The sequence below is a fragment of the Coccinella septempunctata genome, chromosome 8, assembly GCF_907165205.1.
Source record: "Coccinella septempunctata chromosome 8, icCocSept1.1, whole genome shotgun sequence".
In the NCBI taxonomy this organism is placed as follows: domain Eukaryota; kingdom Metazoa; phylum Arthropoda; class Insecta; order Coleoptera; family Coccinellidae; genus Coccinella; species Coccinella septempunctata.
Window position 1 is genome coordinate 23,702,067 of NC_058196.1, and position 72,089 is coordinate 23,774,155.

A 72,089-nucleotide genomic window follows, 5' to 3' on the forward strand; every position below is an offset into this window, starting at 1 on the left:
GATTAGTGGATTTCCTCATTAGTACTCTCATTCAGTACCTCTCATAATTTATCAATTGTATCTTCTATTTTTCTCATGGACGTTTTAATCGTGCTAACTTGGAAGGAGTTCGAAATGAAATTCTTTTTTTTTTCGTGAATCTGAATACATAAAGATGAAAAAAACGTAAATCAATCAATATCACTTGAAGTTCCATATCAACAATGATATTCTTTTCAACATTTTCAATTCACTTTGTACGGTGTCTACCCTCAATCACATCCATATCCGTCATGTAACCACCTATTTTCCAGATAAGCCTCATTTAAACTAGTGCTCTATCAATAAATATCCGATTCCCGCAAAGTTTGCCCCACTTCAAGAACACTCGGTACAATTCGGGATCGTCATGAATGCAAAACGTTCAAGATACATCCGTCGCAAGAGTGCCTCAACTTTCAGACCAGATAAGGACGTATTCAAAGCCGGCGCAAAGCTTCATACAACACGTCATTACATGGTATGACTTGGGTGCTTGAAAGATAAACGACTGAGCACGAATATATTTCAAATGAACATCAATTCGACCGGCCTCGACTTCAAAGGGTCCCGTTTCAAAGGACCCATTCAGTTCGTCCCTGCAATTAACATAACTATCAAGGACTCTCGCTAAGAGGATACTGTTGGGTTGGTGGAGTAGAAAGAACGGTTTGTAGGCTCGATTAACGGAAACGTTGCTCTTCTTGCACGGCCAAGCTAAACATTTCAGCAGCTGATTGTATCCAGGATCTCGATCTCAACATGTTGGAAATTTTATTGAATACATACAGTTAGTTGACTGATCTTCTGAAGCTCCATACTTTTGTGAGAGATCTTATTTAATATTTTTTTCTGCATCAGATTTGCCATCCGGAATTGTGCTTGATGCTTATGAAAGTACATCTGTGCTTATCAGCTCTGCATTCTCCCTGGAATCAATATTTCGACTTTTTTAATGTGGCTTAGAAACAAATATATAGTACCACCATCTAGAAATGAAAGACGTAGTGAAGACTTACTGATTTCTATAGCGGTTAGCAGTTCCTTTAATTTTGAATCTTTCATTAGTTTTACTGAAACTGACTCTTAACTTAACTTTCAGCTTAACAGGACATTATTATTATTATTTGAACCGGGGTCGTTGTGGCTCGGTTAGCCTTCCTTCATCCATAGAAAGGAGGTCCTCAATGGTGTTGATAAAACCGACAACATCCTTAGTAGCCTTGGCCGTTACCTCGTGAGTATCCAGGATCGGTTACTCTATATGAATGATTCTTAGGCAAGCTAGCTCTGCACACTTGCATACCATGTGTTCAGCTGTTTCTGCTTCTGATCCACAGAGTCTACAAATCTCATCTGCTTACAGTACCCCTTCAGCAGTTCCACCATTACCCGAAGCTCATCTCGTGGCAGCTTCAGCATCTATCTGCGTAACGTTCTGCTTCAAACCTGGAACCTAGACTAAATAGACTTTGTTGTTCTTGCCTATTTCATTAAGTTTTTTTTTGTATTCCCATATCAGCTTTGAGTCGATGGCATAGGAGTTCAGTACTTAGCAGCTTGACTATCAGAATAAATTACTATGTCACTGGATAGTAAGTACCTGTACATTTCGATCATCAAGTCGATTTGTTGCCCTGGCAACCTAGATCTTCAGATCTTCCAAACATAGATACTATGAAGAGAATATTACTCCGTTTACCTCATCCTCCACAGACTCTAGCGTCATTTGTACATAAGATGGCTGTCCCATTTTCTATGTTACCCTATGTTTCATGAACAACGCGATCACATGATTTTTACAAGATTTAGTTCAAGAACGTCTCGTTGATGGTATGGGCATCATGAGTCTAAATCTCAACTAGGCAATGAAACATGAAAATAAAAATAATACATCAATACCATCCACTTAACATAACATAAGATAGCCTAATGTGGCAATCAAAAAAGAATTTTGGTTGAATACTTTCTTGATTCGAAAAGGAGCATCTGGCCTTCGAAATCGAGATTTCATAAAAACTGCAGAAATGAATTCAGCTCGAATGACTGTTTCTGGTGCTACAGTTGAAAGATCGCGTCGTTCGTTCAGCAATCACACGAAATGGACTGCATATGACATTGTTACAAGGAAAATTCAATTTATATCTTGGATGCAAAAGCAATTTTGTTGATTTACGATTCGGAGTTATCGAAACGGAAGTTATAGGGCAATCTAGCCAATTGGTCTGTTTGTATCGCGTTCGATTCAGAATAAATACCTCACAGGGGGGGAACTCGTGTAAAAGTTTCCTGTACGTGTTTCGCGGTGGGTTTCTTCCAGTTTCCGTGCGTTTTTTTTGAATGTCGCTTGCGGAATATGAAGCAGTTCTGCGCGGCTTGAATAGGCAATTCGATGTGCGTATGAGAGGAATAGGAAAATGACTTTCAAAGGGAATTAGGCTTATTGGTACACCAATTGAATTTTTGTTGAAATATTTCAATCGAGGAATCATTAACGCACGGTGAAATTTGTATCGAAAGTGTCATAGGAATTAGATTTCGTAGATTTCACATAGCGCTTTATGGTTTCCTCTTCTGTGCCACACAAACATCCTCCTTAGTCCTTTGTTAATTCCATAAACACCAACTTTTGCAAAGAAGTAACCTGGAATTCTTTGTCGCAGAATTATTAAACCACATTTCACATGAATTCCATTCCGAATGCCAAACTTTTTGGTCACTTTAACTGTAAAATCAAAATGATACACAGGCCAACAAAATGAAAAAAAAATTGGTGCCGGAAATCTAACATCTGATTTTAGATGTTTTTAATGTGCTGATTCCAAAAATGCCACCAGATTTTTTCTATCAGCTCTAGTTTCTGAGATACACGTTACAGGTTAAATGGTATATTTTTTTCTGATAAAGGACAACAAATAAAGAGATAAATATGTACTTAATCGTCAAAATAGTGGTTATACAAAATATCCTTGTTTTTTGTGCCTTTGGGACAGCAGAGCTAAAAATGAGCACTGGGTTAACAAAAATTGGCCTTCAAGAGATGTCATGATTCAAGGAATACAAAACGTGATCAAAGAACCTTTGGTTTCAAGAGAAAAAATCTTACTTCCGCCCTTGCATTTCAAGCTAGGCCTAATGAAGCAATTTGTGAAGGCTTTAAATCGAGATGGAAATTGCTTTGGGTATTTGTCACGTAAATTTCCTGGCATTAGCACGGAAAAACTAAAAGCTGGTATATTTGATGGTCCTCAAATAAGGCAACTTGTTAAAGATCCACAATTCACCACATCAATGAACGAGACTGAATCTAACGCTTGGAGTTCATTTGTTCAAGTAGTACAAAATTTTCTTGGCAATTATAAAGCAGAGAATTACGTGGAATTAGTGGAAAGTATGCTTTCAAATTTTAATATTCTCAGCTATAACATGAGTATAAAAGTTCACTACCTCCACAGCCACCTAGATCGTTTTCCAGAAAACTTAGGTGATTGTAGTGAAGAACAGGGGGAAAGATTCCATCAGGATATTAAAACTATGGAAGATCGTTATCAAGGACGATGGGATAGCTACATGATGGCGGACTACTGGAGCCTTCAGCGAGACTGCCCTAGTAAACTCCATTCTAGAAAATCGTATAAAAGAAAATTTTTATGTGATTAGTGACTAATGTAATTATGTAAATTAGGTTTTTGCAATAAATACTGCAATCCATGTGTCTTTGTTTCTTTTAACTGTCAATAGTAATATTATATATTATAACAGTTATAACGTAAATTATATACACAATTTTTTTTTAAATCTCAAAAACTAGATCTGATAGACAAAATCTGAGAACTTTTTTACATTCTGCATCCAAAAATTACTCAGGAACAGTTGAAAAATCGCAGGCACCAAAATGTGTGTTGGCCTGTGATAATAGCTTCAGAAGAAGCTCTACCATTTTATTAGCTGACTCGCTGACAGTGGCTCTGATATTTTGATTATAGGAGCACGGTGGATGGAAATCAAGAACTGAAGGGATATAATTTGATAATTCCATTCAAAATAAAAACCAACGTCAGGACAACGAGAAGGAGAACGTTCTATCGAAGAAGAGTAGATGCTGACCATTTATTTTGGTCTCATTTGAACTCGTTGGAGCAACACAACTATTTCTCCGATGGAAAACGCTTGCAATTGACGGACCCTAATTCAATACTAGTAGCTTCTGAGTATTGTCAAGAACTCGAGCGCCATCTAGTGTGCAACAAGATCTGATTGAATTTCTCCCAGCTCAGGTACTCAGGGGTATAGCATTTTAATTGTAATAAGAGCTATATGTTTTATAGAAAACTACTTTGGAACATACCCTTATGGGAAGGGGGAAATAAAATCGTTTTTTGATATTCGAAAAACTATTTCTCTCAAGTACTGAAAGTGCAATTTTTCTAGTAACAAATCTCGAAATTTCTTCAAGTTCGGTGCAACCGTTCTCTTGAGTAATCCCATCTTTTTGGGAATTTTTGGAAAGTCAATTTCTGACAAGCACATCTCCCAGAAAAATCAACGTATATCTCAATGAAATAAAAGAGAAACTATTCTAGTAAAAAACCTCGAAATTTCATCGAGCTCGGTGCAGCCGTTCGTTATTGACGATTCTTCGACTGGCTCCACCTTTGTGGAATTTTTCGAAGATCAAATTTCAACACTTATAAATCCCATAAAAATGATCGTAGATCTAAATGTGATAAATATTCCGAAAGATCAACTCGTCGAGTAGTAAACCTCGAAATTTCATATAGCTCGAGTTGACAGTTGTCAGTTGACAAATGAGACCGAAACCGTGGTTAACATCTACTCTTCTTCGATGGAACATTCTCCATTTCTTTTTATTATTGTACCGCTGGCATCATTTCTGCCGTGATCTGAACGTGTTCCCAGACTTCTCAATTCGTCATACGTCTGTTGTTCGCAAAGCGAATCGACGTACTGAATTAGGGAAAGTATGCTATTGTCTTCGTCTTGGTTTCTATCTGGAGGGGATTGAATCGGACACCATTTCATATTCGGTGGCGCTCTGGGTAAGTGTATTGTACCCAGTAGAACTTGCCAATATTGAATAAAGTTCCATCAATTCCAAACGTTCTCCATCGTAAAAAAATTCTATGTTGCTCTGATGAGATCAAATGAGACCGAAACCATGGTCAGCATCTGGTTTTCTTCGATGGAGCGTACTCCATTTGGGGCCTTGACGATGGCAAATTGGCTAGTTCAATTCAGATCGTAACACATCTAAAAAAATTCTTATTATTGAAACTAATAATTCATTGACTTTTGCGAAGAATATTTCCTCCGATGCGGGTACTTCATCTCAGGGGAGATCAGCTGGTGAAGCACTTGTTTTGCAATCAAGTGTCGTTGATTCGAGTCCTGCAGACTACACGTTACAAAATTCTCTTCAGTAATATTTTTTACGCTTCAAAATGAACACTTATAAAGACTCTACATCCTGCTCTCAGGAAACTGAATTACCATTATAGACAGTTTCATTGTTAACATGTACCGTTAAAGGAAAATCAACGTCTTCGCTAGCCAATTGGCAATTTCAACACGGAAATATCTGAGGTGGCCCATAAAGGATCCACTCTCAATCCCGAACATTTATCTCCTCTAAAAGGGAATAACACGGTTGATTCATCGACATTTTATTGCCGGGGTCGATGATATGCACGTTCAACCTCGTAGCCACTATCTGAGTATCCAGTTGACCGTAACAAATGCTGCATGAATAAGACATGATCGTGAATATGCGATAGGGATGCTCGCAATGCCGCGCCCCAGCCATTACAACCGCCAAGACACGTTTGCTGCAACGAAAAGATAGCTAATACCTACGCCACTAAACCTCACGAATTGAATTACACGTATCGTGATGTCTACGACGTATTTGGTCGAGATAGAGTATTTGAAGACTATGAGATATTCGATATATTTGATCTAGGGAAAATGGCTTCTATTATGGGAAAAAAATCTATTTTGGAGGCAAATCAAGCAGAGGCATAAAAAAAACAAGGAATATTTTGAATCCTCTAATACACTAGCCAAGGTCACTCTTTGATTTGTACATATATTTAAACAGTATATCCTTGAGATCATAAGAAACACTTTTCCATTCACCATTTTCTCCAAGTCGACCTAGATAAAAAGATATTACCGTAAATGAGCCTGACAAACTAATTTTCGTGCCCAATCGTCTTGTAGCCCAATTGGAGGAAGACGAGGTGATGGGCATGAGAACTGATCATATAATCACAAGAACCAGCACGGATGGAACCTTCAGTTCTCTGATTCCAAGCAGAGACGAATGGCTCTGTCCCAAGGAATTCTATCCACAATTCCTTGTTGGTTTACTGGAGACTCCAGAATCAGTCTGGGAACTGTAGCTGGAGTATACAGTCTCACTGAACTCAGTGCTAGTCTGGGCAAGTCGGCGACAGCATTTCAGGAGGAAATCTTCGCCATTGATTTATGCGCCAACTATTTGCTTGACATGGGTTGGTCGTGTAAGTCGATGAAAATCCTAACGGATGGTTAAACTGCCATTAAATCCCTCGCAGAAGAAAAATGCAACTTGGCACAGGTATTCGAATGCAGGTCTGAACTCTCCAAATTGGGAAGTTCAAACAGACTGCAACTGATTTGGGTATCTGGACACTTGGGCTTCATAGGCAACGAAGTATCGGATGCTCTAGCCAGAAAAAGCGCAATCTCAGAGCTTGTGGGCCCGGAACCAAGTATAGGAGTTTCCAATTCTTTAATCAGGTCCTGGACTGCGTCACTCGCAAAGGCCATCTCAGTGCCTCCCAGCCTATACACCAGTCGTTGGATAGGATTTTCTAGAACCAATCTGAGATCTATCATGGCGGTTTTCACAGGACATTGTGGACTTAGAGCCCATCTTCAAAAACTCAGCATCGTCAATGACCCTCTCTGCAGACTCTGCTTAGAGAAGGACGAAACGATTGAGCACATCCTCTGCGACTGCCAGCGGCAAACATGGTCAGACTTGGAGTATTTGGTTCTCCGAAGATGGTTCTAGAGGAACTTAAGAATATCTCATCATCTCCTTTTTGAGTAGGATGGGACTAGAGGGAGAGGTCTGGCTCTACGAGCTTGACTATGTGCTAAAATAGTCCGCTTGGTCACAGTGGAAGGTTTGGTTTGTCCGTCCAACTTACCAAGCAATCAGTAATCGGTAGATAAAAAGATAAAGCCAAGAACTCAACAATCTGCAGTCTATGGAGTTTGTTGAGTCCTATCCTAATTCGACATTGCTATCTTATACCGCAAAACCAGAAAGCTGTAGTCCACCACGGATCTTAACACTCAACGGGAGTATGATGTAGCCTCTCACCCCACACTCATAGTTACTTCTTATCAAAGTGAAGTTAATTGATTTATACTTATTTATACTTTCATTGCCTAGGCAACATAACATTTTGAAACAAAAATAATCCGATCAAGTAACTCCATGAGCATATCTTCTCCTTTTTTTTCTTCTTCGCTTTCTGCTTTGATCTGTGGCAACAACCTGAATTATAGACGAAAATGAAAAAGAATAACCTGTGAGGAAAATTCTTTGATCGTTATGGCTCAATATAGAAGATAAGATCTCATTGTAAATTCAGCTTCAAAAGTCCATAACGCTGAACTTTCAGATCGTAATCCTGAATCGTAATATTTTATTAGCATCCTTAGATCGAGAGTAGGTTGAAAGTTGAGGAAGAGGAACGCCTCTCGTAATAAGAATTTCAATTTTAGAGTCGCCGGTAAACTCTCTCAGTATCTTATCATGTCAATTTAGATCGGTAAAATCCGTTTTCAGTAACTGAAAATTACTTTCAATAAAACTTCAGAATTTCCCCGATCTGAATAGAATCCCCGATAGCCGAGGATGGGTTCGATAACGGCATTATGGGAATCTAATTCTGGAATGGCGAGAATGGGAAGATTTGGAGTAGTTCTGGGATTCCGAGAAATGAATGAGTCATAATCTTCAGAAAGTACGGTAGGATGACGAGCGTTTCAGGACCGAATAAATATTTTTCTAATTCCATCTTATGAATCGAATTGAGAGGAGAAAGAGCCACCCTTTGCTGTGCTGCGCTTAGGGCGCTTGTCATGTGCCCTCTTATATTTTGAAAGAAATATCTTTTCATCTTCAATTACAAATCGAACTGAAATGTAGAAAATGATTTTTAATTATGAAAAATCACAACAAATGGTAAGGATATGAATAATAATATTATACATAGTTTAAGACCCGTTTGCACCAAACACACTTAGTGTTAAGTGTCCCTTAAAATGAACCCTTAACTTAAATTACGTTGCACCAACTGTTAAGTGACATTTAAAAGGCTAAAGCTAGCCGTAAATTTAAGCGCTCCTGTAATGACCACTTAGGTATTCAAGGGCGGGATTCTAACCTAAAATAATTTGTTGAACTCATAAACTGGCTACAGAACTGCTGTGGTTTTACTAATAACGTCAAGTACCTTTTATTTGACAATCCATTTCATAATCAATAATAATGCTAATTCACTAACAAAAAGTTGTCACTCTTTGATAATAATATAATAGTTTACTTGACACTGACTGACAAGACAATAAAGTTAGGTTAATGAAATGACAACGACCATCGGCAACCGGCCAACCAATGAAAAGGCTTTATTGGACTAGGATGAAGTTGCACCAAAATAAAAAACTGAAATATCACTAGATATGGAATTTTAAGGACCCCTTACTTAAGATTCTGTTAAGCCGCAGTCGTGCAACTGACAATAAAATTAAGCGTCCGTAAACTACGCTTAGTTAAGTACTCATTTTAAGAGGGATTGGTGCTTACGGGCCTAAGTGTTCGCAAGAATAGGTCAAATTGTAGATGGAAATATAATTTGATTTCAAGAAATGAAATCAGATGCAGACCATCCACTGATTTGAATATCAATAAGTGTTACAAGCTGAATCGAAGGGGCCAATTCGTCATCGTCAGGACAACGAAAAGAATAAGGTTCTATCAAAGAAGAGTAGATACTGACCATGGTTTTGGTCTCATTTCACATTGTCAAATCAACAGAACTCCTTCTCTGATGGAAAACGCTTGCAATTGTCTGCCTCTTATTATATACTAGTAGATGCTTCTGAGTATTATCAAGTGGTTACTCGAGCGCCGTCTCTTGTGCAACGAGATCCAGATCAATCCTCCTTAGATCGGGACCCAGACGAAAACAATGAATGGCATATGTCCCAGATTTCCTCTAATTCAGTACGCTGGCTTTTGTTGATGACAAATTCGACCAAAACAACGTTCAGCATCTACTCTCCTTCGATGGAACCTTCTTTATTTTGTTGTCCTGACGATGACAAATTGACTAGTTCGATTCAGATTGTAACACTTGTTGATATTCCTATCAGCGGTAGGTATGTATCTGAAATGATTCTTATTATGGTATTCATTGCCAATTAAAAAGTTATCTATTTCATAATCTGATTTTGATTGAACTTTTTTTTCTCTCTCTATGTCTTATATTCTAAATACTAACTTTTTCACTATGATTTGTTTGGTTTTGTCATTAACTTAATTTTGTTTCGTCCTCGTTCCAAACTGATTAATTATAATTTAATTATATTTGTACTTCAAGTTGTTTTAAAACACTGAAAATAATTTTCTAACATTTAGTTTGAAAGTAGTGTGCTATTGCAATAAATTATATATCGTGATTTTTACCTGATCTATTATACTCTCACTTATTATTGATCTCAAATTTGATATTATCAACAAAACAAGTGAAAATAATTAAATTAGCGCCTTGTGGCATACATATATGGAAAATATTGAATGATAGCGAAGGGGTGAGCTGGAAGGGTATCCGACAGTTTAATAGTCAAACTCAATACATATTCATCCTTCTGATTAACTTGTGAGGAAAATCCTTGTCACTTTATCCCCAGACTTTCATTATCTTGCCGCTGTATACGACTCAAACTTAATTAATATCCCGTAGCGACGTGTCTCCTGTACCTCAAGTAGCATTAGCAGGTCGTGACTTGCCATCAACTATGAAGAATAAATTAAAAAGCTACGAACATCGACTGGTGCGTCATAATTTGTGACGGGAAAACGTTTATGCACACTCAGAAATAAATAATCTATGGAACACCATTTCTGCCTCCTTCTTTTGTTACTATTTCATAAAATAGATTTTTACAAGTGTCCGTGAAGCATATATTATGACTTTCCCTACCGCTATACATACGAACCGGGCATTTATCGGGAATAAAGAGGCCATTTCTTCGAAATAACTTCAAGTTCCTAAATCAAAATTTATTTCGTCTATAATGATCACCCAAAGATCATGACTTGATATCACAAATCACTAATTGATAGTTGGTATTGATATTAATGCCTTATTTTGACGTTTTTATCCTTCCCAACGAATGTATAAAATCACGATACAAAATCAAAGACTCTAGGAGGTCTTAAGTGTCAACAGCAATTATTCATTCGAAAATTTATATTTGTCTTATTATAAAAACATGTCCTGCTTTCAACCAAAAGTTCAAGGCGCCTTGGAAACCAATTGTATATCTGGTTCTGTAGTGAAGCTTGTTTGAAGGGCATCCTGTATATGCATGAGTCACATTCCCGATTTCTTATTGTCTGAGACTGTCTGATGTGGAATGATATTTATCACTTAACCTTACCATATTAATCTAAATTATTCTCAACAAATCAAAGCACTCTTGTCGAATATATTCGCGCTTTTGTTTTGATAATCTCGTGTGCCTGTGCTCTATTTTTTCCTAGTATTCCAAAATGAGCAGTAATCATTTGAAGAGATAACAGGTTGAAATCACCATATCACACCATATCACAGGTCATCATTTCTAGTCGACTATTTGAATCGAGAAGGTTCTTGCTGCTTCTTAATTAAGTTATATTTATAAAGATCCAATCTAATCCCATTTTACTGGAGCATGCAGATCATGGAAACGGAATTTAAATTTGTTGATAGAACTAAGTGTTGTGAAGATATAACTAGATATACCGTGAGTAATCATAAAAAAGAATTCAATTACTTTGTTGTTTATCAACATTTAAATCGAATATTTTGGTAATTTTGGAAGTAAATTCTTATAAATCGATAATTTGACGATATAATTCCTATCCTTTACTTGGAACTTGGATGGTATCCGCTGAAAAATAGACCCTATGCCCTATAAGGGAAACCATAATAAAGGGTGTTTCAAATTGCGCGGTTTTTTTTAAGAATAAATAAAATATAGATGGCGCACTGAATTCGTCTGGGTATTTTGACATTTAAAAAGTGTGATGTATGACATTTATAAAAATGGCTTCGTACACGATACAACAACGCCTTCAAATTGTTAAATTATTTTATGAAAATCAGCGTACTGTGAAAAGTGTTTTTATTTGAATTTTATGGTTTACATAATCGTCCATCTGAAAGCACTGTTGGTCGAATTATTAAAAAATTTCAAGAGACCGATTCGGTGATAATCGAATTTTTGTTGCCTGAATTAATAAATATTGATCTAGAGGACATTTGCTTTCAACAGGATGGCGCTACACCTCATTTTGCAAATGACACAATTGATTTGATACCGTTGGACTATTTTCTTTGGGGTTATGTGGAAAGCCAGGTCTATAAGAATAATCCACAATCAATTCCTGAACTAAAGGATGAAATTATTCGTGTCATTTGTGATATAGAGCCTCAATTATGTCAAAATATCATTGAAAATCTTAACAAAAGAGTGGACGTCTGTACAGCTGCAAGAGGAGGCCATTTGTCAGATATTATTTTTGTTACATAAATGTCATAAATGATACTTCAATTACCTATAAAATGTTTTTGAAAATTAATGCAAATTATGTGTTTTATTTACTCTTAAAAAAAACCGCGTAATTTGAAACACCCTTTATTATAGTAACAGAAAAAATTGTCAAATAAAAATTTTTTTGAATGAAGTCGGTCTTCAGTAATTTCAAAATACCATATTGCTAACAGTTTCGTATCTACGGTGGTAATTGATTTTCGATTTTTCTAAAATCACTGATATTCTGAACTAAGTACGAAGTTGTCTTCATTCAAATCTTTGAATAAGCTCATCATAAAATAAGCTTTCAGTTCTTCCAGTCAGCATGAAGAATTGCAAGACTCATATAGGATTTTTTTCCAGAAAACCCTTATAGAAAACAACGGTTATCAATTCCAAGAAGTGGAACTATGTACAGAAGATGGCTATTACATCAGTCTTTACAGAATACAGAATGTCCAGAATCGCACTGACGGTAAAAGGGGAGAACCAGTTTTAATCGTTCACGGTTTAACACAAAGTATGGCTGAATTCATCATGGAAAAACAACAACTGGGATACTTTCTAACAGATTCTGGATTTGACGTTTGGATTGCCAACTGCAGAGGTACGACGTATTCAAGGAAGCATCGATCATATGCGGAAAACTCCAATGATTACTGGAATTACAGGTAAGAATATTTGAAAAAACTCTTTCGTTTCAAGCTGCGTACATCTTTTTCCATTTTCCTTCAGTTTCCACGAAATTGGTTACTACGATATTCCGAAATTCATTGATTTAATCCTAGACGAGACGACATATAGCAAACTTCACTACATAGGAGTTTCACAAGGATGTACAGTACTATCCGTGCTACTATCCACTAGAACAGAATACAACGAAAAAATTAAAGTAGCATGTTTTCTATGTCCTGCTATGAAGTTCAAGTATACCAAGCTTTCACTGATGAAGATTTTTTTCTTCTATATTTCTCCATTCTTAAAGGTGAATAAATTATATTTCAGATAAAAATCAAATTTCAAGTAAAAATCTCTATCGACCATAAAAAAAATTTTATGAATTCTTTTGTTCCTATATTCATTTTTTTTTACTTCAGTGGACGAATGACTACTTACGTTTACCCCTGCACGGCGATATAATATGTTATTTGATGAGAGTAATTGGACTAGAGTCCTCAAAATATCGATTGGCTGATTATATATATCAACTCTTGTGGACCTACTATGGAGGACACCTAGCAGGAAAGTCAATCAGATCCGTGAGTAAATAAAAATGAAATTTTGCCCACCATAGACAATGGACTGAGCAATACCTGCATGAAAGTATCTACTCTGAAAAAAGAGACAAAGCTATGAAGCAGCCAATACTCTAGAAAAAGACATCCACTAGCCACAGGTTCGGTTGTCTCTTTCATATCTTTCTGCCATATGACTCTACAGCTTAATAGGAAACGCTCAGTTCATTCTCTTTGTCTATGGTACCCACGAATAATGCATTTATTGCAGGTGGATCTACACAAAGTATGCCGCACTTCACCTAACACCGTGTCACTGAAGCAGGTTACACATTTTTCTCAGATAATAAGGGGTAATTTTCTTCATTTTTTGGTATGGACTGTGTAAACTTCAAAATTTTTTCCAGAGAATACATTCAGAATGTTTGACTATGGACCGGAGAAAAATTTTGAGAAATACAACAGCAGGACTCCACCGAATTATGATTTATCGAAAGTTTCTGTACCGATTGGTTTATTTTATTCCAGGAACGATACTTGTTATGGGTTACAGGTGAGATTTTCAACATTTCCAGCAGAATCTGTTTGGTTTCATATGGTGATGTGTCTGCTAACTTTTCTGCGGAATGATTTCCATTTGTTTTGCAATGAAAAAATTATAACCTATGAAGAAATCAAGATTGTGCAATGGCATGAAACTCAAACATTGTGATTTGCATTTTTTATCCCAAAAGATCATTAATTGAACGTTTGTATTCAAAGAGACCACTTTGTGAATTATTTTTTCCCTATCAACTGATACTTCTGTTCGAGTATGTCTCGAAATACCTAAGCCTTCACATTTGCAGTGTCATTATATTTGTATGATAATATATTTCCCTTCTAGGATATGGAAGATTTATCTAAGGAATTGGGTAATTGTGTCCATCAATACATTGTGGAAGATGACAAGTTCAACCATTTTGACTTTGTTTATCATAAGGAAGCGGTAGATTTACTGTATGTTAAGATCCTGGACTTCATGAAGAAATATTTGCCAGATCCTTTCCCAACAAGTTGAATGTGCCCTTCACGTTAGTTCATTTTTTGTAATAAAGATCCATACTTGACCTATTGTGATATAATACTTTTATATATTCAACTGAAAATATAATCAAAGTGACTCATTTTTACAACAGAAGATGTAACTCCTCGAAATAAATAATTTTATAAAAAATAACTGTGAGAAACTTGTTTACCTTGTGATGACAGATTTCTAGAAATTTTTACACGAACTATGTATATTGAAAATCACCAAAGAGCAAAAATTCAAAATGATTTGAAGTTGTCAACATTGGTTTGATATCAGCAAAATTTCACAAGGACTATCGATATCATGTCTCGATTCTTCTGCACTGTTGCTTTCCTTTCACGATACACGAAGTTTAAGAGGAATTTATTCCACGGGCCTTTCTCGCCATTAGTATTAGGCGTAAAGGTGGAAAGACTACCACAATGTGGAATGTTGCTAGATTAATAACACGAAAAGTAGAAGTTATGAATTTTATAATAGTTTCCACGTCGAAAAGATGGAAGCATTTAACGAACGTCTCTTGCAAATTTCACCAGGATACGAATTGTAGCCGATGGCGATACTTTTCGAGAAATTTTTTCATGTGGAAATTCACAGAAGAGATGATTGCACCTCGGAGAGTTAATAACATGAATAAATATTTGTTCTTCGAAGAAAACAGATTTTCATTATTTCTTCTGTTTGTCGAATAAACAAATTTCTGACTTTCCGAGGTAATGAACTGATTGAATTGAATTATAATGAAAACTCCATATAAATTAATGGTTTCTGACGTAAGATATTCGTTTTCTCTCTTTGAGCTGATCACTAAAACGGTGTGTCTTAAGGTCTTAAGAAAAACTCGAAAACAGAGCTGTACTTCTCAATCCATTGAATTCTATCTCACCCAATTTCAGGTTTCAGTAAAACAAGGATCGTTGTTAAACACGATGTAACTTCATTTTTCACCACCCACGAGATGCGGAATCCCTGAATTTAATAAAACTTCTACATTCACAATTTCCAGAATAAACTGGAATTGTTTTCCTTACGAAAAAAGTATCTTTCAGCTCCATATATCTTGCGTAAATCGCAAATAGCCCTCGGCGTTTCAATGAAACGAATTTCGCAGTTCGCAAACAAAAAAAAAGAGGTCTGAGCGGATTTGAATTTTATCAAAAACTACTCTATCGCTCATTTTATTTACCCGCAACATGCTCGAGAGGTATCTCGTCGCTATCAAATTTCGGAGGGAGCTTAAAGGTTCCCGATACACCCTCTCTTGCTTCTGTTTATAATGAATGTTGAAGGGGTTTTGTTGTCAGTGACCCAGTTTGTCCTATCCCTGTATCGGGATTTTTTCCTCGGAGCAGGTCCCGGAATTTTCAGCATTCTTGGCCATGGCTGTTTGGGGATACGGTCGCTATTCGTGCATTTCGTATAATGACAGAAAATATATGGAATCTGAATAGGAATTAATTCAGATGCAAACAAGTGTTATTTGCCATCGTCAGGACAACTAAATGGAGAACGCTCCACCGAAGAAGGAGCAGATGCTGACTATGGTTTCGGTCTCAAATGACCTCGTCAGAGCAACACAGCTCCTTCTTCCATAGAAATAGAAGAATATCTATGATATTCGGAAAATTGGGTACTTTGGCTGAATGCAACTCTGCTTAGAAGATCCGCAGATGTGTAATGTCAAAGATACAGCTTGTTATTCTGAAGGGAAATTTGTTTCTCCAGGGTTGGCATAGCTCATTATGAAAACTCAAAATGGCTATATCTTTTTATCAGGGCCGAATCCAAAAACATGGTATGGGAAGATAGTTTTTCTTTCGACCTTTTGTTAAAACATTTGTACGAGTTAAAGACTCGTCCTATAACTGACCGAAAACAAACATCCAAAGGACAAAACAAGAGAGTCCATGTACGTTTTTACGTTAAATGGACATGAATTGTCCCAAGGATGTTGTGCGCCATCAGGGTCAATAGCTGAATATAAAATGGAGGAAACTCAAACTGTATTAGACATATTAATCAATAGTAGAAGTAGTTTGCAACCATTCCTTTCACTCTATCTCTGATTCTTCAGCAAAAATCTCTATTGTTTTTCCCACTTTATCACATATTTTATTTATTTCATTTATTTTATTCAATTTATTTTATGTTTTATCATTCATTTTATTTTATTTTTTATTGCAATTAACTCTCCCCTTATGATATATATAATCCCCTCCCACCTTATGACATAATTATATAATAATTTTTTTTAGAGTAGTCGATTCACCAATTATTGAGAGTAAACTTATAGGTTAGGTGAGATCTCGTGGTTGCCGATTTCCACACCCCAATTCGTGTTGAACTCTTTCATTCACACAGAACCGCCTCTAACGACGAAACGTCGGTTAGATTGATTCAATCCGGAACGAGGACTCTGAAGAAATATACTTTTCGTCATTTATTATCATTCTCCTGCCGGAGAGCGGTTCAGAGAGAACGGTAATTAATATTCGTGCCTGCGGCCCTAAGACGATCACTCAGGAGCGGTGGTGCATTGACGGTAGAGCGGGTGGAACCAGGGGCGTAGCAGAATTGCCAAATCATGATTTCTGCATTGGCTCAACTACGAACTCAATCTCCGAATAACGTCGAGATGCGACGTGGCAATGTCTCTCTCTGTAAGCACCGAGACAAAATTATAATTTATTCCTTATAATGAATGGTGAACAGAACTCATCTGATACGACGAAAAAAGAATCATCTCTTGGTAGATTTCGTTAAGAAAAGTCATATTTTCACGACTGATTACATTGCAGCAATATACTCAGGCTTTATGGCGAGTTACATCCATTTTCAGGACAAGAAACAGGTTTGTATGTCTCGTTTCATACTGGATAGCGCTCGAGTACTACTCGATGATATTCAGAAGCGACTACTAGACACCAGTATTCAATCAGGATCCATCGTTTTTCCATATGCGAAGGGACTGTGTTGCTCTGACAGGGTCAAATGAGATCGAACCCGTGGTCAGTATCTGCTCTTCTTCGCTGGAACGTTCTCCATTTAGTTGTCCTGACGATGACAAATGGGCTAGTTCGATTAAGATCAATTCAGAACAGTTGTTGATATTTATATACCTACTTAATACTCTTATTATATTATTGACAATCATCAGCAGCGTGCAATACATCTAGGGTATAGTGGAATAACATGTTCTGACTTGTAAGTTGTATTCGGACCCTGTTCAACCCACTTTTCAAACAAGTTAATACATGACCATTTACAGCTAGAGTTGCGTTGACTCAATTTGAAGACTATTATGTTGATTTTCTGTCTTTATCTCTATATGGATCTTTTTATCTTTCAACCATGGAACAATATTGGGACATCATGTGAAGAAGATCACTTCGTTTACCTCAACCTTCACCAGTAGGTTGACAGTCTCATCAAGAGTATGCCCACCGTGTTTCTGAGTGCTTTAAGACATCGTGAAGGTCCAACATATTATAATTTAACTTTTCTTACAGTTATAAGTCACTCAGTGAGTATTGTAATTGGAAATGTTTTACTCGACGACTTTCTGTTTACTTCTTCACCACCAGTCCTGAACGCTGTCCAGAAGATTACTTACCAGATGAAACACCAAGTCCAATGAACTAATCACAACAAACTCAGAGTTATCCTCCTCTCTTTGTCGCCCAAGATAACCAGATGATTTGTTTGTTTTCACTTTTCGGCTACGCAAAGGCCTCCAAGAGTGAAATTTATATTCCTCCATCTGGCCTCATTAGCTCAGCATTAGCCGGAATTTCTTTGTGCGGAATCCGTCTCTGAATCCCAATGATGGAAGTCTGGTCAGAGGGGAGGGGAGATGTATCAACACCCATTTGCAGATTAATGGAACACACCGAGCCTGACGTCCCACATAAATCTTCATTTGCGTCGCCTTGTTCCTTACTTCAATTTCAGTGGTTAACGAAGTTTGTAGGGTTTTCTCTGAACGGATCTCATTGGACGTTGCGAGTGATTCATCGATGACGTGCCTTATTCCTCTCAGGGTCTCAATTTCCTGAGGTATCATTTCTGTGGTCCACCTTATAATCAACAAAGATTATAGAGTAGAAAGATGGAAAACGAAGCGACTAAAGTTATGTGAGCGCCATCTGTGTTTCAAATGTGTTTCTGAACCTCTTAGTGGCCCTTAGACTGGTTAAAATATTAATTCGAGGGCTATTTGCAGAAAACAATGAAAGATTTCACATGGCCATTTTGATCAAAGAGGTTTTGGATGTTTAGATTTTCGTACCGCCTTTTGTTTGTCTAGCTCGTTCTACTTGCTGCTTATTCTATTCTTTCGTCTAACTTCCAAAATATCGTTCGAAACTTATTGAATGGTGAAGAACTGCGAATCAAATAAAATGGATTTTCTGAAATTAAGTTTTGTACTTTACTAAGGAAAATGGAAATATGAGTACTTATTAAAACTGGTAACGTGTGACTGGGTCATTCATTGATTTTTATTTTCAGTGCTCCGAAGTTGATAAACTTTTCAGGGCGTTAAGTCCTTCAAACTCTACTGACTACACCAAGTGCACTGAACATTTCAGTGCAAGTCAATTCAGAACTGTTCATCCACGTAAATTGTTGTACGCAGGAAGCATCCCTTGCATAATGGGCCCATTTAGGGGAATTTATGTCTTTTATACGTCCCTTCGAAGATTTTCAATTGCTAATCCTTCAATATATTCAGAAATACAAAAGTTTTATTGATTTCGATTTGGAAATCGAATGACTATCAAATTGTTTTTTGGAAAGTCAAAGTTTAATAAAACCTGCTGTGAGTGTTTTGTTCATTCATTAATCAATTTGTATATTGTGTCATAAAGAGACCATACCATAAAGAAATCATAAAAAAGCATAAAGAAACTATACTGACGAGCTAACATACAGGTCTTGTATACCTCTGTAAGTTTTTTTTTTAATTGTGGTTCTGAAAATTCTGTGAATAATATATAAGTAACTGAAATGTCTATGCTATGATAATAATCTCTGATATAAAATTTACAAATTTAACTAAGTTTATCAATTTAAAACTTCGTATTGCTCAGAAATGACTAATAAGCAGATCACATATACTCTTGTGTCCTAGTCAAAGCTCTATTCGTTGTCCATAATTTAAAATTTTTGTGAATTTTTCATAAATTGCAAATAAAAATATAGTACCTACATGCGACAGCGTATTTCATTGATATATCAGTTGATTCCAAACCATTTCCATATTAAAACTAACATCCTGGTCACAAAACAAGACCATACTTTTGTTTTGTACATCAACAAAGTCGATATTCAAAATTCAACACAACAAACAGAATTCGAATTTCGCGCCCCTCAATTATAAAACAGAAAACTGTTATTGAACAGTTTTCCTGTATAGACAGTACGTTTTCAACGCCATCTCATTGTCGAATGTGTTTTTACTGCCAAAAATTCAGTCGGTTCTCAGTACTACAGTGACTCTATCAAACACAATGGCGACAATTAAAAATTTAGCAAGAATATGGCGGCTTAGAAGCACAGATTTCAATGCTATGATCTCTAATTCGAAATGCGGATTGGCTCACGTCACGTCACGTGACCAAATCCGCCATATTCTTGCTAAAACGATGAAAAACGAGACCACAATTGTCGCCACTGTCTCGTTAGAGTCACTGAACTCAGTTCTAGAGATACGAGGGCGTTTCCTATCTTTCTACTCTATAAACTTTGACAATCAAGAAATACTACAAAGTTGAGAATAAGGATGAAAATTTTGAAACGAAATAAGAAGATAAAAGAAACTTGAAAGAAGTTCAAGAAAAGTAAGAATTAAGAAAAATATGGAGAATTTTGAAAGTTTTGACACAAAATTGACAAGTGTCACGCTGAGGTTCTTACGACGACCGCCTATGCGCTGGGGTAACGACCCGACCTTTTCGAATCAGTTATTACAGAACTGATTTACCAATTAATTATTTTGCGGCGAACCCCATCCAGGAAATATCCAGGTGACTTAGTCGGGGCCGGATCCCGCAGGAGAGGTACGTGACTCATAAAGAAAACATGCGGTCCCGCTAAGCCTTCTATTACTGTTCGAAATCACGTACTTTCTGTAATTTCATCCATTACTTCGACGATCTCGGCCGCGCTGTCCGCTAAAGATTGCTCCATCAACTTGGATGAACATAATTCTCTTGAAATATCGCGACTAATGTCATTTGGTGGCGGCTTCATTTCCTTTGAGAGCCCTTTCGGGTTTTTTTGTCGCTGGCGGTCTAGAATTTCCTTCGGAATCCTATTGGCGGTATCGGTTCTTCACTGCGCTGCGCCCTCAAGGAGGTGTTACTTGGAGCGTGTGAGTTGAATTATTAACTTGAAGACAGTAAGACACTGAATGGCAGTTACGACTCATGAGTGATCTTCCCAATTGAATGGCCGTATTTCGAACACCCAACTAGATCATATCCAGACCGTCGAAAACCAGAGAATCTACTGTTTCAGAATCCTTATGATCAAATTCCAAATTTTTGTGAAAGGTGGGCAAAATTCGATGAAATTGAATGGCAGCTCTGTAACCATAAAAGCTGGGAGAAAATAGATGCCAAGTTTCTGACCTAGATTCTCGAAAGATTCAATCCTATCGAACTTTGCCGACCCTGTATAAAAATAATTGGTATATTATATAATGACCATATTATAACTTTTATTCAAGAGAATAACGTTTACCAAACGAATCGATGTAGCAATATCTCCATGCTGAGCCTACTCCTATTCTAGCAGTAGTCGGTCCCAGTTTTAAGTTTTTGTGACCATAGACGTCTCGAAATCTGTCGTTGTGGCCATGAAATTTCATACATCAGGAATAAAGACCCAACTGTGACCTACAGATCCTTCCACACTCAGAGCATGGATAGTCACCAGCCAGATCTGCCAAGCCGCTGTATCCTTCTCGAGTCTCCATTATAACTGTGCACCACAGACCTCCACTGTGACCTGTCTAAAGCTAGTTGTTCCCATTTATGATTGGCATTAACTGATTTTAGGGATTGATGTAGTGTATCCTAAAACCGCTTATACTGGCCTCCTGGTTTTCGGGCTCCGTCTGTGAATTCGCCATACAGAGCTCTTTTGTCTCGTGTCTTGCATCCTCAGAATGTGGCCGCTCCATCAGAGTCGGCCTCCCGTTACTTGAGTCTCAATTGTTGTACAACTCGCGCTTTGCAAGACTTCTACATTCGAAACTTTGTGGAACCATCTGGTGTGCATTATCTGTCTAAGATGTCGTTGTTGCGTTTGTTCAAGCGGTTCAATATGTCGCCTGTAGGGCGTCCAGCTTTCGCTTTGGTAAATAAGCGTTAGGAGGACGACTGCTTTGTAAACAGCTGTCTTGGTCTTCAGATTGAGGTCGTGATTTTGAAACACTCTGTCCTTTAGCTTCCAGAATGCCGAATTAATACGGTTGTGTATCTCCTTGTCCAGGTTAGCCCAAGTATTTATGAAGCTTTCCAAGTACGTCAAGTAGTAGCTACGCCAACGTTAACGGTTAAACTTAATCTAAGGTCCACAATATCTGTAAATCCTCTGGGGTGCTAGCTATAAGTGCGCAGTCGTCTGCATATTGAAGTTTCGTGATAAACTTTGAAAGGGTTCTTGCTCTGAGGCGCTTCAGGTTAAATATGCCTCCATCACATCTGAATCTTATTGCAACACCCCGTACAGGCATACTCATGTCAGCAATTATCGAGACAGCTATGGCGAAAATATTGAACAGTAAAGGCGCTAAAACCCAGCCTTGTTTTATGCCAGAGTTGGTTAAGAAATGTTGTAGTTGTAGAGCCATTATGCTGTATTCTAGCGGTGTTGTTGGTATGGAGGCTTTTACACACTGCTAAGAATTTTTCGGGTACTCCAAGGCGTCCCATGATTTTCCACAGCGCCCTCGGATTCAACGAGTCGAAGGCCTTACTTAAATCGATGTAGGCTGTATAGATCCTTGATTGTTGTTCACAGGTCTTCTCTTGCAGCTGCCGCAGTGTGGAAATTAGGTCAACAATCAACATAAAAACTTAATAACCATGAAAAACCGTTACGATGAAGAAAACTAAGGACAACCACCTTTTATCGGAAATTCGCGCAACCTTCTTGAAAAAAAACTCTGCAAGGCCCTATTATATCGTCTCGATTCAACTACGGCCTAAAACGTTATCACTTTCCTAGTTCGATTCGAAATGATCAGTTATCGATTATGGGTCTTTTATAACCTCACGTGACACTGTAATCCCAGGTAGATTTCATTTCTAGCCTAAATTTGTAGAAAAACTCTGCTATGAACGGCATTTTCCATTAGAAAAATGGAATGAATGTGTGGATGCTTCATAAGTTACAATTGATTGAAAAAATGAGAAGAATCGCTGAATTACCTTGTATCCTAACAATAAAGAAAGATAGAACTATAAACTAAAGAATATTTGAAGGCATCTTAGTGTCCTCTAACTACTCTTAATGTATGCGCATTTTCCAATAAATCACCCTGTATGAATTAATTCCATGCTTGTCAAAAGCGCACTTAATCTGGATAATTATTCTAAATCGAATAAAAAATGTTTATATCTAGTTTAATTCACGACTTGTTTATGAAATTTCAATATTTTTCGTCCTATCTTCATTGAATGGGAAGGAATTTCAGACGAAAACACACTAGATTAAATTCTCTATGACATACTGAAAATCCCATCAAAATCGGACAATTGGTTCCAGAGTTATGCAAAGACGAACCTATACAAACAAATAAACCCACAGACTTTCACTTTTATAATACTGGTAGGGACTATTTCATATTGAGAAATAACATTACTCACTATCAAATTTAGCCTAGGTCACGCAGAAATTATATAGATTTCTACTAGTGAAAAAATTTTCCGTAGTTCCAAAGATAACATCCTACAATCCGACAAACTCACAAAATAACAAATTTTGACTCTTTATAATTTTATCAAGGCATTTATAGATGAACCAAAAAAAAACGAGCAAAACTCAAGTAAGGCGCTTTCCAATTTTTCAATGTGAGAATTTCGTTTTCTTCGGCACGAGTTACTTCCAGATCATAAACTTCCTACTCCATTATTCTTGGAGCGACTCCTCCTAACGGAAATATGGAAACACAATATAAACGAGTCGAAATATTTGTTCCAAAATTCGGTATAAGATACCCTTCGATCTGACGTGGTTAGATTTATGGGGTAAGTTTATGAGGATCGCATTAAACATGTTTGAATCATCTATAAATAAGATGGTCGTCCTGCTGATTTATCGGCGTAGTGGATTAAACCTCTCCGCCGGTTCTTGGTAGATAACACTTTGAGATACAGAAAAATTGCTCCTCTTCATCTTGTCGTGATATCGCGATTGTTTAATGGCCTGCAATTTTGGAGGACTCCTTCGGTTCTTTCTCAGATTTGTCCCTCATTTTCGCAAAAATTTCGCGTATATTCAAATCGAGACTAAATCGAATTACTAGAGTTCATGTTTTTTCTTTACTTTATTACTTTAAAATAATGGGAAAAAAGCTGAAATGATGTTATTTTTGTTGTCCTTTGTTCATCCATATGCAGTTAGAAAGACTCACATCGTCCCTCTCGCCATAAGACTGTAAGATTACTACAGATAAACAGAATATATTCAGCAGTATCAACAGTGTTCCTGCTTCAGTGGCTCGAGGAACAAGTCCCAATTTAATTAAATGTTTATTGAGCAGGTGGCCAGTTACTGAAACAGTCATCAGACTCAGCTGTTTCCTCTCAAGGACCAGTAGACTTTCGAGGTCAGGCTTAAAAGACGATCCTCAATGAGAATCCTTGACTGCCGGATGCCGTGCTATATCAGAAGCAAACTTTTTGTCTATCCAACTAATAAAGAAGTTCCTGACAGCTGTATGACTGGAACAGCGTCTGTTACGTCCAACTAAAGCTGAGCGGAGTTCTGCTTGTGCCTTGTGCCAGAATCCAAATGACTGTCAAATGTGTCCGCTCACGCAGAGCTTTCGTGCATTACCCTGTTAAGTAGTAGAAGGAGGGATTTCAGTCTTCCTTAATCTCACAGCATATACAGATGTATTCTCTGGAATATCCTCTGCAAATATTATGCAGTGTGCAGGTAAGAACAGCAAATAGTTCAGCCTGCATTGTTAAACTCTCCATGCGGATGAACCGGTTGGAACGAGGTCCCAAACCCCCAAACCAGTCTCTGGACAGCAGAGATCCATCGGTGATCCAGCTGGGCCAATCAAGTACAAGAAGCGTGTTTGGTGTAGACCTCGTTCAGGAATAATTACCCTGCGCTGGTGCCCGCGCTATCTCAATATATAAATATCTACAGACGCTACCCACGTACAGCATAGGTAGCACATCTTCCTACTGGACGATAGATGGCGCACCCGTCTGCTCATTTCTCTACAGTGACTCTAACGAGGCAGTGGCGACAATTGTGGTCTCGTTTTTCATCGATGCCAATCCGCATTCCGAATTAGAGATCATAGCATTGAAAACTGTGCTTCTAAGCTGCTATATTCTTGCTAAATCTCCAATTGTCGCCTCTGTGTTTGATAGAGTCACTCTACATTTCTCCAATGAAGCACCTCATTTTGATTGACATAGGCAGCTCAATGGACAAAAAAGCCAAGCAATATTACTACAGAAGAGAAGACTGCGACCCACGACGAATCTAGAAGTTGACGGCGAAGAAATCGACTGGAAAAATGAAGCCAAATATTTAGGAATAACGCTTGACAAAGGACTTACTTGGAAAAGTCATATCAAACAAGCAATCGACAGAACGAACGCAGCAATAAAAAGACTCTACCCTCTGATAGGAAGAAAAAGCCACATGTCGAAAGAGACAAAATTGAAGATAATCAAAGCCGTTGCTAGGCCTCAACTGACTTATGGATCAGTTGCCTGGGGTTTCGCGGCAAAGAGCATTATCAAAAGAATTCAGGCCACTGAAAACAGGCTGCTACGATGTGCAATAGATGCACCTTGGTCTGTCAGGAATAGACAGATTTATAGGGACCTTAAATGGGAGACCATAACGGAATTCAGGAACAGAAAAAAAAAGCACAGAAATTATTCGAAACAGCAAAAAACCATCCGAATCAAGAACTCAGGAGACTAGTGGACTACGACATAGAGGAAGACAAAAGAAGAATGCGAATTTACCGAGGGAGACCAAGAGATCAATTGAAAAGATATTGAAATAAAAACTGAAACTTATTGATTAATCCAATAAAGTGTTATCCAACAGAGGATAAACACATAAATTCCAGTAGGATAGTGTGCGAGAAGAAAACCGACTAAGAGATGAACGGTTTATAGGCAAATGCGGGGAACCAATATTCAAAAAGCAGTTAAGGGTTTTTAGTGGGTCTCGAGCTCAGGAAAGTGAGACACCCCACACTTGTTTCCCCTCAGGAAAGGGTGGTTCGTCTGAAATGCAGATTTTCCAAACAAAAAAAAAAGTTTAGCGAAGAATTGGTGTAATCAACTGGATGTTTACACACACCAAAATCTTAATGGTGCTGCTAATGATCTAGAAGGACCTTCTAGAGCATTAGCAGCGCGCTTAGTCTCGATTCGCTACTCCTCTCTTGCGAATTCGGCTCTGCCTCGACAGGTATAGAGAACCACCCCTTTTGTCAACCAGGTTGCTCGTCAAAATATTGGCGCTAGATGGTTAATATCCAGGTAAATCTCCTGACTTTGTATCAGTTTTCTGAACTCCCTCCAACTATGAAAGCAATTTTACGGACCTCTTTACGCACACCTAAATAATCTGAAATAAAATGAGTCTATTAAACTCCTCCATCCCTCTATACACTCTTAACGGGTCCAAATAGGAGCACTACAAAACTCCCACGGGTCCGCAATGAATAAAACCCCGATATTTCTAACCCCCAGGGTCTCGTAAAGTAGAAACTTAGGGTGTTCATAATAAGCTCATCAATAAATTAAACCTGCGTAATAAACCCACGAAACGGCGAAACTCGTTATTATGCTCCCTTCTCGCAGAAAAGGGATTTTATTCACAAACAAAACACGGTTTCGTGGGAGATACTTAAGGTGTACGTAGGCCAAAGATTTCAATGGGGAGGCAGAGACGAATCAAATTATGAAAAGGGCGGTGTTTCGTTATGTGCGAATGGATTTCTTGCCGAGGGGTTTGCAACGCAGATTCCCGGGAAAATCCTTGTGATTAAATGGGGCAAATCGGATCTTGAAGGTCAATAGAATCAAATTAGCAGAATGAGAAAAAGTGCTGAATATATATGAAGCGAGTCGTGATTACTTCGGCCAATATTCCATATCAAGTATCCAATAAATTCAATATGGATGATTGCAGTTGTTATGCAATAGTAAAACAGGGTATTCCAGGAGTGATTGTTTATAAAAGTTTAAACTCATCAAAATAAATCAATTTTCCGAAAATCACTTATTCATATATGGGATATTCAAGATGTCATAAATATTATCCCCCAAGTCCAATGGGATTTGATGAATTTCAGGTACAGATCTGGAAGGCAGCCGCTTGAAAACAAATTAATCATGAGTAGATTCATACTCATTGTTTTCAAGGGTTCATTAAACTCAATAGAACACTAAAAATGATTTATAGGCATTCGTGCTTTTCTTGACTTTTATGAATTTATTGAAAGATGCCTGTAACAATCTGGAATTTCAGAAATCGAGCATTTCTTTTGGGAAATATACGCTATTTTTTCGGATTATGTTATAGAAGCTAAAGAAAGTGCAAGATTTTTGGGAATCTATCTTGATCAGAACTTGAAGTGGTGCTCGCATGTACATTCTGTTTGCAAAAATCTGAATAGCTCCTTTTATGCTATGAGTAGAGTTAGAAACTTAATTCCCCTACAGTCTTTGATGAATGTATACTACAGCCTTGTGTACAGTCACATTTCTTACAATATAATGTTATGGGGCAATTCATCTGATGTTTGTAGAGTGTTCATAGCCCAAAAACGGATTCTGCGCATGATGTTCAACATTCCACCTCGAACTTCATGCAGACCTTACTTTAAGGATAACAATATTTTGACTGTTGCATCTATATTCATCTTCCGGTGTCTTTTGTATGCGAAAGAAAATGAAAATCATATCACAAAACTCACAACATTTCATAGTTATAACACCAGAAATTTTAGAATTATGTCTTTACCCAAGCACAGAACTGCTAAGTTTAAAATGTCACCCTTGTATATGAGTATGAAGCTTTTTAATCACCTTCCAAGCGGTGTACAGTCGCTTAGTCTCAAGGAATTTAGGAAAGCAATTAAAGATACACTTTATGTAAAATGTTATTACACTGTCGGTGAATACTTTTCCGACAGATTGTAAATGTTCAATCATTATATATTTTGACTTGTCCTATGCATGTATAATGTCTTACAGGATGAATAAATTTATGACTTTAGCCTTGCGGCTGTCACACTCCTCTCCAGAGGAAAATTCACTTATCCCAGATATCTCAGATATCAGAAGGATTAAGCTCTGTTGGAGCCCTTTCCATTATTTTTTATTATTATTATTATTATTATACTATACTCTATACTAGTCTATACCATACCCTACTATACTACGACGATGTATTGATATCTAGTTAGCCTAGACCAGTTCCATGTATAAAAAAAATATTGCGTTACCATAGCAACGAACAATATCTCATTAGAAGTGTCAGAGTGAAATTTGAGGTCAAAAAAGTAAACCAGAGTTTCGCAATGAATTGAAAGAAAGAGGTTGTCCACCGAAATTGTGAGAATCGAAAAATTGAAGTATAGAGCCATCATCAAGTACCTGCATTTAAAAGGGTTAAGAGTTAAGCAGATTTACGAAGATATGCTTAATACCCTTGGTGGTAATGTCCTTCGCGTGCGACCGTGAAAAATTGGACTGCAAGCTTCAAAGGAAGTAAATTTACCATTGAAGGTGATGACCGATCGGGAAGGTGAGTTTCTGTGTCAGTCTCCAAAAATATAGATGCAGTTCATGACATGATTTTATCAGACCGTCGAATTGGGCTAAAACGGATATCTGAAACACTGAATATTCCATACGAACGCGTTCATCATATAGTTCACGTCAATTTGGACATGAGAAAAATTGCTACAAAATGGATCCCCAAATATTTGAATGTTGACCAAAAGCGTGCAAGGGTAGAAGCATCACGTTCGATCTGTGCTCAATTTGAAAACGATGTAGACTTCTTAAACCGAATTGTTACTGTGGATGAGACTTGGGTACATTTCTACAATCCAGAAAAAAAGCAACAATCGATGGAATGGCGACACTCTGGTTCTCCAAGACATAAGAAGTTTCGTGTCCAGAAATCTGCTGGAAACGTTCTTGCTTCAGTTTTTTGGGATTGTGGAGTAATCATGATTGATTGTTTGGATAAGGGTAGAACAATTAACGGAGATTACCATTCGACATTACTGACTACTCTACGGTAAAAAATTAAAGAGAAAAGACGCGGAAAGCTATTCAAAGGTGTTTTGTTTTTGCAGGACAACGCCCCTGCACACAAATCTCATGTTGCCATGCAAAAAAACGTGATTTAGGGTTTGAATTACTAGAACACCTCCCTTATTCACCAGATTTGGCTCCATCCAACCATCATTTCTTTCCTCAACTGAAAAAAAGTTTAAAAGGTCGTGAATTTTCTTCCAACGAAGAGATAATAAAGCTGTGGAGGTCTGGTTTGCAGAGCAAGAAGAAACAATTTTTTTGAAAGGTCTAGAAACGTTGCAGGTTCGCTGTAATAAATTTATCGAATTAAGAGAAGAATATGTTGAGTAATAAAATATTTTGACATTGAAATTTTGTTTGGTTCTATAGTAGGCTAAGAATTTTTCAATATATCCTCGTAGTATAGTATAGTATAGTTGTTATATTTTCGAGTTTGAAATATCGGTAAGACTAAGTGTCACAATCTAGAATCACAATAACAAATTCTGAGATCTTAAATTTTTTCCTGAAAAAATTGAATCCTCCGATATTGTAATTTGTTTTTTGAGTCGATGAAGTAAATATCAGAATCTATCAATTTTAAAAATTTATGACAATTCAAGATTTTCAGGTCGAAAAACTTCTCTGTCTGTTCGTCACAGCATCATCATTTATCAGTATGCATATTTATTCAAAGCATTCTAGTCTACCCGATATTCTATGACCGTGATATACATAATATAAACCATTCATCTCAAAGAAGGTTCTGAGAAAATTTGAAAGACACTCTCTTTCCCCCCAGTACTAAAGTTTGATGGATTTTCGTTCGTGTTCAAGGGACGAACCCCTTGTGTTAATGCTCAACTAACCCCAAATAAATACTACTTCAGGCATACAGTACGTTCAGTATCACAGGAAGTGGAAGTAATATGTGTTTACCGAATTATGCGAGCGCTTGAACAGGATAATGATAAGAGAGGAGCGTTCGTTCGAGTTTCAGTTTGGAACTGCGGAATCAAGTTTTAAAGTCAGGTTCTATGATAAAGTTTTTTCCAGGAAGTCGATTGATGTTCTCTCCCCTTCCAGCACAACTTTCCAGAGTTTCGTTCTGACGTGCTTTGGAAAATGATTCTATATCACACGGAGAGCCTATGAGAGTAAATGGAAAAAATTCAGGGATTTTTCAGCATGACGAAGGGGAATTTGATACGAAAATACTTGTCAAATTTAATAAAGTTCAGTCGATCCAAAATATGATTGTTTACAGTGTGTTTCAAGTGAGCACTGGAAGTTTTTACTTATTCAGTGGGCAAAAGTGAAAAGAGAACCATCAATATCAATCTTATCACATCGTTTTTATTGAAGGAACCTACTCGGCGAAGATAATTAAAAGGGCGAAGTTAAAACGCAAGAAATTCATAAACCGTTTAATGCAAATATAAGAACTCGGTACATTTAATGATTTTTTTGGTGTAGCAGGGAAAAAGTCTGCAAGTCAGACGGACCACCCTCTCCTGAGGGGGAACAAGTGTGGGGATTCTCACTCTTTTGAGCTCGAGACCCACTAAAAACCCTTAACTGCTTCTTGAATATTGTTTCCGGTGTTCTTCTCGCATACTATAGTGCTGGGATTTATGTGTTTATCCTCTATAGGATAACACAATAACAAGATTTTTCAATAAGTCTATGTTTTTATTTTAATCTCTTCTTAATTGATTTCTTGGTCTCCTTCAGTAAATTCGCATTCTCCTTTTGTCTTACTCTGGGTCGTAGTCCACTAGTCTCCTGAGTTCTTGATTCGGATAATTTTTCGCTGTTTCGAATAATTTCTCTGCTTTTCTGTTCATGAATTCCGTTATGGTTTCCCATTTTAGGTACCTATAAAGCTGTGTATTCCTGACAAACCAAGGTGCATCTATTGCACATCGTAGCAGTGGCCTGAATTCTTTTGATGTGGCTCTTTGCTGCGAAACCCCGGGCAACTGATTCATAAGTCAGTTGAGGCCTAGCAACGGCTTCGATTATCTTCAATTTTGTCTCTTTCGACACGTGGCTTCTTCTTCCTATTAAAGGGTAGAGTTTATTCATCGCTGCTTTCGTTTTGTCGATTGCTTGTTTGATATGACTTTTCCAAGTAAGTCCTTTGACAAGTGTTATTCCCAAATATTTGGCTTCATTTTTCCAGTCGATTTCTTCGCCGTCAACTTCTAGATTCGTTGTGGGTCGCAGTCTTCTCTTCTGTAGTAATATTGCTTGACTTGGGGTGCTTGACCTTGGGGTACTCCAGCCTCTATATTTCTAGTTGTGGAGCATTCTCCTTCCACTTTCACGTAAAATATTCTATTTTTGAGATAATTCCGGATCAACTCGCATATTTTGATCGAATATCCAGCACATCTCATCTTGTATATTAATCCTTCATGCCATACTCTGTCGAATGCTCTGGCGACGTCTAGTAAAACAAGACCTGTAGCTTGTTTATTTCGGAATCCCTCTGTAATGTAGGTATTCTGTGAGCCTTAATAATTGTTGCTCTGTTGAATGCTCTCTTCTGAATCCGAACTGTTCTGGTAGTATTAGTTTAAGATTTTTGGTTTCTTCATTTAGCCTCGTGGCTATAATTCTTTCAACTACTTTTCCTAACGCCTACAGTAGACTTATCGGTCTGTAGTTTTGAGGGAACTTCTTCTCTCTGAATGGTTTATTGAACACTATGACTTCCGCTGTTCTCCATTTTTCTGGGTATTGTTCTGTCCTCAAAATTCCATTCGCGATATTTGTTAGAGCGGCTATACCTTTTCTAGGTTATTTCTTCAATATAACGTTCGTTATTTTATCGCTTCCGGGAGCTTTCCTTTTCTTCAAACTTCTAATTATTTCCCTGATTTCATTTGGCGATATTGGTTTGTCTTCTTCAGCAGCCACTGATAATTCATCCATTTCTTCATTTCATCTTCCAGAGTTTCAATCGAGTTATTCGAGTTATATTCTTCAATATCGCGATATCTATTACATCTGGTATTCCCATACCAAAAGCAAGGTTTGTCAGTGACTCTGGTCCAATCAATATGACATTTTATTTTTCAGCGAAATCCTTGAATTTTTTGCCATTTCTGTTCTCTGCTCTGCTGTTCCATAATGGGGATTCACAGTTGAAATCTCCGATGCAGATTTTCGGGTTTGTCCCTTCCAACATGATGTTTATCTCGTCTTCCAATAAATTGTTTGGTGGTCGCTTATAAGCCGAAGTAATTTCGACTCTTTGACGATTTAATTCGGCAACAATCGTCACTGTTTCTGTTTTTCCCTGTGTTTCGTCGGTACATTTCATCGATTATTATCTGCGTGGACAATCTGTCCTACTCAATAGTAAGACAGATTGTCCCTGTAGGTTTTCAATAAAACCAACTTCTTGTGATGAAATGTTAGATAATATCAATGGACATATATCGGAATTCAGATAAAACTCATTACTTTTATATGAATTTATATTATCGATCAGGGACTACGACCGCCTGATGTTGATCACATAAAAGTTGACTCAACCAAATCCGTTCAGACGTAATGTATTCCATCTTTTACCTCGTACAGTTTCCATACAACCCCCTGACCAGAAAATAATCGATTACCCAGGAAGCATCCCGTGAATATTCCAGAAAAAAAAACTTGAAATTCGTCACAGCCTCCCAATCTGCCAGGCGAAATGCGAAATGCATGAACAAAGACCCTTCTGTCATCCCAGATATACCCCTGCCTTCACCCCGAGTGCTTCGAGTGCTCATGAAAATAATATGATTTTATTCGGCAATTTTCCGAGGAATCCCCATCTACCGCCCTTCGTAATCGGAGATTTATCTCCAACAATGAGCGCTTCGCATATTTGAGACTGGAGAACATGTTTTTTATTCACTCCGGATCGCGCGCGTAGATCGGAAAGAGTACTCGAGAAGCAATCAGTTCTCACGCGTGCGCAAAATTCAATTTTGTACGAGTGGCCGTATAACACTCTACGCCCGCGTTCATTTGGGGGGACGCCACTTCTCCGGGAGAAGGAGGTGGAGGCGAAAAATCCAATATTGGCCTGCTAATGGAATCTATTTTCATAGTCGATGGTCTTGGATTCGGGCCAGTGAAGAGAATTAGATTGGTTATGTGAGGGTGAAACTGTTAAGTATTGGAAATATGGATGGACGGATTTGAAGGGTTTGAAGTTTTTCAGGATATGTTCTACACGTTATAGTCATTTGACGTCCAGTTTTTCTTTTGAGGAGTTTATACCACGGGACTTTTTCGCCATCCGTATAAGGCGTAAAGGGGGAAAGACTACCAGAATGTGGGGTATTGCCAAAACACTTGAACGATAACTAGAAGTTACGAATTTTACAATAGTTTTACTTTCGTCGAGAAGTTGGCAGCACTTAACGATCGTCTTTTTTCCATTTCACCAAGATACGAATTATAGCCAATGGTGAGACCTTTCGAAAAACTTTTTCATCTGGAAATTCATAGAAGAGATAATGTCAACTCGGAAAGTTAATAACATGAATGAATATTTGATTTAAGATCAACATTAGATAATTGTCAGGGTAAACTACAAAATCCTCTTTGGATAGTAATTTAACTGAGTAAGAAATTAGAAAATGTCTTCTTTCTACAAAAGATCACTTGGTAACGCCAAATTTCACTAACTGACAAAAGAAAAGTTTTGAATGCTGAAATGTGAAGAGTAACCTGAAATGCAATTCTCCCTTCTCTAGAAAAGGCTAGGAGTTTTACTACCGATTTTAAATTATGTTGGAGCCAAATACAGTGTGCTACACATACGCACATACGATTGACGAGTTTTACAAAAAGACTCAAAAACAAATCACACTTATAATTTCTTAGAGCTACGTGCGACTGTGTGCCCTCCTGTGACTGAAGAGACCCAACCGTGACCTACAGATCCTTTCACACTCCGGGCACGGATAGTCATTAACCAGATTGGGCCGCCGCTGTATCCTTCTCGAGTCTCCATTATAACTGTGGGCCAAAGACCTCCACTGTGATCTGTCTAACGTTAGTTGTTCCCAGTTGTGATTGGCATTAACTGATTTTAGGGATTGATGCAGTAAATCCTTGACCCGCTTATACTGGCCTCCTGGTTTCCGAGCTCCCTCTGTAAATTCGCCATATAGAGCTATTTTGGGGAGCCTTGTGTCTTGCATCCTCAGAATGTGGCCGCTCCATCTGAGTCGGGCCCTCGTTACTTGAGTCTGATTTGTTATACAACTCGCGCGTTGCAAGACTTCTGCATTTGAAACTTTGTGGAACCATCTGATGTGCATTATTTGTCTTAGATGACGTTGTTGCGTTTGTTCAAGCTGTTTAATGAGTAGAGAGTCCAGCTCCTGCTTTCGTAAAGAAGCGTTGGGAGTACTAGTGCTTTGTAAACAGCTGTCTTGGTCTTCAGATTGAGGTCGTGACTTTGAAACACTCTGTCCTTTAGCTTCCAGAATGCCCGTGATGTTGAAATAATACGGTTTTGTATTTTCGTGTCCAGGTTAGCCCTAGTATTCATGAAGCTTCTCAAGTATTTGAACTGCTGGGCCTGTTCTAGAGTTTCATCCTCCAGGCTGATATTTGTTTGAAGGTTTTCTGGAGGACTTACCAGGATTTTGGTTTTGTCGATAGTCACCAACCAGATCTGGCCACCGCTGTATTCTTCTCGAGTCTTCATTATAACTGTAAACCAAAGACCTCCACTGTGATCTGTCCGCTACTTGTTCCCAATTATGATTGGCATTAACTGATTTTAGGGATTGATGCAGTATATCCTTGAACCGCTCATACTGGCCTCCTGGTTTCCGATCTCCCTCTGTGAATTCGACATACGGAGCTATTTTGGGGAGTCTTGTGTCTTGCATCCTCAGAATGTGGCCGCTCCATCTGAGTCAGGCCCTCGTTACTTGAGTCTCAATTGTTATACAACTCGCGCGCTGCAAGACTTCTGCATTTGAAACTTTGTGGAACCATCTGATGATTATTTGTCCTAGAGTATCTACATTAGATTGTCATTCAGAATTTAATTGTTGAATGATGAAGCGATTCCATGCTATAATTTATTCTAAGAGCAAATGATTAAAAAAACTTAATTCAATAAAATGAATAATGAGAAATTTAATCAATACGTTTTTTTGCCTTTATTGCTGAAGCACTGCAAATGAGAATAATATAAATCGTTGTTTTTCACGAGCGCGAGCTAGTGTGCAGAAGAGTCGGAATTCATTGTTGTCTTTGTTGATACAGTTGATGATTCTTTTAGAAAGAGGTCTAAAGTGACCCCTATAATCAAGGATTATGACTTAAATATGCACAAAACTTGGATTGAATTTTTCTAACCCACTAATAGAATATCCAACATTCGTGAGATACATATTTCAATAATCTTGCTGTATTTCTTTCAGTGCAGAGGTCATCATTAATGGTTCATAATTAGTAAATGATATTTATAGTTTGGCTAATAGTCAACTTTCAAGTCTGTCACTATTCACATGGAATGGCATTCAAGGGTGTTCCATATTCGTGTTATTTTTTTTTAAACCTTGAAAGAAATTTTTTTATCCAAATTTCAGAATATCAGCTATCACAAAGTCCTCCAGTCAGGTTCCTGCATCAATCAATACAATGAATGCAAACCCTGGACAAACTCCACGTCACCAACATAACAAAACGCAAGATAACTTCTCCATCCCCCAATCTTTCCCCCACTGCAATCAAGCACTCAATTTATGTAGCGAAATAGCTACAATTAAGCCGTAAGGGTCGCCTCGGATACCTTCAAGAATGTATTCGAAGATTTTATCGTGGTCACCATCTAGGAAATATATTTCGAGTGTAACCGCAGCATTCAGACGTCATTAGCAGCTGTGCCACCTGGGTTTCCAGCCCATGCCGGAACTGGGGACCTCAAACTGATAACGTTCTCCAAACTAACCCCCTGCGACCAACAAATACGCCAATTTATTGTGGAGGGTACGCCATAAATTGGGTTAAGCTCGGACACCAGAAAATATTTCGTTTTGGTTAAATACTTGAGTGGGCATAGGTCGAAATTTTCACATCGCTGCTTCGAGGCCATAACTGAGAGGTTAGAAATCCATTTCATGAATATTGTGTCCAATCTGTCAAACGATAGTTGATTGAAATGAATAAAAATCGATAGTTCTCTGTTAGATCAGTGTTCAAAGGTAGGTTAGAATAAGTGTTTTCAAATTCAAAAAGATTGAAAATTACAGGGTGTGTCATTGACTTGTAGAAATATTTTAACAGTAGATTCTTGAGGTCAAATGAAACGCTTTTTCCTTTACAATTTCTTTTGAATCGGATCGGTTTAGGCTGTTGAAAAATCATAAAAAAATGTTATTTTTAGTTATATCTCACATACGGTTTTATCAAATGAAATGAATTCCTAAATATAGTGCTTCATTTATTTGATGAATCTTTTTCGAATGTCGATGTCAATGTCACCCACGTCTTCCAGTTTTTTCATAATGACTATTATAATTATCATCATTATTATTAATAAGAATATCCAAAATTCAAATAACTCAACTCTTAAAACTGTGTTGGGCGATATGTAATGAATATATGAACGTTTTGTAAAATCGTTTTCGAGTAAATAATAATTTTATGTTCGAAAATAAAAAGTATCTGCCATGTTCGAAAAATTGAGTACTCTGGCTGACTGCCATCTTGTTTAAAAGATCGATAGATGTGTAGTGTCACAGATTTAGCTATTTATTCTGAAGGTAATTTTGTTTCTTCAGGGGTGGCACATCTCATTATGAAAACTAAAAATGACCATATCTTTTTAGCAGGGCCGAATCGGAAAAAATGGTATAAAAAAATTTTTAATTTTTTTCAGTTGAGGAAAGAGATGATAATCGGATAGAGAAAAATCTGGTGAATAAATGGGGTGTTCTAGTAATTCAACACTAAATCACGATTTTTTTTGCATGGAAACATGATATCTGTGTGCAAGGGCGTTGTCCTGCAAAAACAAAACACCTTTGGATAGCTTTCCGCATCTTTTCTCTTAAATTTTTTCCGTAGATTGGTCAGTAATGTCGATCAGTAATTTCCGGTTTTTATTCTACCCTTATCCAAAAAATCAATTATGATTACTCCATGGCAATCCCAGAAAACTGAAGCAAGAACTTTTCCAGCAGATTTTTGGACACGAAACTTCTTCGATCTTGGAGAACTAGAGTGTCGCCATTTCATCGATTGTTGCTTTGTTTCTAGATCGTAGAAATGTACCCAACTCTCATCCATAGTAACAATTCGGTTTATGAAGTCTACATCGTTTTCAAATCGAGCACAGATCGAACGTGATGCTTCTACCCTTGCACGCTTTTGGTCAACATTCAAACATTTGGGGATCCATTTTGCAGCAATTTTTCTCATGTCCAAATTGACGTGAACTATATGATGAACGCGTTCGTATGAAATATTCAGTGCTTCAGATAGGTATCCGTTTTAGCCCAATTCGACGGTCTGATAAAATCATGTCATGAATTGCATCGATATTTTCGCGGACAACTACATGAAAATTTTACGTTTCAAGTCACGTTTGGCACTAAACAGTAGGTACTTCCTTCTCTAACTAGCTTGAGGATTTCAAAATAATATTAGAAATTTTAGACCATAACTGATGGAATGTAGTCAGAACTTTTTGAGAAAATGATTTTAAAGAGACAATAGGTTTCGTCAAGAAAGATAAGTTAATCTCAACAGCTAGGGCCATGAGAGACCTCCATCGAGTAAGTTTCGTACAAACAAGTCCCGACAAAACTAAAAGTGTTTTCCTGGAACGGGTGTATCGGCGCCATCTCTTTGGAAAGGGAACAGGCTCTGATCCAGACATTCATATAGATCCCTGTTCGCTTCAAACCTGTTCGATTTCCTCCCTTAAAACCACCCTCATAACGGGAGAATCACAAATCTCTTTCATTTTGAAGAAGAATACTGGTTCAGTTTTTGTTCATTGAAAAATGTAAGTTGTAGATGGAATTACTATAGTATATTCGGCATAGGATATACAGGAGGCAGTTTTGAAAAAGTTGTGGATTTGTGTTCTTATCAATCAATGAGCTTTTAATCGAAAGAAAACTCTACAAAAATTTGTAAGTACATATTTTGTAATTCCAGACATTAATAATTTATTTTTGAAGTCTTATTACATCTATAGAGAAATAATATCTAATTGTTATTTGTTTCGTTCACATATGTAATTATCTGCAAAATCTCATAACAAAAACAAACAGGATACCTACTTTAGTTCATCCACGATTGGTTGAATTTTTTCATCGGTTAGGTGATCATTTTTTATTTTATTTTCAGTCCGATTTAAGTATAGCAATTACGCAACGTATTCAATACCTATATTTCTTCGGTAGAAACTGTCAGTCTGAATTTTAGTTTATCATCTCCAATAATCTATCAAAATCCAGCTATAGTTAACTTTGAAATTTTCACAGTTAAACGTCAAGAGAAATCTGTTCATTCGCTTTCAAGATTCCTTGATATTCTACTAGAGGGTATTCTTCATGAAATTTCTTTGATTCACCTTTTTCAACTGAAAAATTGAAGAGCGAAGAAGTAAAAATCCCATAAAAAATTTTCTACTGCACAAGTAGGGAACAACTCAACCACTTAGGTTGACTTGTACCGGAATATTGAATTGTTCATTTGGGCATTTTGGCATTGAGTGATCACCACCCCAACCACACTTCTCCGTCTTAATCTCCCAACTATTTGAAGCCGTCAGCGGAACATGCATATTGAAATATGATGTTTTTTCATGAGGCCTCAAGACAGCATGGGGAAGGTTATTTGCATATCCCATCGCTCTTCAGATGTCATCAAAATCGAATTTTGGCAGTGTTGCTACCGACTAATGGGATAGGGAATTATTAGTCAATTTGGTCGGGAGTATGACTAACACTTTGGGATTTGGGATGAGCCTCAAACAGAGGAACGGGATATCATGATCTAGAATTTCCGAATTTGAGGAAGACGTATGCCGCCGATCGATAACGCTGTGCGTTATGTGGAAATTCATTGAATGATTGAATCCGGTTCCCGATAGAGGAAATGGATATCAAGATGAAATTTGGTACGAAATAGATTATAATCTGACAAGGCTCCGCCCACCTCTTGGTTGAAATCCATTTATATTGAGGAGTTGGAAATTGAGTAGTCAGATGTATAAAAATCTAAAATTGCCAGATTATTGAGGCTGGATTCATGAAATTTTAAATACAGGATGGGCTTTTTAAAACGAAACAGACGAGACAACCACCTTAATTGAAGAAAGTAATTACCAATAATAATTATTTCGTTATCTAATGTTGACAATTAACGGTTACCATCGTAACCACAGGATGAATTAGTCAAATAATTGATGATTTCACATAGCATGGTTAGCGGAATGACTGGTACTGTACGAAATTCAAAATTAAATATCTCGAAAATGAATGCAACAAATGATAAGAAAATTGATAGGCTGAATTCATGATAAAAAGGTGAGGTATCACTCACCCTATCTTTCCTATTCAAAATTTAGGGGTTGTTGTTCTAACACTAAGGGTTGAAGCGATATAGTTGTGAATTTAACCTCAAAAGTTGTCCCCCTCGAAACAAAAATCGAAGTGTCCGAGCATTTTTTCGAAATAAATTTATTCCGCACGTTATCTCGTCTGTTTCGTTTTAAAAAGCCTACCCTGTATATGTAACATATGAATCAACAGGACATTTTCTTCCGAATGAGTTCATTTCAATTACGGACAAATTCAATTAGGAATTCATTTCAATTAGGAACAAAATTTTTAAATTAATGTGTTTTAAATGAAAAACAATGAAGGGAAGAAAAATTTTATGCGAACAAAAACATAGTTATTTCAGCCAAAAACATTTTCTCACGAAATTTTCACAATATGAAGCTTTGAATGGAAATGTCAGATCTGTATTCCTGCTTGAAACTTAGATTTACCAAATCTGATGTCGTAACGCCTTCAACTTCAAGAACAAGAAGATTAACAGGCATTGAATTTTTGAACGTATCAGCATATTATGTGCCAGTAAGATAATTTTCTATGATAGCAAAAATAATTGGAATAGTTTGGCCGATATAATTTATCCGTTCAACCCTTTACAATCCAGCAAAAATTAATATATACAGGGTGTTTAGAAAGGTAAGGCATTTTTTTGACAGAATGTACAACTCATCAAAATAAGTCGTTTCACCAAAAATTGTCAGAATAAAATGTCCAAGATGGCTGAGATACAACCTCTAGAATTTCGACAAAATTTCATTGAATTTCAAGTACGAGACTGTGGAAGGTGATTCCGGCATCGCAAAAACGAAACAAAACATAAACATATGGCTGGACAATGAATGGTTCAGTACCAAGTTCATCGGATTAGATGCATCAGGTCTCTTTTCAGAGAATCATGATTGTTGTATCGTGCAATTTAGGGTAAAAAAAAAGTAGAAAAACGAGGCAGTTTCTTGAAAATGCTTATGTGAGTTTATTGAAAAAGTGCTATGATGTTTCCCCATTTCATCCCATTTTCAAGACGATTGTTGAAATGTTCGAACAAGAGGATTGTGATGCCCATTGTGAAAAAATTCGTGACTAATTTAAACGAACTTTATTCGTGAGATTTTGAAGTATTATTCTATTTTTTACGCTTGTGTCCTAAGTCTGTTCTGTCAGTTGGTATCGAAATGAGCCATTCCATAAAATCGTATAAGTTACTGAAAAATAATGACAACAATTCGGAAATCCTGAGTTTCCATTTTCATTACCACGTAAATATCGAACGAGCCAATATCCTTAACGAAACCACATGGTCGAATCAGGAGATAATTTTTTTTCACTGCTTTGCGATAATTTTTCAGCTACCAAACGGTCTAGGGTCGTATTAGGATCTATTTCAGTAATCAGTTTCAATTTTCTTTCAACTTTGTCATTTTGAAAGTTTTGAATAGGTGATTTTTGGTGAAGCGCTTCATGTTGACCAGTTCAACCTTCAGTTGAAAAAGAAGCACTTCAAATACACCCTGTATATATCAAAACAAATCTCTTGTTCTTCTTGCCCAAATGATTAATGAGGAAACTTCGAAATCAGTTTATGGAAACGTTCATTATGTTCATCGCATTTGTTCGAATTATTTAATTTGCCAAAGTTAATTTTTCATTTAGAGAAAAATTTAGGTATCTCTCGTAAAATATTTTTTCCCCATATAGTTTGATCCCAGTCCGTCCCTGTACGTGAAAATTCGTGACCAGCCTGCGTTTGAATTCGTACATTTTTTACCCCCTTTCATTCCGACTGTCTAATGGAATTTTTCTACTTGGATGGAGTTAGTTATTCACTTTCCGTGCAAAAGTTGATAACGAATTTTTTAATGGAATTGCGAAAACCTCGGCGTATTTGTGTAGGTAACTCCATCGAGCTGAAAAGTATGGCCGACAAAAAAAATGATCTGCCCCTAGGCGCTTCTGCTTATTTACTGCTGTTCGGTCCAACAAATTCAATGTATGCCATTCGCTATGTGGTAAAAGGTCAATGAGGTGAAACTGAATCATGCTCACACATTTTATATTTTCGACGAACATGATTGAAGGCAGATTCGGCTGGAATGAATGAACGCCAACATTTGCACAAAGGGGAGATAACATTCGTAATCCATATTGAGAGTTTCGAAATCATATGTACCTATACATCATTCACTTTTATTTCAGCACTCGGTTGGCCGTGAAATAATCGTCTTAAGTTTTTTTAACTAGAATGGAGTAAGATTGGCACTCATGAAATGTCGTTAATGCCATAACGCCGTTGCCACAACTAATATCAATTAATATTATAATACAAAAATGCCGAGTGATTGATCAAGAGAGAAGACGCAGTTTAATGAAGTGCTATTTAGAATTCAGATCCTCTCATTCAAATAGTAGGTAACCCTGATATTCTAATATCTACAATATATCACACGGTAGCGAACATATTCAATATAAGTGAATTTATATAATGTTTCATCTTAATCTAAACGACTTATGTATTTCAGCTGAATGTTTCCACAATCCAAAAGATTGTGAATGAAGAGGATGAGAAAGAATTCCTTTTATTACCCAACAAAACGGTGGCATTTGAGAATTTTATTTAAGGGTGAACGAATGCGAAGAGTAACTAAGGTATTTTCGATTAATTATTGAGCACTGAGGCTTGCAAGTGGGGCTAAGCATTTGAGGGTTAAAGTTCAACCCAACCAAGCCTAAAGTGATTCCATTTACCTCGAAAAGGAAACCTACAGCTTTAACTTCCATACCTCTTAGTGAAGACATCATAAAAGTGTAGTCTGAAGTTGAATATTTGGAAATAAACCTTGATAGCATGCATCCCAACTAACGCACTAAAAATGATTACATATCTCACAATGCATCTTGTGACATATAGATTAACTGAGATGAGGCCATTCTAAGAATATCAAGGTAAACGGGTGATCAGAGATTTGGGTGCAGAAAGCCCGGATCTCTATGACTAAGTTCATCCTACATTTTTCTTCATCATCAAGCACTTTATCAGAATGGGTCTAGCAGAAACTTGCGAGTGCAGATTCTGTTGGCAGGAGGAAGAAACTCCAGATCACCAGGTGGCTTAATGCGTTGCTATCACAAACCAACAAGAAGAACTTGTAGGAGCGAGGAAGTAATCTCCTACTACAGTAGGAATGAACTACACTTCATGAGACTTCTGGAAATGAGTGTCGAGGAGAAATAGCAGCTAAAGCATCTCTGATGGGGGCCTCAATAGATCTCATGATGGCAGTTGATATCTGCATTTAAGAGTTTTTGCAAGATGCAAATTTGTCCCTTGAAACTCCATTCTCTGAAACCTTGGGGCGTTTGGTAAATGAAAAAGAGTCTTGGTCCTATGCTCTAACACAACAGTTTTCATTAAAAACTACCGAAATATTTTTGTGGTGTTTTGGTGGTGGTAGGTCAGTTCAATGCAAACAAAAGAATATAAAATTCTTTTTGGAAGACTGTAAGCCTTACAAAATATGTTTCGTTTTCTCAATTTTATCAACGAGAACGTGTAATCCGAGAGCTGGAGACGAATATCGGCAAGAGTTTTGTAATGGCTCATAATTGAATATGATTTAGTATTGAGGGTGAACATTACTCAGCACCCACTCTCAAAGTTAGGTGTTGGAACTTCTAGCAGCGACGCGCTTTGATGTGTACTTATATAGAATTACAAAATACTCTACAAGTATTTTGTAATGATTGAAAATAGTCACTCAGCTAGTTTATAGAACAGGAAATTTGAGAAAGTGGTCAGACCTCATTTTAGAAAAAAGCGGTGGGTCAGGACTCCACATAAGTTGCTCCTATAACGATGTCGTTTCAAGAGATTTGAAATGGCTGAAAATGCGTGTGTTGCTCAAATATTATATCATGTTTTATTTGAGAATAAAATAGTCAGACCATATATCAATAGAACAGAGGCAATCAGCAGTCAACCAAAGTACGGATATTGTAATTTAACATAAATCAAAGAGCGTCGTTGCCAGATGTTCCACTACCTGACCTTGAGAGTGGGTGCTGACTCATGTACACCACCAGAACTAACTCATATTTAATTATTGACCATTAAAAAACATTGCTCTCGGGCTAGTGAGCAATGTTTCCATTTTGGATACCCCACATCTTGGAAGAGGTGCATATTTCTCAGATTCTGTACAAATACTGGATCCGTTTGTGATCTGCAATCTGAAGGAAATAATGTTGAGGGGGAATCTCTAACAAGATCTTTTTTCCCATCAGTTTTGCCAGCCCCGCAACCCAGTCATATTTCAAAGAGACTGCTTAAATTAGAGACCAAACCTTTCGCTATACACTCTGCAAATACCGCCACGCCGAGAGCGTAAACAGAAAGAAAAAACTCTTTCGTCGAAACATCCACGGTGGAAATTCCATGTACAGAACCAATTTAACTGCGAGAACGTCTTCAAAAGACACTCGGCCTCGTCAAGCGGAAAAGCAATTGATTTCGACGTAGACCGTCAGTTCAAACGGCGTGAAGTTGAGGTCTTTTCTTTGTGAAAGACAGGCCGAAGTAGAAACGCAACTAATTACCAACTTCCAAAAGTATCGGAACGAAATGAAGTCGTCCCCGGGATTCTTGACAATGAAGAGAGGAACCTCGAGTTATTGTGGAATTGAGGTGCTGATCTCGTTTCGGCGTTCGAGGAAGGTGTGGCGGGTAATAGTAATTGCTAACGCGTTGCAGAAGCTTGAAGTTTCGAGATTAACGGCAGATTCAACACGGGGTTTCATTATTTCTCATAACCCTCGTAAGGTAACGAAGAAGCTGAATTTGATTCTTTACGTAAGGGGTGAAATGCTAACGTAGGAATGAGTAGAAGGACTACGAAATAGTTTTATTATTTCGAATTTCGAGATCCAAGTATCTACACCTTTTCCAAGTGTATTTCAGAAATCGTCAACTGTATTTCAGATTAGTCAATTGGATTTCAGAAAGCGTCAATTGTATTTCAGATTAGTCAATTGAATTTCAGAAATCGTCAATTGTAATTCAGATTGAAGTATATGTATTTCAGAAACGGTCATTTATGATTCAGAAAGTACATAGAGATGTAAAAAAGGATGACTTATGTAGTGGTCAGGTGATTTTGAGAAAAAGTCACTAAAGTCAGATTAAGTCACGATCACCTAAGTTTTCAATTTTCAATAATGAATTTGAAAGACCACTGTGCAATATGTCTTATTCCCATGTTGAGAAAAGCAGTTATAAAATTGCATCCGTGCCAACATTATTTGCACCAAAAGTGTTTTCTACCGATCAATACAACTTGCCCTATTTGCCGTGCATCAGTGATAAATTTTGATAATATCCAAAGGAGAAATTATAAAAAAAAAACACGAGAAGACCGTCAAAGAATTGTAAATTGTGCTAATAAAGGCGAAGACTGGGTGAGTTTAACGAAAACATTGGGCGTGGAATACAAGACGGCATATCATTGGACGCGTTGACATGAGGAAAAATGGTGGAATAAAACCTACAACACTCACTGAGGAAGAAATTAACACAATCATTCTATGGATAGAGGAAGATTCTTCCATAACCCTCAAACAAATGAAAACCAAAATAATGCAACATTTTCAAAAAGATGTTTGTACATCAACAATCGGCAATTATTTAGAGGGAAAGTTTTTCACTCTCAAACAATTTCATTATGAGGTGACAAACATGAATGTAATAGAAAATAAGAGGAGACGGGCTGAATATGTACAGTCTTTGAATTCATATATCGGGCAAGGAAAACAAGTTGTGTGGATGGACGAAACCAATTTAAATTTGTTCTGTAGAAGATCAAGAGGACGGTCCCGAGCTGGTACAAGAGCGATTCAATATCTTCCAGCGTCAAGGGGCCCAAATGTCCATTTGATTGGGGCAATGTCTGCTGCTGGTATAGTTGCCATGGAGAAACGTAGAGGTTCATTCACTGCGGACTCAGCAAATGAATGGGTGGTGACTTTATTGCAGCAGTGGCAAGATATGGGAAACCACTTAGAAGATTTAGTTATCGTCTGTGATAATGCTCCATGCCATTCGAGATTGGAGACTGTAGTCAACCCTACACCAGCAATACTGCTGCCACTGAGCCCTTATTCTCCTATGCTGAACCCCATTGAAATTGTATGGTCGAAGATCAAGACCTATGTAAAAACACACCTAAGAATTCCCAACTGTGTGCCACCGAGAGTTCTTGAACAAAGACTCATATATCTAGAAAATATAATTGACCAGGCTAAGGAAACAATCGTTGGAGGTGATTGTGCTCGAGCAGCGCAGCATAGCACTGCCTTTCATGCAGCTGCTATTGCCATGGAAGATATGCCTGTAGGAAGTTAGATATTTTTATGTAGTTAAGAGTTATTCGTTTTATTGTTTGACTGTTTCACCATTTCCAAGTGTTATTGAGAATTAATAAAGATTATACAGGGTTTTTCATGAGTCGTTGGCCATAGTAAATGCAGGTCATCCAGGCCTTTCAGAAAAGTTGCTAGTCTTGTATCCTCATAGAATGGAAATCTAGGTCCTGAACAAGTTATCATGCACTATTTCTTTCTCTCCGTACATTTCTTCCAATTCCAAATACAAATTACTCTCGTTCACGTGGAGATCACGTATAAAATGTGAGAATTGGAGATTGTCTGCATTAGAATTATTAGCGGATAAGCACAGCTGTATACTCAAAAACCCACCAAAATTAAAAAAAAAACACCTGTATTGAAAAACCATATTTCTTTTTTTAAGTTTCAACACCCTGTATCTCATGAGAAATGCAGCAGAGACCAATAGTACATAGGAACTCTGTCTGTTCCATGAAATCGTCTGAGCAATAAGAACCCGAATTTACGGAACCTTATTCTGAAACACGACGGGCTGTCTTAGTTAACTCCCCCCATAATATATGAGTCTTATGTTTGGTAGAGGTACTCTGCAGGGTCCAAGGTATCTCCCATTATATTAAACTAAAACGCTCGAGCCACTCCCGAATTTCCCTCTACACTCCCCAACTATGACCGGAAAGCCACTCTACATAATCACTATCCCAAGCGCATCATGACAAGTCTTCATACAAAAAGAATAATATTCACATTATATTTGTGTAGCTACATATGTACAAAATTATTCAATTTCTACAATTGTAGCCATTCGCATTTTGATACCGAATTAAGTTGGACTTGTACATAGTTACAGGTAGATCACTTGTAACTTGTACATATGTATGTATGTCGAGATGTATGTAGACTTGTTACACTTGTATGGTTTGTGTTATAGGCCCCAGTTGTAATTCAGATTAAATGATTTGTAATTCAGAAAGTACGGATATAATTCAAATTACATAGAAATGTGAAAAAGTGTGAGTTGAAAAAGAGAAATTTTTTTCAGAACGTTGGCAAGCTTTCAATGAAGATTTGAAAAAAGAGATACTTTTTGTCCAAATTCCCGCAATCACTGTTAAAACACTGAACTCATGGAATCGGATGTCAATGATACTGAATTCACGCGTTACGCGAGCAGCTGAAGAAGGCCTATACTGTTGCGTTATTTCTCTTTTCAATAATTGTATTTATGATTGAATGTAGGAACTGCTTTAATCTCATTATTCGTTCGTTTCTTCGTTCAATTTGTGAAGATTACCATCAATGACTACCAGGAGCAATCCCTCCATGCTCCATGACTCATTCACGAAATCACGAACCCCTAAAATGTCTTCCAAAAAAAGATCTAACGGTTTTTCAAAGAACTTCAGTAATATTTTTTACATTACATTAAACCGAATTTCCAAATATCACAGTTATCTCACTTTCAGTCTGATCTCAGGATTCAAGAGGATAAACCGTATTTCCAATAACCATTTCTGTAACCTATATGAAATGTGTGTAATTTCGAATTAGAATTTCCGAAATACAATTGACGATTTCTGAAATTAAATTGACTGATCTGAATTACAAGTGATGTTTTCTGAAATGCAATTGATATTTTCTGAAATTCAATTGACTAATCTGAAATACAATTGACGCTTTCTGAAATTGAATTGACTAATCTGAAATACAATTGACACTTTCTGAAATCGAATTGACTAATCTGAAATACAATTGACGCTTTCTGAAATCGAATTGACTAATCTGAAATACAATTGACGATTTCTGAAATAAAATTGACGATTTCTGAAATACATTTGGAAATGGTGTAGATCAGAGGTTCTCAACCTTTTCTTGGCCAGGGACCTCTTTTATATCATTCTTATCAGCAAGGACCACTTATAATAAACCTGTAATAAATCTGAAAATTTTATGGAGCTCGATGCAGCCGTTCGGTCTAGACCATTATTTACTTGATTCCATCTTTTTGGAAATTTTTCAATAGTCACTTTTCGAGTCGATTATCTTTCAATAAAAATAACCGCAGAAGGAAATGTGATAAATATTCTGAAAGAGCAACTTTTCTAGTAATAAATCTGAAAATTTTATGGAGCTCGATGCAACCGTTCGTTCTTGACGATCATTTATAATAATTGATTCCATCCTTTTGGAAATTTTTCGATAGTCACTTTTCGAATCGATTATCTTTCAATAACTATAACCGTAGATGGAAATGTGATACATATTCTGAAAGAGCAACTCTTCTGTAATAAATATGAAAATTTTATGGAGCTCGATGCAGCCGTTCAGTCTTGACGATTATTAAATTGATGTAGAGTGACATATTGTTTCCAATTGAGGTTTAGCTCACCCTCTATTACCTACGGAGAATTTAGGGCTGATAGCCCCTACACCTAAAATTGAGGAGATTTCGGCTTACAATTTTGCTCAAAATATGTCCCCATCCCTTTAAAAATTGACCTGGCAAGTTTTCAAAATGTCACCTCCTGTAACTACTTCAAGGAATCGATAAAAATTCGCAAACCATATAGTATTCACGTAGAGGGACAAGTGATATTTCAATAGGGATTACTCCTTCTGACGAAAATGATGTATTTTTTGTGAAATATCTTTGAAACGTCACATTTTGAAATAACCATTTCAACCGTTTCCCAAAAAAAATTATTTCAAGCACTTAAAAATGAAAAATAAAAATAAGAATGGGTATTTAAAGTTTAAAGCGTTTTGTGAGAATTGCACAAGCTAGCAACATCGACTGAAATATGCCTTGATAATAAAGGACAACAAATGCATTATCTTGATGAGATAGACAAAGATGGCTGTCTATGAAGTCTGCGACGAACGAGGAAAGTCGTAAAATTTTATGGGATTTTTATGGCCGGTTGCAGTTGAAGCTCGCCAGTATGTACGCGCCTGTAGATCAACAGCTGCTATTTTATAAACAAGCTGATGGGACATTGTTCTTTTCATTGTCTTGTATGCGCTGTTGCCAAATCGTAAACTTGAAACCAAGCGATTTAAATTTCAAAACCCCATATTTGAAGGATGATTTTGAATAGTTTCCGCGGTGAATTTGAAAAAATCATGAATGAAACTCATAATTATTCAGTTTGAACTTGCATATGCAGTGATAACCCAAATCGAGGAGAATTCCCCATTGGAAGTATTATGTAGAGGGACATATTGTTTCCAACTGAGGTTTAGCTCACCCTCTATTCCCTATGATGAATTTAGGGCTGATAGCCCCTACACCTAGAATTAAGGAGATTTCGGCTTACAATTTTGCTCAAAATATGTCCCCCTCCCATCAAAAATTGAAGTCATAACTTCACATTTTCGCACTTTACAGTATGGAATGTGTCAAATTTCCATGGCTAACTGAGTGCTTTTATATAAGTGAACGGAGTATATGCGTAGGTTGCCTGTTGAATTTTTCAAAATTATTTATCGAATCGAAGTGTGAAAGTTGAAGCTGAGCGAGATAGAAGGTGCGCATAACGTTCCCCGATACATAAAAAAAATTCCTTACACATTATCCGTCCTAGTTTGGTGTTCGTTGGCTCCGTTACAGCCGGAAACTGAGGAACACGAACGTGAAATTATGGAAATCCAATACTGGGGATGGCGGTTATTGTTTTACGAAGGATTATTTATGGGACTTGAGAGGTTGTCGAGGCAATATGAAACCGCCAGCACGACACTCGAGAAATATCTCCAGCCTGTTCCATGGCCTGTTTCGTCCTGGTTTTCGTCGTATCAGGAATGATTAGTTAAGGCTCTTTCGCTCCACTGTTTAATAAAGATGAGGCAAGTATTGCCGGTGCACTGCATTATGATAAAAAGTCGGGTTATGGTGGAGCGGAATCTATTGCATGGAGGAGCTTCGGTTATTGAGGGTCGACTCGGAGCAGATTTATTGGAAGTTATGGAGGAAGAGAGGTTCAAGTTAAATTTCATCAAAATTTTCCGAGTTCGGTTGAGATTGTGGATTTTTGAAGGTAGATAACTGTTAGAAGTAAGCTCCGCCTGAATACCGATGGACGAACACCAACCATACACCTTAATGTATAGATGGTCATGAAGGATTTATATTTATATTGTTGCAAAGACATTTTATCGTCACGAATTTCACTAAATTTCAGCATATGGGGACTTACTTGCCCTTTATTCTTTCTGTATTAATTCTGCAGTCTGTATCTGTGATTCATTCTGTAGTTCTCTTAGTATAATTGGGCTACTGGATGGTGTGAAAGCCCTTGGGGAGTCGAAGAACCAAAAACGAGAAAGGAGACTTCTCACCCTACTCTGATTAAGCTGCTTGATGGTTGGCAAGCCTTTGAGGAGCCGAAAACAGAGCGGGAAACCGAGATAGTGGGCATTTATTGCTCACCCTCAATACTCAATCATCAGTCCCAGTCGTGGTTTTATAATCATCTACCTATATAGCATTAAATGTTTTTTATTTTTGAGATTCTGTGGATCGGTTCCTTTTCCCAATCTTCCTTCTAAATTTGCATTGTAATAAATTTTCCTCGATGCTGATTTTCATTATCATCTCGTCACATGACTCTCATTACAGAGCCAGGTTCTTTGTTTTTCAATTCTCTCATTATGTGTACCTTCCTTAGATATTTATAAAAAGGACTGATCTGTCCTTGATTGGATTTCTAGGTGTGTTGATGGCAAAGATTCAGAGTGCCCGTGTTCTGCGTTTCCATCCATTGGAATGAATTTTTCCTACCATACTCTTCCTCCCAATGTCTCAAACGTTAAAAAGTGAACCCTCATATTGGATACATACTGCAGTACAGTACGGACCTAAGGGTTGGAACGAGACGCCTGATTACTATTCATTATTCCCCAACTTTGCCCTCCAACGAAAGTGATTCATGTAGAAAGAATAACTTCTCTGCGGAAAATCGTCACACTCCAAGACACTTGGAGGAAACCGACGATACATCTCCTTCCATATCGCAGGAAGCGATATACGGAAAACATTGGGGGGAAATTGGGATCATTTACAGAAGAAACATTCTGACAAAGTTTATACATAACAAAACAAACACTGAGCGGAAGTAGGTGTGGGAGGTATGAGATGCCATGAAGTTTGCAGGGACGTAGCGAATGAAGAACAGAATGGAGAGATTGGACTGGAAGGAAAAGCTTCCTCCTTGCAATAAAGAAATTCATAGGCTTTTTTCTCTGACGTGAGCTCATTCGAATATACCCATGAGAAAATTAATGAATTTGAGCTGCAACTTCATCTAATATAATTGAAAGTGTGGGTTCATGCCAGACATCACGATAATTGTACTACATCTCACTTGTCTGTTTCTTCCATTTTTGATAAGGTACCAATGAAAACTTCTGATTTGTCATGGAAGGTCAGAATGAACCTCTTGAAGGAGCGATGAAGTAACCCTTATGAAGTTATCCCTGATACTTAGTTCACTAGGACTGCGGAACTGAAGGAAAATCTATATATAGATAATGTAGTGTCGAGAAAAGCTCTGATGTGGGACAAAATAGATCTTAATTTCGCAGTGCGTTGCTATTCCCTCAAAATCTACAATCTACCAAAACATAAATTCTAGGATTTGGATCAGAATACTGAATGATTACCCAACTCTAATAACCATTCTACTGCTGATCTATGGATGCTACTTAGCCACAACAACTGGAGGATGTACGACGATGTATTGATATCTAGTTAGCCTCGACCAGTTCCATGCATAAAAAAAATATTGCGTTACCATAGCAACGAACAATAATTCATTAGAAGTGTCAGTGTGAAGTTTGGATCAAAAAACTAGACCAGAGTTACACAATAAATTAAAAGAAAGAAGATGTCCACCGAAATATAAAAATTGGAGTATCGAGCCATCATCAAGTACCTGTATTTAAAAGGGTTAAGAGGTTAGCAGATTTACGAACATATGCTTAATATCCTTGGTGATCAATGTCCTTGGTATGCGACCGTCAAAAATTGGACTGCAATCTTCAAAAGAGGTAAATTTTTCATTGAAGATGATGACCGATCGGGAAGGCCAGTTTTTTTGTCAGTCCCCGAAAATATCGATGCAGTTCATGACATGCTTTTATCAGACCGTCGAACTGGGCTTATACGGATCTCTGAAGCACTGAATATTTCATACGAACGCGTTCACCATATAGTTCACGTCAATTTGGACATGAGAATAATTGCTGCAAAATGAATCCCCAAATGTTTGAATGTGGACCAAAAGCGTGCAAGGGTGGAAACATCGTGTTCGATCTGTGCTCGATTTGAAAACGATGTAGACTTCTTATTCCGAATTGTTACTATGGATGAGACTCGGGTATATTTCTACGATCCAGAAACAAAGCAACAATCGATGGAATGGAGACACTCTGGTTCTCCAAGACCTAAGTCCAGAAATCTGCTGGAAAAATTCTTGCTTCAGTTTTTTGCTATTGCCATAGAGTAATCATGATTGATTTAATGGATAAGGTAGAAGAATAATCGGAGATTACTATTTGATATTACTGACCACCTCACGGGAAAAAATTCAAGAGAAAATACGCGGAAAGCTATCCAGGGGTGTTTTGTTTTTGCAACACAACGCCTCTGCACACAAATCTCATGTTGCCATGAAAAAAAAAACCTGATTTAGGGTTTGAATTACTAGAACACTCCTTCCGACTATCATCTCTTTCCTCAACTGAAAAACTGTTTAAAAGGTCGTAAATTTTCTTCTAACAAGGAGGTAATAAAAGATGTGGAGGTCTGGTTTGCAGAGCAAGAAGAAACATTTTTTTTGAAAGGGCTAGAGACGTTGCAGGTTTGCTGTAATAAATGTATCCAATTGAGAGGAGAATATATTGAGTAATAAAATATTTTGACATTGAAATTTTGTTTGGTTCTATAGTAGGCTAAGAATTTTTCAATTTATCCTGGTATTTCTATCGGAACAACATTAATATCGACTAAATTCACCCTAAGTTTCACTTTTCTCCAATTGCAGTTTCGCGGAACTGCCATCTTAGTTCCCTAAATTTCATTCAATAAATTCGTCATTTCATAGGAATTACACATCAATTTCCAACTTCTATTAGCGTGCAAATTGCGAAGCAAGCAGTCTCCACATGCTGTTGTAGGTACAGAACAAGTTTGGGAGTAATTAAGTTGATGAGAGAAGTTGGAAATGATGACAAATATTGTGTACGACGCAACAAACTTGTCAAACGACGTTGAACAACAATTGACGTCATGTGAGTTGAAGGGATCTGAATTTATCTGTTGAATAATTTTTGGGGTGGCTCAACTCCAGTTGCATTCACCTGAGTTTGGTGAATTTCTTTGGTTATTTAAATTCCTTTTTGAAATGGAGATGACTAGACCAAGGACTGAGACTGTGAAATTATCACGAAAGTTTGGAACAACATACAAACACATCTCGTGGTCGAAAACTGTGTCAGAAAATTCGTACAACTATTTATTAGAAAATAGGAGGCGAAAAATTCCCCGAACGCAATTTAAGCCCCAACTATTTCCCGGTTATAATATCGAACGACTGCAAGCAGCTTCTTTCTCAACTTTTCAACCCAGGGAACATTATGGAGTTATGAAGAGTGTTCAAGTTCTTGAAAGCGACAGTCGAAGTAATATTTCAAATATCGGAGCGGTCCGGAGTTTGGTTTAAGGGTGCAGCTGTTACTCCGCATAGAAAGGAAACGTTTTTTTATTGTGATCCAAGTTTTTATTGAACCCCGGGAAAATTGCGTTATTGAAAAGGCGACTTGATTCCGGTTTTTCGGGCAGGGTCTGGTGGCGATAGAAATTCTAACTGCGATTCTGGAGAAATAACACACATTTCCGTTTAGTGTTCTGGTTTCGACAAACTTGCCGGAGTAGCATTAAGCAGATCACTTTCGGGAAGTTTGTTCTAGGAAAATAAACAAGAATTGATCTCCCCGGGGCTTTAGTTAGAATCACGAGGTTCTGAAGTGCGAAGCTTTTGGTGCAGATAGATTCGTAGGTATTCATGATAAATTGGAGTTTTATATGAACGCTTTTTTTTTAAATGATATAAGCGACAATGAACGATATTTCAATTTCCAGAATATGCTCGTCTTACAGCGATAGCTCAAATTATGAGCTGCTGCAGTAGCATACTGGCTGAGTCTTTGACTCGTACAAATATTTCCACTGTAGATTCTTGAGTTCATAAGAAAAACCTTTTCCTATACTATTTTTTCCGATACGGCCTTGGTAAAAAGATTTTGCCATTTTAAATATTCTCAATGAGCTGTGCCGCCCCTGGGAAAACCTTCAGAATAACTAGTGAAATCTGTGAGACTACACATCTGTGGATCTTTTAGACAGAGTTGTATTTAGCCAAAGTACCTATACAATTTTTCAAATTTCACAAATCTTTTCTATAGCATAGACGAATACATGAGAGATTGTATGGTGTAGGCTTTTGTTCTATATTTTTCTTTATTGTTGATTTCTTATAGGTAGAGTCATTCGGGGCAATTTTGCCATGTCGGGCGCACTTTTGCCTTTCAAGCCATACCCTGTTTCAAATGTTGAAGCTAGGAAAATTAAAACATATTCATAAGATAGAGAATTTTCTAACCTATAAAAAAACATCAAAAGGCAAACAAACAAGAACGTTTTCTTTCCGCAAAAAAAAAATTTATAGCGAAAGTCGGAGTGCGTTCACATGCCCCGTATTGCGGGTAAGTGTGCGCACCCTCACGGGGTAAATGAACGCAGTGCTTAGTGAACCACACAATCAAAACAAATTACAAAATAATGTCATCAAAATGTTACAATATTAGAGAAATGCTGTTTATTGTCAATACAGAAGCGCCTTTTTATAAGCACTGCATTATTGTTCGTGCCACAATTCCTGGTGAACACAACACTTGATACATTCCCCTGTTGGTGGCTCTTCATATTTTTCTGAACAAATAGGACAATATTGATCGAGTCTTAACCAAGAGAATCAACAATGTCATAATTTATTCCTCACTGAACTAATGCCCATATAATGAATCTATGCGCACACTTACCCGCGCACACTTTCCCCAGTAAGCCAAAATTTGAATTGACGTTCTTATAGAGTTGAGCAGCTAAGAGAACCTAAAATTTTTCATTATACATTTAGATGAATATGCGCATGATCGAATAAAATATTGTTTAACACTGTCGGACTCGGAACTTGGACATGGCAGAATTAGCAGAGATGCTAAAAATTAACAAGAAAACTAGTGAATTTGATTTATTGCAAATAAAAAGTTAACGAAACGTCGCACGGCGCACTTCTATAAAAAACTAATTTGGGGATTCTGGGCCCTTGCTTCACCCAAATGAACCCTTTGCTTTAATACATTGCATAGTCAAGATATACTCACTGCGCACACTTACCCACTGCGCTCAGTTACCCCGAATGACTCTATGTGTTTTATTTCAACGTTGCATTGTTGACAAATTGTTTTCGACGGATTTATCATGTAAGTGAGGACTATATTTTGTTTGTGCAATTCATCATTCATCACTTCGTGGCAACGTACATTTTGACTTTTCCTACACATTTTATATGTCTAAAAGGACTAATAAAGATTATTGTTATTAGATATTATACTATTATTTAAAATTTTTGAACATCGTATTACTATAAAACTGCGGTACCTATAAGAGAAAAACTATGAAGGATACTTTTATTTTACAAAACGTTCAAATATTCAACAGATAGCGTCTATCTTAGTTTCAAGAGTTGTATTTTTTTATTTTTGGTACTTTTATGGTACGCAGAGGTCATAATGAGAACACTGGAAGACGTGGGTAATATTTCGTATTGAAAAAGTATTTATCGTTCAAATGAAAATCTATATTCCGAAGTTCCTTTCATTTCATAAAACCGTTTGTGAGATTGAGCTAAAATAACATTTTTCATGGTTTCTCAACAGCCTGTATTTTTTAAACCGAGCCGATTCGAAAAAAATGGTATTAAAAGAAGTGTTTCTTTTGACCTGAAGAATCTACTGTTGAAATATTTATACGAGTCGATGACTCACGCTGCTTATTTCTGTTTCTAGTTCAATTATTTATTCTTAGCAAGTATCGGCCACATCAATTCAATATCAAAACTTTAATTACGTCGGAAAATCAACCTCTCACTGTCTTGATCACGAAAAAATTGGGTCAAAGCTAGCTCCTATCAGCTCCCATGTACCTCGGAAGTTAGAGGTTAAAGTATTCACGTCCAGACTAAGAGTCATAATTCGATGAGTTCTTCCAAACTCTTCCTATCGTTGAAACCATTTTCGGATAGAACACCACTTGTTCCTAGGGGTAAACAAACGCTTATAACAAGAAATATTCCCCCTTTCAAATGGAAATATTTTTCTCTGGTTCGCTCAATCCTACCCAACCCGATGTTTATCCACCGCAACCGAATGCGCAGCCAACACAGATTCCACCTGCGGGATTGACCCATCTTCAAGCTCATAAAATTGCTATTACCACATCCAGTTTTCCGTGTATGCCAGGAAGTCTAATGGGATCCAGAGGCCGTTTACTGATCCCTGGCAATGCAAGGACCGGCCAACTAGAGCAAATCGCTTTAAAATTACTTGTAGCGACAGTTGTACGGAGTTTTCGTATACTAATGAAATAACAATTGCGGAAATCCTTCCTGGCTGTCCTTTACGTGATCGATTCTGTGCCGAACAGAGGAATAGCCTATATCCTCCATTCAGATATTTCTGTTGTGATGTTCCCACAAACGAGTGAGACTTGAATTGTTGAAATATTTTACAAAATGTGGCACAAAGCTTGATTGTATATTAATTTCACCATATAACGTAAGATTAGTATTCATCATCAATAATTGTAGTATTCCATAGTTGGGTGACTAGTGTCACTTGGGTTGTACTGTGTTTTTCATGGATGATTGTATTTGAGCTCCAGAATGCTTGGTCGAAAATATTGGGATCCAGACAAAATCACGAAGATTAAAAGTGGCTTTATTCTGACTTACGAGGATATAATAGTAATAATAAAAGTTTATTGATCTTTTTAGACAAGCAAGTGCATAGGACAGGTCAAACAGGTATATTGAAAAATTATTAACCTACTATAGTACCACACAAAATTTCAATATCAAAATATTTAATTACTCAACATATTCTCCTCTTAACTGTATACATTTATTACAGCGAACCTGCAACTTCTCTAGACCTTTCAAAAAAAATCTTTCTTCTTGCTCTGGAAACCAGACCTCCACAACTTTTATTACCCCCTCGTTGGAAAAAAATTTACAACCTTTTAAACTTTTTTTCAGTTGAGGAAAGAGATGATGGTGGGATTGAGCTAAATCTGGTGAACAAGGGAGGTGTTCTAGTAATTCAAACCCTAAATCACAAATTTTTTTCATGACAACATGAGATTTGTGTGCAGGGGCTTTAACCTGCAAAAACAAAACACTTCTTGATAGCTTTCCGCGTCTTTTCTCTTTAATTTTTTCCCGTAAGCAAGAACTTTTCCAGCAGATTTTTAGACGCGAAACTTCTTAGGTCTTGGAGAATCAGAGTGTCGCCATTCCTTCGATTGTTGCCTTGTTTCTGGATCGTAGAAATGTACCCAAGTCTTATCCCTAGTAACAATTCGGTTTAAGAAGTCCACGTCGATTTTAAATCGAGCACAGATCGAACGAGATGCTTAAACCTTGGCACGCTTTTGGTCAACATTCAAATATTTGGGGATCCATTTTGCAGCAACTTTTCTCATGTCCAAATTGAGGTGAACTATATGATGAACGCGTTCGTATGAAATATTCAGTGCTTCAGATATCCTTTTTAGCCCAATTCGACGGTCTGATAAAATCATGTCATGAACTGCATCGATATTTTCGGGGACTGACCCAGAAGCTCTCCTTCCCGATCGGTCATCATCTTCAAAGGAAAATTTTCCTTTTTTGAAGCTTGCAGTCCAATTTTTCACGGTCGCATACGAATGACATTGACCACCAAGGGTGTTAAGCACATATTCGTAAATCTGCTTACCTCTTAACCCTTTTAAATACTGGTACTTGATGATGTCTCGATTCTCCAATTTTTCGATTTTCACAATTTCCGTGGGCATCTTCTTTCTTTCAATTTATTGCCTAACTCTGGTTTAGTTTTTCGACCTCAAACTTCACAGTGACACTTCTAATGAGTTACTGTTCGTTGCTATGGTAACACAATATTTTTTATGCATGGAACTATAGTCCATTCAAGAATGATTGACATCTCGGGTGGCTATGGAAAATCGAATTTAAGTTGGTAATAGCCCATAAGTTAAGATTTTGTGTTGCGAAATTCAGGTTGGCAATATGAATAGACAGTGATCTATAGACCTATTATATGTGAATCTATGCACTTAAAGCAGATAATTTGAATTTTTACTGCTGTTTATGTTCTTAATTTGATCTCACAAATTGAAAACATTGTTGTATCAATTTTGAATGCCGATTAATATGCTCTGAATTTGAATATTTCTTGTTTTCAAATACTTTTCTAAGTTATATTTGTTATTCCAGTTCTGTGATTGAAACTACAGAAATTATTGAATATCTTCTGTGGCCAGATATTAAGGTGCGTCTGGACTTTCAAGGCCTAGTCGGATGTCAATCATTCTTGAATGGACTATAGATATAAATACATCCTCGTAGATGAATCACTATGCGCCTGATCAAATGAAACGTTGTCAACATTTTCGAAACTTGGAATTTGAAGGGATGCTAAAAATTATTTTACTCGAATTTATTCGATTGCAAATGATAAGTTATGAAAACGTCGCACAGCGTGATTGAAACTACAGAAATTATTGAATATCTTCTGTGGCCAGATATTAAGGTGCGTCTGGACTTTCAAGGCCTAGTCGGATGTCAATCATTCTTGAATGGACTATAGATATCAATACATCCTCGTAGATGAATCACTATGCGCCTGATCAAATGAAACGTTGTCAACATTTTCGAAACTTGGAATTTGAAGGGATGCTAAAAATTATTTTACTCGAATTTATTCGATTGCAAATGATAAGTTATGAAAACGTCGCACAGCGTGATTGAAACTACAGAAATTATTGAATATCTTCTGTGGCCAGATATTAAGGTGCGTCTGGACTTTCAAGGCCTAGTCGGATGTCAATCATTCTTGAATGGACTATAGATATCAATACATCCTCGTAGATGAATCACTATGCGCCTGATCAAATGAAACGTTGTCAACATTTTCGAAACTTGGAATTTGAAGGGATGCTAAAAATTATTTTACTCGAATTTATTCGATTGCAAATGATAAGTTATGAAAACGTCGCACAGTGCAGTCCTATAAAAAAACTAATACGGAGATTCTGCGCCTTTGCTGCACTCAAATGAACCCCTACTCATACATTTCATGGCCAAGATATACGCGCTCCTCTCACTTAACCACTGCGCTAAGTAACACGTGGTGCAAGTTGCCTGGGAAGAGATACCTCAAGAGGCAAACAACCATCTTATTAGTCATCTTGGAAGTCCAACACTTCATTAATTTGTTTCCTACACTTAGATTTCTCATAAATCCTGACCGATTAATAACCTACATCTAAGGCACATGAATTCAAATGATTGTTATAATAAATTCATCAATACAGTGTGTTCCATGTTCTACGACACCTAATATCTGCATAGAAGACAGCTTTCCAAAACAGTTCTTTGCGAATTCCACCGCCAATGATGGAATTACCTCGTTGAAATTCACTTCCTCGCCCGCCCCTAAATCACAAATGAAACACCGACAAACAGGAATCGCATAGCACGCAGGAGACGAAATCGAACCTCCCAACAGTTCTCCGGGGAACCGTCCAGGATGCTCTCTTTATAAATTTCAATCCCCGAAATCTGGATTCCGAGAGGGGCAACAAAAACTGGAGGTCTCTATATTATTCCTCCAGTCGAATTTTATCGCATCACATGTAGTGGGTTGGTATCGTATCCCAGAAATCTGCTCTTGTCACCGACTGGCTTAGTTTCGGTGATTTATCTGGCCGTATATGGCCGATGTTGTGTAGTTAACAGAAAGTATTCGCTGAACTTATGGGTAAAACTGAATTATATATTTCGGAGTGGGACGAACCTTTATTCGCAAACAAATTTATGGGAGACTTTCTTTGGGCCATCAATGGAGGCGGAGGCACTCCACGATATGGAAAAATATTTACGTATCGTAGATGTTCGAACGAGGTTCGGCTTATGTCAGTTCTGGTTTTTATAGATCACTCCCTTTTTTTGATTCATCATCTGCGGTTTTCCGCAAGAATACTGGTAGAAATTGAAGGGTGACTTCGACTGGAAGGCTTCTTTTGATTCTTAAGATTTCAAACAAATGGGCAAATCTCCTGATTTAACGTTAGAGCCTTTTTCCATTTTTCATATTCCCATTCCATCATCATTATTGCTGTATTCCGTTACCAGGAATAAATCTACAAAAAGACATAAAAAAAGAACAGACTTATAATTTCTTAGGGCTAATTGCGACTGTGTGTCCTCCTGTGACTAAAGAGACCCTACTGTGACCTACAGATCCTTCCACACTCCGGGCATGGATAGTCACCAGCCAAATCTGGATGCCGCTGTATTCTTGTCGAGTCTCCATTATAACTGTGCACCATAGACCTCCACTGTGACCTGTCTAAAGCTAGTTGTTCCCAGTTATGATTGGCATTAACTGATTTTAGGGATTGATGTGTATCCTTAAACCGCTTATACTGGCCTCCTGGTTTCCGGGCTCCCTCTGTCAATTCGCCATACCTATTTTGAGGAGTCTTGTGTCTTGCATCCTCAGAATGTGGCCGCTCCATCTGAGTCGGGCCCTCGTTACTTGAGTCTCAATTGTTGTACAACTCGCGCGTTGCGAAACTTTGTGGAACCATCTGATGTGCATTATCTGTCTTAGATGACGTTGTTGCGTTTGTTCAAGCAGTTTAATACGCCTGTAGGGCGTCCAGCTTTCGCTTCCGTAAAGTAACGTTGGGAGGACGACTGCTTTGTAAACAGCTGTCTTGGTCTTCAGATTGAGGTCGTGATTTAGCTTCCAGAATGCCCGTGATGCCGAATTTATACGGTTGTGTATTTCCGTGTCTAGGTTAGCCCTAGTATTTATGAAGCTTCTCAAGTATTTGAACTGCTCGACCTGTTCTAGAGTTTCATTCTCCAGGCTGATATGTGTTTGAAGGCTTTCTGGCGAACTTACCAGAATTTTGGTTCTGTCAATATTGTGCCCAAGGCCTAAAGCTTCGTATATATGTTTAAAGGTGTCCAGCATTATCTGTAGATCCTTTGGACTGCTAGCGATAAGTGCGCAGTCATCTGCATGTTGAAGTTCCGTGATAAATTTTGAACGGTTTTTGCTCTGAGGCGCTTCAGGTTCTTATTCCAGACAAACAACATCAAACTACAAACCTAACAGAAGATATGGATTTTTTCTGGCCCTAATGAAAACATTCAATCTTTCAGAATGAATATGAAGAATAACTTGATGAAATCTAATCGATAATTGGCATCTCCTTGGTATTTGTCGAACTCATTTCCAGCTCTTGATGGGAAATTGTAATCAATGGACGATTGAAAAACCTTTTCAGATGAAATCTGATGAATTCATCAGAAAGTTTGGTTCTACTTCGAAAACAGGAAACTTCGTCTTTCGCGCTTTTTTGTGCGGAAGACCGTTTTTTCATTAAGGAAATCGAAAGATGAGGTGCTATAAAATGGAACACGTCTGCAAATGCAGTTTTTTTGTAATAGAGAAGTTTATAATTGAAATATCACCGCTCCAGTTTGGTTTTCTTTATGAATAATCAGAAATGTCATGTATAAATTGACCTTTGACCTTGACATATGAAAAAACCTTACCAAATTTGCAACAATATCAATTCTTTTTGATGGAGAAATGAATCAACAAATTTCCACGCCTGTGCTGAGAGATATAAAATTAAGATAACATAACTTAACAGATAAATTACAATTCGCATGAAAGAGACTTCTACATTCTACATTTTTCATTCTCCATAGACAGTAGTTTCGCATCTTTTGGATCTTTTGATGATCTACACTTCTCTAATTTGAACTTTTGTTATCGCTTGATGGATTTGGACTTGTAGTGGGACTAGTCTGCTTTGAAAAATCAGATTCTACTGGAGCTGGCGTTGGTACAGATTTCGTTGGATCAACTCCATCATCATTCTTTGTTTCTAATCTTTCCGATGGAGTTCGGACCAGCGGAAGAGTCAATTCTGGTAGATCTGGTAGATCCTCTGGATTGCATTCATTTGGAATAAAACCGTCCGTTTGTTCAGTAGTTTTTTCAATGCAGCTCTCATTAATTGATGATGATTTCGTAGTGGTCGACTGTTTCTTCCCAGTATCATCGGTATCTGATAATTTAATAGCATGTCTGGAAAAACATATTTTAATATGAAAAGCGAGTACAGTATTGATCATTATATTGATTGAGAGGTTGAACCTATGCGAAAAATACATCATATATACCGAGCATAAGTTTACCAGTGATGATAAATGTCATGACAAATTTTTAAAAACTGTTTATAACTTTCGAGCCACCCAGTACAATCAATTGATATTCAGGAAATTTTAGTGTCCACCACGACATTCAACTCATCCAAATTTTGTCGAAAGAATTAATTCAATAGTGAAATTCTACTAGCTTCTCAAAAATTACGTACATTGAGATAGAATATGAACAATTGTCTTTTGCACTGAATGAAAATTTTGTATCTATTGATATTCCAACGAATTGACCAAATATTATAAAAATATGTAAGGTTGTTCAGACGGTATGACGTATGAAATATTGTTTCTTTAGAGGCATCCTGACTGTATGTGCACTTCCCAAGAAATCACCCTGTATATTTCTATCATTAAATTCAATGGACTATTTTGAAGTTCGAATCTTCTAACGAAAACATGGAAGTTGAAATTCTGACGTTATTGCCTTTATACAAAATGAATCTATTTCTATGGAATACTCACTTCAATAATTTCTGCTTAAGGTCATCCATCAAATGCTCAGTTTCTTCCCTGAATTGATTAGATATTCGACTAATTTCCTCGCTTTCATATCTTCTAGATTTTTCCTCGAAAAATTTATTCTCCAATTTCAACGTTTGTCTCCTGTATTCCTCGACTCTTGAATTCGCAATCATCAGCATTCTCCTGTACTGTTTCGTCATATTCATCTCATTTTCAAGGGCAACTAAGAGTTCATTATTTGAAGACCGGAGCTTGATATTCTCATTATTCTCTAGTGCACAGTTCTTTTTTATGAGTTTCAGGTTCTCCTGAAAATAGTTCATTATATTAAACGCAGAGATATGCTGTCACAAAAATCAATAGAGCTCAAGTTCCATCTTCCTTACTTCATAATATGCTTGCATCTGCACCATTTTTTTTTCCAGATCATCTGCATTTATATCAGTGTTGACCTGATGATGGTCGCTCTGGCTAGAAGCGTTTCCAATTCCGTCGATATTCCAGATTTTATTACGTTTTATTGTTTCAAAAGTTGATATAATGAATGCTTCTAGTGAACACGATAATTTACCTGCACTTTTAATATCTTTCAAAATAGTGATGATTAGATGGAAAATGTCGAAGACTATACTTTGGCTAGTATTCATTTGGGTGAAGCAATCGTCTTTTAGTTTTCTGAGACTGTTCACCTCTTCCTTGACGATACAAATTTCTTCTGAAAATGAAATGGTGATACTGAAATTAGACTCAGAAAATGAATTGATGAAATAATTTCTTCCCAGAATTGATCAAGTACAGTTTAAAAACAGAAAAAGAGTTTTCTGTTGCAAAGATAAAGATTAAATTTCAACAATTTTAGTCAAACCTCACCTTTCAATTTGTTGCGTGTTTTCACTAAATCATCACACTTTTGTTTTTCCATCTTGAGTTGAAACAATAAATCTTCCACCCTCTTGGTAAGTGATTCTCGCTCTTCCTGGAGTGCCTCATCAGCTTCTTTGACTTCCTTCTCAAACTGTTTTCCCATAGCTTCTAATCTTTGTGCTACTGAGTCCTCAACTTGCATTTTACCCAAATTATTCTCAACAGCTTGTCCACTTGAACCTGTAGTCTTAGCATTTTTCTCTTCTTGAGAGGTTGCAGTCTGGTTATGTCCCATATTTTTTACCAAGTCTACTTCGAAATCTGGATCTTCGTTCAAATTCGCCTGTTCATTATTTTTGTTTTTCAGGTCGTTGACAGATTTTATTCTCGAGTTTGTTTCATCTAATAATGTTTGAAGGTCTGCAATTTGTTTTTTGTGTTTTAGGTTCTCACTTTTGAGGTTTTCCAGATGAGTTGACTGTGTTTGTGCGTTATTTAGTTTCGTTTTTGTCTCTTCTAGCTCTTGTTTCATCGAAGAAAGCAAATCTTGTAGTTTCTGTTTATCGGAAATCAATTTGGAAATTTCCTCATCTAATTTTTTATCTTCAATTTCCTTGAGTGCATTCTTCGAAGCGTCCAATTTTGATTGCAATTCCGCTACATTCCTTTCATTTACGATCATTCTCTCTATCTCTTGTGTGGCTTCCAGCAGTTTTTTCTTCGTGGCTTCAAGATCTTGACTAAGCTTCTTCAATTCATTTTGTAAGTTTTGTTTTTCGCCATTCAATTTGGCTATTTCCTCATCGTTTTTATCTGTGATAACTTTCAAGTCTTTTTTAGCCTTTTCGAGTTGTGACCGCAGTGAAATATTTTCATTATTCAGATCATTTTTTTCATTCACTAAATTTGTCAGGTCCTGTGAATTAGTCTGCTCGAAAGAATTTATTTTGGATTTTGCTTGGTTTAGTTGCGAATTGAGATTTTCATTCATTTTCTGCAGGTCACTGTGAGCAGCTTTGAGTTTTGTTTGTTCGGATTCACAATTCTCCAACTGTGCCTGTTTCGCTTCAATATCTTTATTCGCATTATTTATGTTCTCATTGACCTCCAGCAACTGCTTGTTAAGCCTATCTAGCTTAGAATCAAGTTCTGCTTTCTCTTGTTTCAAATTATTATATTTTTGATAGCCTATATGCATTTGGTTCATTAGCTGATCATTTGCTTTTTTCAGTTTTTCATTATCATCGCTCATGTCTTGCAGTATTTTGAGTTTAACAAGAGCTTCATATAACTGAGACTTCAAAGATTGTATTTGGCTTTGCATATCTGTTCTTTGGATTCCTATTCTTTGTTGTTCCGAGCCTGTTTCAGTTTTTATCTGATCGATTATATTATCGGATTCAAGGAGAGTTTTGTGAATCGAATCCAGATTTTTCTGCAGGAGACCTTTTTCATCCTTGAGTTCCTTAACTTGTTTCATTAGAGTATCAATTTGTGTTGATTTATTATTCGCATCATTTTGAATTGAGGTTAAGTTTTGTTTCAGTTCATTATTTTCCTTCTTGATCGTGTTCATTTCTGCTTTGAGTTTGCCCTCATTTTCGGATTCAGTGTTCGACGAAATATTTTTCAAATTTTCGAATTCGGTCGAAAGGGATGTATATTTATTCTGTATGTCTTCTCTCTCTTTCTTGCAATTCGATAATTCTAACTCCAGAGAATTCGAGTTTTTCAATTTTAGAGATAATGAGGCAAGATTTGTTTTATTCTCGTTCAAGGTGTTTGTGAGTTCGGAATTTTTGTCTTTTTCTTGTTTCAGTTGTTCGTTGCTATCCTGTAAGGTTTTTCTCAGGTCGGCGTTGGTTTTACTCATGCCTGTGTACAATTTTCCAAGGTCATTAAATTTTTTTTCCGATACATCTAAGAGATTTTGCAGCCTCGTTATTTCATCAGATGAAGCTTTATTGATATTTTGCAATTGGCTGTTCTGATTCGAAAGTTCCTGTATGTTGGATTGAAGGCTTGATATGGTTTGATCGCATAGCTTGATCGCAGCATTAGCCCTTTCATCTGAAACTCAAGATATAGTTATTGAAGGTTTTCGAAACTTTTAATTTTGATCCATTACCTGTGAAATAAGTACTTGTTAATTCCAAGCCAACGGGTACTTCTGCATCAATACTAACTTCTATGGTTATGGCATCATTTTTGATGTACCCGTTAGATGGTTTCAAGACTGTATCCCACAAAATGAACGTGTCATGTCCCCAACTAGTGGACGCGGCACTGTCGAAAATGAGATATTTCGATGTTTTTATTACTTTAGGCCTGGTACCATCAAGTTTGTAGGTCTTCACAGAGGCTCTACAAGACCATGGATTAGATGTGACAGATGCAGCGCAACTGACGAATATGGAGAGGTATTTTTTGTTGTCTCTTACGACGGGTTCTATGAAAATTTTCCATGGCATATTCTGGATCCAACATGCTGGTGATTGGGTAAGTTTCTGGAAGAAGATTAGAGAGAGACATTTTAAAAGTTTATGCAGGGTGTATTTGAAGATGAGGCTTTTGTTCAACAGAAGATAAGACTGGTCAGAATGAAGCGTTTTACCCAAAATCACCTATACAAAACTTTCAAAATGAAAAAAAAAATGAAAATGATTACTGAAATAGATCCTAGATCGTTTGTTAGCTGAATTATAGCAAAGCAGTGGATAAAACAAAGCTCCTGATTCGACCATGTGGTTTCCTTCAGGATATTGGCTCGTTCGATATTTACGTGGTCATGAAAATGGAAACTTTGAATTGCCGAATTGTTCTCCTGATTGTTTAATAACTTACATGATTTTATGCACTGGCTCATTTCGATACCTTTTGACAGCAGATTTAGGACACAAGTATAGAAAATTGAATAAAACTTCAAAATCTCACCAATAAAATTCGTCAAGATTTTTCAAGAATTTTTTCACAATAGGCATCACAATCTTCTTGTTCGAACATTCCAACAATCGTCGTAAAAATTGAATGAAATAAATTAAATATAAATAATAGTACTTTTTCAACGTAACGAACATAAGCACTTTGAAGAAACTGCCTCGATTTTCTACATTTTTTTTCATCCTAAATTGCACGACACAACAATTATGATTCTCTCAAAAGTGACCTCATGCATCTAATCCGATGAACTTGGTACTGAACTATTCATTGTCCAGCCATATGTTTATGTTTTGTTTCCTGTTCGCGATGCCGGAGTCACCTTCTACAGTCCCGTACTTGAAATTTAATGAAATTTTGTCGAACTTCTAGGGGTTGTATCTCAGCCATCTTGAATATTTTATGTAGAAAATTTTTTCTGTCAAAAAAAACCTCACCTTTGAAAACACCCTGTATATGGTTATAACTCGATCGAAATTGAATTGAAGCGGATTTCTTTTCGATTTCCATTTCACTTTGTCATTTACGTATTGAGAGAATATTAATTCCATACAGAAGATAAATAATACATTTTCATAATAATGTTGATGGAAGGAGTGCAATGTAGATACATATATTACGTGTGCCTAATTTCAAGACCAACCGACTGTTTTAATGAAAGAGAATGGACTATATTGAGTAATATAGTATAGTACCTACTAGTAATATAATAGAGCTACAGTAAGTATATCAGCTCAAATTATTGCTTCAAATATTTTTCATGACCAGCAGTACAATGAAATATCCGAGAGAAGTCATGGACATACGTTGGTCAAAATATAAAAGCATAGACAAAAGATTACCATTATGGTAAAGCTAAAAAAAAATGTTTGAATAATTGTAGCTGTCAGGGTTAGCTAACGTCTAGACTCCCATTGAATTAAAACAATGATTAGAGCTAAAACTCACTTGGATCTGACTAAAATTCGTGAATTTGTGGTTGAATGTCGCAGATGTTACGTGAAAATTCGGATCCATTTCTGTCGGGACTTCAGAATTGAAATCATTTTACACGGCACGGTATTCTGAGAGCGAATGGTTTCATTCGAAACTTCTATATTTCTGGAGAATCAATACTGCGAACTTTCTTCGAACTACTAGTAGAATAATGATAATTACAATTCGTATTTTTTCGAATTATCTCCAAGTTAGTCATTTTTTAATCATGGAAAAGATTGCGTATCGGAGGAATATTTATCTTCCGCATTTTTCTTTGAATTGACTATTGATAATGGTGAGGTATTTTCTGAACGATACGCGATGATATGTAGTTTCGGAGTTCACCTGTTAAATATGATAATTTTCATAAAATAAGTAACATTGTTTACATTGAAATAATGATGTTATTTGCACCAACTTCGCATCTTCACAGATTGTGCAGAGATTAAGTTTTCGGAATGTTCACTTGGAATTTTTTCATTGAAAAAACATAGGTACTGCGAAAATGACAGCAACAAGTCCATTTTTGTTTGAACGAGCAACCAATTGCAAATTCATGTGGATACACGCTGAGACTTTGACTCGTACAAATATTTGAATGGATTCTTGAGGTCAAAAGAAACACTTTTTTTTATAGCATTCGATTCGACCATGATAAATAGATATAGTCATTTTAAATTTTCATGATGAGCTATGCCAACCCTGAGAAACAAAACTAAGTTCAGAATAACTATCTAATTATGTGCCATTGCACATCAGTGGATCTTTCAGAGTTGTATTCAGCCAAAATACGCAATTTTTCAAATTTCACTGATACTTTTCAATTTTTGAACATCAAATTACTCGAAAACGGCGCATTATAGGAAAAAATATGAGGAATACTTTCATATTACAAAGAGTTCAAATATTTATTAGATAGCGTCCAACTTAGTATCAAGTATACAGCGTTTTTTGAATTTTTGGTATTTTTATGGTACGTAATATTCATAATTAGAAAACTGGACGACGTGGATGATATTTTGTGCTCGAAAAAGATTCTTCAGATAAATGCAAAACTATATTCCGAAACTCATTTCATTCGATAAAACCGTTTGTGAGATAAAAGTGAAATTAACACTGTTTTATGGTTTTTCAACATCATGAGTCTTTTAAACCGAGCCGATTCGAAAAAAATGATAACGGAAAAAAGTGTTTCTTTGGTCTTCAAGAACTTAATGTTAAGATATTTGTACGAATCAAAGGCTCACCCTGTATATTATTACATATACGCTAAGTAGATATCCACTTGAATTTTGGAGTAGTATACCAATAGATCATTCTTCAAACCTTGGCTGAACATTAGAGGCACTTTTGCCTTTCAAGCCATACCCTGTTTCAAATGTAGAAGCTAGGAAAATTAAAACATATTAATAAGATAGAAGAATTTTCTAATCTATAAAAAAACATCAAAAAGCCAACAAACAAAAACGTTGTCTTTCCGCAAAAAGAAATTTAAGGTGAAAGTCGGAGTGCGTTCACATGCCCCGTATTGCGGGTAAGTAGTGCGCACCCTCACGGGGTAAGTGAAAGCAGTGCTTAGTGAACCACACAATCAGAACAAATTACAAAATAATGTCATCAAAATGTTACAATATTAAAGAAATGTTGTTTATCGTCAATACAGAAGCGCCTTTTTAGAAGCACTGCATTATTGTTCGTGCCACAATTCCTGGTGAACACAACACTTGATACATTTCCCTGTTGGTGGCTCTTCATATTTTTCCGAACAAATAGGACAATATTGATCGAGTCTTAATCAAGAAAATCAGCAATGTCATAATTTATTCCTTACTGAACTAATGCCCATATAATGAATCTATGTGCACACTTACCCGCGCACACTTTCCCCAGTAAGCCAAAATTTGAATTGACGTTCTTATAGAGTTGAGCAGCTAAGAGAACCTAAAATTTTTCATTATATATTTAGATTAATATGCCCATGATCGAATAAAATATTGTTTAACACTGTCGGACTCGGAAATTGGACCTGGCAGAATTTGCAGAGATGCTGAAAATTAACAAGAAAACTAGTGAATTTGATTGATTGCAAATAAAAAGTTAACGAAACGTCGCACGGCGCACTCCTATGAAAAACTAATCTGGGGATTGTGCCCCCCTGCTTCACCCAAATGAACCCCTCATTCATACATTGCATAGTCGAGATATACGCACTGCGCACGTTTACCCACTGCGCTCAGTTACCCCGAATGACTCTATGTTTTATTCAACCATATATTCTATCATCTTTCGATAAGATAGGTAAAAACTTTTTGAATACGTACGCAAGATGAAGACCAAATGTATTAATTCTGTTGTATTCAAGAACGAGACCTTTCGAATAAACGTTTGTCCTGAAATAACATTAACAATGCCACTTGTTGGCTTTGAATTAACTTCAGCTGATTTTCACTGGAGTGTTTTGAACTAAATGTCATAGAATTCTGCTTATGTTTTCACTTATGGGTACTCTCTGTAGAAGACAATACGAAAATTGGCTTTATGGAGAGTAGAGAGAAGGAGAACGATCGACGTACTAAAAATGTGTCCCCGAAAACGGGAAACGTAGGATAGGTGTCGCTGCGATTGCAGCGGGTATCGATAAGGGGTGGGGATTCAAGCGTCAATTTGAAATGAACAGCCTTCGTTTTATTTTAGGTTATGTGTCATCGTGGTTTTTCTGATGATTTTTCAAATATCTTTCTTCAAATCTATATTAAATATAGGTTCTCTGAATTATATGCAATGAAATGCAAGTCGAAATCAATGAAATTCAAAAGAAATCACTGATCAAAAAAATTGTACCTACTTTTGTTTATCATTGTTTATTGAAAGCAGCTATGTTAGTTGGTTTACCGTGATCTTTAAAATTATATAAATCCGTAGTGAGGAGTAGTACACATCAAGACAACAAAAGGTAGCAGTCTCAGATTTATCACTTAGGTATTAGAGTAGATTCTGTAGCCAATACTCAGCTGAGAACCGATATAAACCATATATTATGTTATGCCAACAAAATTCTTCAAGAATATTTACTTCTGAATCATGTAGTTTTATTTGTTAGATATTCTTATTCAGAAGAGTCAACTTCTCACGAGGGATGACAATTTCGATTTCGTTTATAATAAATCCATCATCTTTTTGATATCTTCATCGCAAAAGTGCTCTTGACACACAAATTGATTCGGAGTCGATTCTTGAGATAAGGTTTTTTCCAATTTTCTCTCAAAAATGCTCTCGGAAATTTTATGTCTTCTCCTTTTCTTTCCGATGCCAAAACACTCTTATACTAGCGCACGCTTCAACATTTCACCATGGTCATATGTTGTTCTCTTATCAAAAATCGAAAATAATAATATTCCTATCATCTGTCACCAGGGAAACAGTTCACTCAGCCAACGAGCCAACTACAATTTGATTTGTGTAAATCAAAATTTCGCACTCTCGTGATGGCCAGCGCGCCTGTTGGCAAAAGCATGAACTACCCTATTGGTACATATTTTAGGGGACAAAAAATGTGTGGTCTCAAAGCAGCGATGGTTCTCCTTCTCCCTACTCTCCATAATTGGCTTTATCATGGATTGGAAATTTTTTATGATTGTTGATTTGAACCATAGATGTGTGGTGATAGATGATGCTTAAATTCCACTCTACATGGGCTGCCCTTAAATTTGAACAAGCCCGCAAAAGCTTTTGACTTCTGCTCAGTGTTATCCCAATTTTTCAACGATACATTTACCACAGGCCTGGCGTTTTCAGCGGGAATTCAACGTCAGATTCAGCGAACCAGTTGTCTCCATACAAGCGAAAGCAATTTATCCGAGTTTTCCAGCTACATTCATACCCACTTTGAGTTTCGGCTCTAATCAAGGATAAGCATACGCGGTGGCATACATATATACATTAGGATCACGGAGATTAGGCGGTAGCCCCTCACACAATACAAGTTCAAACGCTGTGGGTAATGGGCTTTAGGCTCTCGTCGTTTACTGGGAAATTTCTTTGTGGGGTTGAGATTTCGGTTATGATTTTCGGCATCCTGCTGTTTCTTTCGCGATATGAGGTTCGCTGGGAATGGGAATGTATTTTAGGTGTGACGGTTGTGCGGTAAAATGAAATTGTAAATGACTTTGAGTTTGACTCTTGTTTAATTTCACGAATTACTACTTGCTTCTGGGATCTGGCTGTCATGAAAGTTATGAATCAACATCGTTTTTTTCCGTGGTGCATATAAACGAGTTCTGTATGGTCCAAGTATTCAATGCTGAAGAAAATCAAGGTTCACAATTGTGGACCTCCCTCGTATATACTGGTCCCATTTATAGAATCAATGGACTCTTTCACTAAACCTCATATAACTTCATGGAGTAGTCACAAAGAAATAAATCCGATAAAGGCATATATATTCAAGAGTTTCCGCATCAATCCCAACAAAAAAA

At 37.0% G+C, this 72,089-nt stretch overlaps 2 protein-coding genes across 2 annotated transcripts; one reads left to right on the forward strand and one right to left on the reverse strand.

Annotated features, from left to right (window-relative positions):
- Nucleotides 1–12,247: 12,247 nt before the first annotated feature.
- Nucleotides 12,248–14,302, forward strand: LOC123318774 (lipase 3-like). The gene is made up of 6 exons (XM_044905509.1): nucleotides 12,248–12,569; nucleotides 12,634–12,883; nucleotides 12,996–13,157; nucleotides 13,405–13,486; nucleotides 13,541–13,686; nucleotides 14,020–14,302. Exons 1-6 carry the CDS (start codon nucleotides 12,421–12,423, stop codon nucleotides 14,191–14,193), a joined length of 963 nt encoding a protein of 320 aa, XP_044761444.1. The 5' UTR covers nucleotides 12,248–12,420; the 3' UTR covers nucleotides 14,194–14,302.
- A 47,562-nt stretch (nucleotides 14,303–61,864) lies between these two features.
- On the reverse strand, nucleotides 61,865–67,873 carry LOC123319332 (putative leucine-rich repeat-containing protein DDB_G0290503). Its single transcript, XM_044906244.1, has 6 exons — nucleotides 67,585–67,873; nucleotides 65,828–66,206; nucleotides 63,706–65,769; nucleotides 63,222–63,550; nucleotides 62,836–63,143; nucleotides 61,865–62,239 (listed from the first exon to the last, which is right to left on the reverse strand). The coding sequence occupies exons 1-6, from the start codon at nucleotides 67,651–67,653 to the stop codon at nucleotides 61,903–61,905; spliced, it is 3,486 nt and encodes a 1,161-aa protein (XP_044762179.1). The 5' UTR covers nucleotides 67,654–67,873; the 3' UTR covers nucleotides 61,865–61,902.
- Nucleotides 67,874–72,089: the final 4,216 nt, after the last annotated feature.

Coding starts and splice junctions, on each gene's coding strand:
- LOC123318774 (XM_044905509.1), top strand. CDS start 12,421: ATGGCTGAATTCATCATGGAAAAACAACAACTGGGATACTTTCTAACA. Junction 12,884..12,995: donor ATATTTCTCCATTCTTAAAG/GTGAATAAATTA, acceptor TTTTTACTTCAG/TGGACGAATGACTACTTACG. Junction 13,687..14,019: donor ATACTTGTTATGGGTTACAG/GTGAGATTTTCA, acceptor TTTCCCTTCTAG/GATATGGAAGATTTATCTAA.
- LOC123319332 (XM_044906244.1), bottom strand. CDS start 67,653: ATGGATCCGAATTTTCACGTAACATCTGCGACATTCAACCACAAATTC. Junction 63,551..63,705: donor AACACGCAACAAATTGAAAG/GTGAGGTTTGAC, acceptor TTTCATTTTCAG/AAGAAATTTGTATCGTCAAG. Junction 63,144..63,221: donor AGATGCAAGCATATTATGAA/GTAAGGAAGATG, acceptor AACTATTTTCAG/GAGAACCTGAAACTCATAAA.